The following is a 72,089-nucleotide window of genomic DNA, read 5'->3' as shown; positions in this document are numbered from 1 at the left end:
GTAACTTTTAGCCGTTTCCGAGATTAGCCTGGACAAACAAACAGATATACAGACAGACAAAAATAAATAAAATGATTATTTTGATTTTGGTAATTCGCCAAAGTCCAACCTACCTTTAAAAGAGGCAGTTATTTTGAAATTACCGACAGACACTTAAGTTTTATATATAAATAAAAGTAGGTATAGATTAAAAGTCGAGATGGCCGAGTAGTTAGAACGCGAGAATCTTAACCTATGATCGTGGGTTCAAGCCCGGGCAAGCACCACTGAATTTTCATGTGCTTAATTTGTCATTATAATTCATCTCGTGCTATACGGTGAAGGAAAACATCGTGAGGAAATCTGCGTGTGTCTAATTTCATTGAAATTCTGCCACGTGTGTATTCTACCAACCCGCATTGGAGCAGCGTGGTGAAATAAGCTCCAAACCTTCTCCTCAAAAGTGAGAGGAGGCCTTAGCTCAGCAGTGGGACATTAACAGGCTGTTACTGTACTGTTACTGTATAGATTAATAAGTAACAAAACAAACGAACTATTAAATAGGTTTAAAAAAATTAGCCAATATTTTTATTTTCCTGAACTTTATTTTCGATGATATTTTTTTTTCTATAATTGTAAATTGCTTTTTTTTATAATAAGACAAAATGGCGTAAAGCGATGAACGAAACGTGAGTCTGAGGCGTTGTACTATTTTGTACTTAATGTTCTCATTAACACAAGCTGTCGGTAAATAGGAACATTAATAAGTTCTTATAAAATGGACATTGTACTATTGTTTTAAATAAAAAATATGGTATTGGTATAGAAGTCGAACGGGTAGGGCGCGTAGTAGATAGCGTGTATTTAAATAGGTGATATATTTTATTAATAGTTATTATTATTTATAATTCTTTTAGATTTTTTTGCCTTATATTATAAAACAATGTCGTGCCATCGAAGTAAACATTTCTTTGTAACATAAAAACAGTCTTCTTATATGACGATCCTGCATCGCGCTTTCAACTTTTTCTGCGGCACTTGCTATATATACAATTTAACGACCCTTCTCCGTGTTGTGTAGTGTAGTCTTTCAAATGTTTCGATTTCATATCAAACACATTAGAAACAAAGCCGCTTTTGTCTTAAGCAGATTAATACCCTATGTTATGTAAGAATAGTAAATTGAGCCTTAGACTTAAGGTTACAATTTACAAAGCTTGCATACGCCCCATACTAACCTACACTAGCGTTGTGTTCGCTCACTCGAGCCCTCATAATTTAGCTAGATTACAAGCAATACAAAATCCATTCCTACGCATTGCCTCGGGCTGCCCGTGGTATATGCGTAACGTCGTAGATCTACATAAAGATTTCAAAATAGAATCAATAGCCAGACTATTTAAAGACCTCTCAATTAGATATTTCGATTAAGCGTCGCAACACTCTAACCCGCTAATCTCTAAGGCGAACATGTATAGCCCCTTAGAGCTACCTAAATCGACCCGTAGGCGACCTAAGCACGTCCTACTCGATCCCGTCGATAGACTCACCGCTGCTAACATGCACTTGTCTGGGAACACAAATAACACACACCGACCCCGCCGGCGGGGTCGACGACCCTTATACGTTACGTCCCGTCAACGCCTAGAGGCGTATGACGGAGCTTATAATGCACACGTCCGTCCCTCCAGAACACAACGGCGTCCTAAGCCGAGGTCCGGCCTCACAGGAGGCACCCTTAGTACGTCCGTCTCTCATGAGGCCCTCGTGTGGCACCTAACATCCGGCAGAGTTTAACTCACCCATCCCGCCCGATGACGCTGTAGAGGCCAGTAGGGCCAACAGCAATGCACAGTCCGAAAAAAAAAATTACATCGAGTTCGCCTCACTCTGTGACCGACTATGCGTCACATACCGATCGTGTTCTCAACACACATCTCTCTAATACCGCGAGGTCTGGTACAAGGCTTACGGGCCAGTTCGATCCCATTTTGTCACGTTCGGCTACTGTCAATAATATTTTTTATGTCGGAGACTAAATGCCATTATATTGATTTGATGATTATATTTCTTACTTTTAGCCGTTTACCCGTTGTAACTTCTAGGATCTAGACGAAAGATCGATTTGAATAATTTATTTATTTAAGGAAAACAACACCGTAACAGCGTAACAGCCTGTGAATGTCCCACTGCTGGGCTAAAGGCCTCCTCTCCTCTATTTGAGGAGAAGGTTTGGAGCTTATTCCACCACGCTGCTCCAATGCGGGTTGGTGGAATACAAATGTGGCAGAATTTCAGTGAAATTAGACACATGCAGGTTTCCTCACGACGTTTTCCTTCACCGTAAAGCACGAGATGAATTATGATCGCAAATTAAGCACATGAAAATTCAGTGATGCTTGCCCGGGTTTGAACCCACGATCATCGGTTAGGATTCCCGCGTTCTTACCACTGGGCCATCTCGGCTCTAAGGAAAACAGCATGATACAAAATATGTTGACATTAAAAATACAAAATACAGACAATAGAGCCAATTACTGTTTTCCATTGAATTATGCAAACCTTATAATAGTTAACAGAAGTAGTAACACACAGTTTTGAAAAATAAAATGTAAATGTAAGAAAAAAATATTGAGTTAAAAAAACAGTACAATTCGATTAGGCGACACGGATTATGTTGTGGGTGAGTGTGGCTATGCAGTTACACTGTTATTTGTGTCTGTACAAGTGATTGAATGTATGTAAGTATTTGAGTGTACGTGTGTTTGTGCAAGTTTTATTGGTTAAATTGAATTTTGAGCCCTAAGAATATCTTTTTTAAATGATTTAATTGACCGATTAAATATATCAATGTGTGAGTATCTTTTTTAAAGAGGAATTTACATTTACATAAACAACCTCAGTTGTGAAACAATTTAGCTGCATCCTTATGCAGCTAAATTGTTTCACAAGATGATGACATTCGTATCGTTATTCTTATCGGTATCATATCGTTTAAGTAAATGTAATGTAATATATAAGGATTCATATCATGATACGAATGTCATCATCTTTCTATTCTACCCGTGTTTTGATTGACTAATTTGACCAAAAAGCAGTTATTGTGACTTAATTATATGTATACCAAAAACGTACCGTGCTTTCTTTTGCGACACCAGCGCCGTACACAACATTAAATGTAAATGTCCCGATATTTCATGTTTTCCATTGTGCGGTTTAATAAGCGACGCTAAAGAAAAAAATAATGAGGAAATAACAAATGAATGACTGTTTTCAAAACTCAAAATGTACCAGCTAAATGAATTTATAAATTTAAGTTTGGAATTCTTAACCAAAGAGGAGATATTTCAGATCAAATTGGTCAGTACGATAAAAGGCTAATTCATATGTAAGGACCTAATATTATTAAATACATAGATAGATAGATAATTTGTAATTTACGAGCTTCTATACTTATATTTTATCTTTATTTTCATCATTTCCTAATGGATCACAGTCTCGTGATTCATAAGCTACTGCACAGGACGCTACCAGAGTTGAAATCCTCAAACGATTCATGCGAGCAGAAAGAGTAACTTCTTTTATACTAAACTATACCAAACGCACTTAGATAAACATTTCATAATTTCGAGGTTATCATTGTTATACATCAAGACATCCTGTTACACATCTTTGTTGATATATTTTATTAATTTATATTTATTTCTATATAAGTTTAAAAAAAAAAAACATTTTATTATGTCTAACTTAGGTACACCTATTTTAATTGTTTAGGTATACTTGTACCAAATTTCATCTTTTTCCACTTCAATGTGCTTATATTGACATATAATAAAACAGACAGTAACAGTAACAGCCTGTTATTGTCCCACTGCTGGGCTAAGGCCTCCTCTCCCTTTTGAGGAGAAGTTTTAGAGCTTATTCCACCACGCTGCTCCAATGCATACACAATGGTAGAATACATTTAAAAATAATATACACATACACACATACATAAACATAATTTCAATGAAAATAGACACATGCAGGTTTCCTCACGATGTTTTCCTTCACCGTCAAGCACGAGATGAATTATAAACACAAATTAAACACATAAAAATTCAGTGGTGTTTGCTCGGTTTGAACCCACGATCCTCGGTTAAGTTCACGCGTTCTAACCATTAGGCCATCACGACTATATATGACATATAATATATGATTGTTGTGTTGTGTTGTGATTAATTAATGTTTACTGTTTAGCTGATATTTATTGTCTAATATGATAATTTTAAAATGTATTTTTGTTTTGACGTGATATTATTTCTACTATTAGTTGTCTCAGTAAAATAAACAAATGCGAAAAGGATGTTTGTAAACAGAATATAAAGAAAAACTTAAAAGCTGAGCTAGTTGAATGCCGCAACAAATATTTGGAGACAGAATCAACGTGACCAGTATAACAATCGGCTTTGGACCGTATAACAGAGCTGAAACTGTTTGTCTACTGATGGTAGAGCTTTGTGCAAGCTCGTCTGGGTAGGTACCACCCACTCATCAGATATTCTACCGCAAAACAGCAGTACTTGGTATTGTTGTGCTCCGGGTTGAAGGGCGAGTGTGTCAGTGTAATTACAGCCACAAGGGACATAACATCTTAGTTCCCAAGGTTGGTGGCGCATTGGTGATGTAAGTTAACATTTATTACAATGCCAATGTCTATGGGCGTTACTACTTACCATCAGGTGGCCCATATGCTACGTCGGCCTTCCTATTCTATAAAAAAAAAAAACAAACAAAGTGCAGCGAATTATGCAACGCATTCCTTGTTCAACGAACGAAATGCTAATTCTTATAGTAATAAAATAATTGAGTGTATTAATATTATTTTAACGAGCATGCCGAGTACACATGTTTAGGAATATAATCTAGCCTAAAATTGTACAAGTTGTTTATTTTTATGTATGTCCTGATTGTATTCTGTTTGTGTAGCTATATAAATAAATTAAATAATAATAATTTTCCTGTATTCCCTTCGCACGAAAGCTTAACAAATACATAAAAAGTAATAAATTTATTAGAAAAACTAAAAAAAATATTAAAAATAAACTAAGTTCTCTTAGTATTTGTAAGTTGAAACAAAATTATTCTTATTTATTTATTTATTTTTTTAATCTTAAGAAGACAAACAGTTATGACACGTACAAAAATATTTATCACATTAAGAAAACATCATATACCAATTAAGTCTTCACAAATAATTAAATCAAAATACATAACAGAATTACAACAACTAAAAATTAAAATTTAAGACAATTAATAATAATTTAGTAAAAAATAATAAATATACAAATTAAAATTCTATTCAAAGTGACAATTTAGGTGACAATTCAATTCCTGCAATGACATAAAAAATAAATAAAGATCATTGAACAAGTTAGCCTTTTAATACAAAACTCCAACAGAATAGGGATATACTTATGTAGTATGTAGTAGTAGCCTCCCAGATACCACCAAAATGAGGGGCGTGCGTGGGTGAGAAAATAAATTTAATGTCGTCTTCGCTCCTCCGTCTGTACGCTCCTCATTTTGGTGGTATCTGGGAGGCCGCAGTGAAATCCGCTAAACACCATATTCGCCGTGTCATGGGTAATACCCATCTCACGTTAGAAGAATTAGGAACATTGTTTGCAGAAGTCGAGGCTATTTTAAACAATAGGCCCTTGTATCCATGTGCCCTTGGCACTTTTTGATAGGTCGAACATTGCGCTCGTTGACTTCGCCATCACTTATTGACTCAGCGTTAGCAAAAGGAGTATGTCTCGGAGCTTCAGCAGCGGTCAAAATGGAGAACGAATTCATCAAAAATACAAGAAGGATACTTAGTACCGCTAATAGAGAACAATTTGCCTCCGCTATGTTGGAAGCTTGCAAGAATAACTCGCTTATTTCCCGGATCAGACACACATACAAACAAACATGTTTGTATTTAAAAATTTACCTATCTCTTTGGCTGCCGCGACCAAATTTTTACCATTATCACAATATACTTCAGCTGGTTTTCCGCGTCTAGATATAAATCTGTAATATATATATTATATATAATAAAATATAAAGCCTGTAAGGAACCATCTTTAGAAAGATTGCTGACAACTTCTAAATGCAAACATTTAAATCTAAGACATATGAATAAACATAAATAGGCTCTAGTTGTCCTCGCCCCGCGACTCCCCTTATATAATATGTAGAATGGACCAGCAAAATCGGCCTCCTTCTTCGACATCACATTTTCACAGAAGGAGACCATTTCCGACCAGCACTCCTCGCTTCCGAGCATCGCATTGATGATGCTCGGCAAGGAGAGGTATCCGCCGACAACTGCCGCCAAGGACTGCCTCTGGGGCCCCCACGCGGCACACTCCATCAGGGTGTGTTGCGCCGTGTCGATTGGCGCACCACACTCGTGGCAGGAAGGTAACATTTCCCGCCGTGCTATGTTATGCAGGTACTTACCTAAGCAGCCGTGTCCGGTAAGTACCTGCGTCAACCAAAACGAGAGCGTGCCTCGTTTTCTTTTGACCCAGCGACTCAAGTGGGGACGTACCGCCTCCACTGTCGCCAGGCCCGCTGTGGGGGACCCCAGATCCTCCTCCCATCGGGCTATCAGGGCTTGCTGGGCTAGAGCCCTTATCCGCCCGAACGTTTAACATATCCTAAAACTCTTTGAATTTTTACAAATTTCGAATATTTTTCAAATTCTATTAATATAGGTCCTTTAGTTGCATCTGCTATGGCTAATGCTGAGTTTAGTTTGTCGATGAACGGTAAATGAACTAAAAATCTCCCACAAGGCAAGCGAATAGTATGTATGTAATTTTTGTATGCTTTCATCTTGTTGACTGATTATAACAGAATTATGACTATATTTGAATTTTCTTAGTTGTACGCAAATTGGTAGAAATAGCATCTGTAATTAGCCAGCCAAGTTTAGAACTTCTTAGTTTAATAAGACCTGGACCCAATGACTGCTCGTCGTTACCTAGAACATCTTAAAACAAGTCTGCACCAATGAGTACATCGATGGACGATGGAATGTTGAAATTGGGATCGGCAAGTTTTAAATTCTTTGGTAGTTTTAAATTATCTAAGTTAATAGGAGCAGCAGGAATCGTACCTGTTAACTCTTTAAGCACGAAACAAGCTAGCGTTATATAATATTTTTCGTGTATTGAACTAAGTTGAGCAATGCAACTCTCTGTTACGTGGTTAGACGAGTTGTTGCCAATACCTATAACGCTAATTTTATTTATTTGGCTTGATTAGAGACTTAAATACTCTTTTAATTGTTTGCTGATAAATGATGATTGACTTCCACGATCAAGTAATGCACGAAACTCCAGCCATCGAAAGTTGGTGGTTTCGGTAATTTATATTCTGTTTCAAAATGTTCGTGAGGAAATCGAGACAAGGAAGAGGTATTTTGCTCGTCTTTGTGACTGTTAGAATTAGTAATAATAGTTTGAGCAATCGCAATACATGTCGCACAATCTTGCTCAATAGCATCTCGCTCATTTATTTCCAATGCCAAATTATCTGAATTTAAAACATCAATTGAATCTTGCAACTATTCGTATTGAATAGCTAATAAACGATTTTTTTCTAATTTAATTGATAATTCCGATAATTGAATTGGAGATAGCTCCTCCTTTATTGAAATAGTATCAATATAATTTTTAAATTTAGTAATACGACCTTTTATAGAAGAACGCTTAGTAAGTAATGTCTTTAGATCATACTTAAAATCACTGTCGCTAATCATTTTTGATATTAAATCAAAATAGTTGTAATAACAATAAACCCGTATTAATAATTGAAATAATCGCTCACTCTCCTCAATTTGGTGTCACCTGGCTTGCGAATCACGAATCGCAATACCCGTTGCATTTACAAAATGCGAGGCTGTGCCGCCGCACAGCTTCGTCTCGATTAAGCTGAAATAGTAGGCGAAAAAACGTTAAATACATATACGATTTCAATAATTATATATATTTATATATTTATACTTCGTTAAAACAAAAAACCAAAATACTAATAGCTTAATAAATTATTTAAAATTTTATGTTCTCAATGTAGGTAGGTACATAACATACTCTCATATTTTAATTAATCGTGAATATATGTATCATATTTACTAGTATATAAAAAACTAATGAGATTAAAGAACGTTTTAAAATATAATGATGTCTATTGGTATAGGTAAATAGGTGTTAGGTATTAGATGTAGGATTGGGTATAAAATTGGAAAATAGCAGGGCACTTAGCATATTAATTAGATCGATGCGTTGATTGTATTTACGCGCAGACTTCTGTAGTGTCCTTCAATCTGCAGAAATACGATCACTCTTCCAGCTGGGTTACTCTGGCCACGGATGATGCAATAGTTGGATCGTCGACTAACCGCCGAAACGTACTTGCGTATTTCTTATTTCTCGTTGATCGTTTCCGTAGATTGCAATTAATGTATTCGTTTTGTCACACGGTCGCCAAATGTATTCGTTTTGAGATTGTGGAAATCAAAAAATTATTGTTTTCAAGATAGATTTATTGTTCATTGACGTTACAAGAAAGATATTGAATAAGAATAATTTGTAGGTAGGAAAATTATATGTAGACAAAGTAAAATAATGTTGCCATTCTCAAAACAATGTGCGCTTCAACACTGTATAAATTAGGTTTTCAATCATTCAGCACCTTATAGATTTGTAGCATGAAACTACATGAGAATACTATTGTTTTATTAGGTATTACATAGTGATGGGCAGACCAATAAATACCGTCAGTCATTAAAAACATATAAAAAGCCGGCCAAGTTTACCGATGAATCGGACGCTGAAAATCTTCCCTTCGGCGAACGATCCAGCACAACTAGTACTAAGTCGTACGGTCTCTTTGACTGTGCGTGGTACATTCCTTTTTTTTAACGCTGGAAAAACGCGTAACGCGTGTATGTGGGGCTCGCTGGTGTCCAAGGCGCCGAGTGCGCCCCTTACATCGAAATACCCACTAAAAAACCAGCGGTACCCTTTCCGTCTTGACGAGGAGCGCCAAGGAATCGCTTTCGCATGCTACCGTGATGCGTGGTACATTCATGTGTAACCCGTGAACTGGCACAAGCCTTGCTCTCACAGGCTTTCTATGATGTACTCATTGTCAGTAGTGCGGGAATCCTCTCACTCGTGTTACTAGATTTCACCATATATATAGCAAGCGACAAAGAAAATTTTGATAACGTGATTCAGAATTGTCAAGCATAATACATACATGTACATAATATGTATAATAATAATATGATGATAAGTTTATTAGATGTTAATTTAATTAACGTGTTGTATATTTCGTTGGTGTCGTTGCAAAATAATTAAAACAATTGTGTTAGATTAATGTGGGAACTTATAATTAAACATGAACGCCATTTTTTCGTTAGATTGAACTATTTAAGTAAGTAAGATGTAAGTAAGTAACATATTTAAAGTAAATTATAATTGGCCCACAGCATTGCTGGTATTTTTTGGCATAAAATAAATAAACCAAAGTTATAAAATACTAATTATATAATATATTAATAAGTAACAGAACAAATGAACTCTTAAAAGAATCATTAAATAGGTTTAAAAACGCCAATATTTTTATGTTTCTGAACACGCTGATGCAATGTTTGTTTTTCTATAATTATAAATTGTTTTTTTTTAACAATAAGACAAGTTGGCTAATATCGATACTTCGTGTCGAAGGTAGTGTGATTTAGAGGCATTGTACTATTTTGTACCTACTTAATGTTTTCATTAATACTAGCTGCAGGTAAATCGGAATATTAGTTTTATAAGGAGTTACTAAACTCCTTACAAAATGGACATTAGTAGGATTGTTTTAAACAAAAAAATCGGTAGGTATACAAAATTTTGTTACAATAGGTTTTTTAAGAATCTTGTAGTGATATAGCGGTCGACCGCGTGGGGCGAGTAGCTAGCGTGTATTTAAATAGACTGATATATTTTATTAATAGTTATTATTATTTATATATTTTTTGTCAAATGTTTTAAAACGTTATCATATCAATAACGACCAACTGAAGAGAATGTTTCTTATTTTATTTGTTAAATAAAAATCAGTTGTCTCATTTTATGATCCTGAATCACGCTTTCAACTTTTTCTACGACACTTGCTACATATACAATTTAACGACCGATTAGAGTGGGGTCATTGTCCTGGTGGTGAGCCAGTTGTCAAGCTGGTCTCAGTTGACATATCAAACAGATGAAACTCCAACCGAGTTTGCCCTCACTCTGTGTAATCACGAGTCTATAGATGATGCTCTTTTTAATTATTCATTCAAAAAATTGTACTTAAATATAATCGACATCCGTTACCCGGTAGTTTGTCAGTGGCTTATTATAAAAAAAATACAATTATAAAAAAAACAAATATTGCATCGAATATAAAGTTCAGTAAAAATAAAAATATTGTGTTATCAATTAATACTTCCGGTCCTACATATACGGCTAGTTCGGGTACATCTTGATGATTATTTATAAGTATAGAACTTCTGTTTAACAATTTAATGAGAAATTTCATAATCAAATAAATAGTTGATTCATATTTGTTTATACTTGGAACATTTTATTATATATTATTCTATTTATTAATGGCGCCTTCTGCTTGTCAGCTTCCGGCGCAATTAATAAATAGTGCTTATTGTTTATTTATATTTTCTCAAATTATGTCGATTAATCAATGCTATAATAATTTTGTTTTATTATGTATAATGTAAGGATTAAGCTACTAGAATCTTATTTTACTGATCTAGCTAGGTTATCTGCTGCTTATCAACTTCCGGTGTAATATATTAATCTTTAATATTTAATGTTACATAATCCTGTATTATTAAATAATATTTGTCCGTAAATAATCATTAGAATAATTAAGATAAACAATGTTTAATATTATCTTTTAAGTTTTTAAATTTAGTATTAAATTAGGTCAAGATGTTTTTGTATAAATACCGCCAGTTTTAAATATATCGGGCATTGGTATTGTAACCGTTGTAACGAGCATTACAAGTGTTTTCTTATATAACGTATCGTCATTTTCGCCGCCACCCTGGTAATCCACCTTCTATAATTGACTAGTTTTTAAACCTATTTAATGATACTTTTAATAGTTCATTTGATTTGTTGTACTTTTTATTATAATATATTAGTAATTAGTATTTTAATAGTTTGATTATTTTTTTTATGACAAATAAAAACAGAAATGCTACGTTCCAATTATAATTTACTTCAAATATGTTACTTCTTACTTACTTAAATAGTTCATTCTAACGAAAATAGATGGCGTTTATGTTTAATTATAAGTTACAGTGTAAAGCTAATTATTGTTTTGTTATTATTGTATGAGAGTAGTTGTTATCGATCGAGTTCCATTGAAACAGCTTTAAAATATAGACAGCACCAACTATGTTTTTTTGAGTAATAACCATACACAACGGCTTAGTTATCTGTGTATGTAAGTGCGGTGCTAGTTTCCTCGAAGTCTGTTCATTTAGCATAAAGTTCATTAAATAACGTGAACTCCGGGGAATAATTAATTTAAACCAATCGGAATAAGATATTTTCCTCCGGTAAAATGGAGCCTATATTTTAAGTTGGACCTCTAGCGATACATCGGTAAACCGCATTTAATTCTGCCCAGTAGTTTATGCGTGATGCATGTACAAAGGTACAGACTGACAGAAATTCTAAAAACTGTTCTTTTGGCTTCTGTTGCTTTAATAAAGACTAATATGGGGGATATTAGTTTTTATCCAATATCTTTAATGTACAGACATCGGCTTGTTACAATTTTGTACTGTAGTTCAATCTACGAACTCAAAAAAGTGCATTCGCTCATTTTACGTAAAACTTCCTTTGGATATTTGACTTTCTATAAACAGCTAAACCCAAATTAGGAAAATTGAGACCGCCATGATCTACACTCATAACTGTTCTTTCTTTGTCAAAAATTCTAAGTTTCTCTGAATACGAACACCTAAGTCGACCGTTTAATGAAAAAATGACGGTTGGAATGTAATAGCGCTCTTAAGTAACTGTATGGATTATGTTTTCAGTCTTTCAGCACCCTATAGATTATTAGATGGTGATGGACAGTCCAATAAAAAGCATCCACTTTTTTAATATAAATAGCCGGCCAAGTTGGCCGATGAATCGGATGCTGAAGATTTCCGGAGAGATATCCAGCACGACGAGTACAAGATCGTACCGTATCTGCGTTTGATATGCGCGGTACAATCCTCTATACCGCGTGGACTGGAAAACCTTGCTCTTACAGGCTCCGAATAATAAACTCACCGTCAGTAGTGATTTCTTGAAGGTGTCCACTCACTCATGTTGTATTTTTTCGGATTATGTATTGCTGTTGGCCCTATACAGCGTCATCGGGCGAGATGGGCGAGTTGAACTCAAGCCGAAAGTTGGGAGCCCACATAAAGGGCTCAAGGGAATCAGACGTCCTAAGGGTGCCTCCTGTGAGGCCGGATCTCGACTTAGGACGCCGTTGAAGTCGGGGGCTAAAAAACGTGTGCAAATTAAACGCCGTCATATGCCTAAGCGTCGACGAGACGTAACTAATGAGGGTCGTCGACCCCGTCAGAGGGGTCGTTGTGTGTTACTTGTGTTCCCTGACAGATGTATGTTGGTAGCGGTATCGACTGGGTCATGTAGGATGTGCTTAGGTCGCCTACAGATCGGATAAGGCTAGTGTTAGCTTGATAAAATAATTATACTGTAATTTCAAATAAGTGTTGAGCATTTTGTAAAGAATAGCCGTGCCCACTAAAATAAGTCTACATTATGAAAGAATGTAATAAATTATAATTTATATTATTGTCATATTTACTATAAAAAAATGTTATTTTTGCTGGTTTATTTTCATATTGAATATTTAAATATTTCGTACTTTTATTATTTAGTAGCTCTATTTTGACTACCAGTTACGAAAAATATTATATTATTATTAGACAATTATCTATATTATATATATATATATATAATCTATAATTAAACAATATATCATTTAAAACCGCAAAACTAGAAAGAAACGTAGTGGTATATGAAATTAAAATACTGTAGGTAGCCCTGTCGCGTGTTTACGTACCGCGCGGCTGTATATAATTATTTCCAACGATAAGATAGAGCCGAATAACGATATTGGATATAAAACAATACAGTGGCTGGTCAGAGCTGACATATCTGATTGATTTGTCAACTCGGACCAGCCTAACAACTGGCTCACCGCGAGGAGGGTCCTCCTCATCCGTTGCAATGGGTCGATAAATTGTATATATAAAAAGTGTCGCAGAAAAAGTTACAAGTGCAGGATCGTCATATAAGAGGACTCTTTTTTTTTAACAAAGAAATATTTACTTTGTCGATGGCACGAAATTGTTTTATAATATAAGGCAAAAGAAATCTGATAGAATTGTAAAGAATAATAACTATTAAAAAACTATATCAGCCTATTTTTAAATACACGCTAGTTACTCGCCCCACGCGTACGACCTCTATATCATTACAAGTTTCTTAAAAAAAATTATAAAAATGACTTCACGTGTCAAAATATTTTTTTATTTAAAACAATCAATTTCTATTTTATAAGGAATTACTAATATTCCTTTTTACCTACGGCTTGTGTTAATGAGAACATTAAGTATCAATCATAAGTATTTTTTTATATTATATTTATATTATAAACATTTACGCCATAGTTTTCTTTTATTCTTGATTTCTATGAACTTGATGTTTGAAAATTTAGTCTTTATTTGTACATGGCATCAGCGGGGATTAAGGTCTACCGAATTTAATATTTAATACTTATTATACTCTTTTTTGTACAAACATTTGTCTGTTTTCAAAATCTGAAGAAATTCTGTTATCAGAATGTAAACAAGTAATTATAAATTTGACGAGCCGGTTGGCGTGGTTGGTAGATACTTGTCTCTCGAGCCGAAGCAATTAATTACAGAAGAACTTCTGTCACCAAAGATCTGTTTGACAAAGTGGAAGGAGAAAAGGATAACCTCAACAACCAACAACCACGGGTGGTTGGAAAGAGAACCGAGCTAGTTGGTTCTGTCACGGTTGTGAAGTGGATAAAATGGCTGATATGAGGTAATGTTCTAAATGCGGCAAGTGGTATCATGAGGAGTGCGTAGGCTTGTCACCGGCTGATACAGATGATTTAAAGATTTTTTTTCATTATTCTCAAGGCATAATTAGTGCATCCCATTATTATTGATCTCATTTACTAAATATACCAAGATTATTTTGATTATTTAAGTATGCTTAAATTTTAGGCCTTATTAACCCTACCATAGTAATAAGGCCCACTATTAAGGTTTTTAAAAATGTTTATTTTTGTTTCTGTTGACGGCAGAATTTGCTTTTATTATTTGTTTATTTGTAGTAATTGATCTATCTACAACTTTATTATACATTAAAATTAGTTCATTTTGATAAACAGTTTTTGATTTATTACAAATCTAGGTAGGCCTTAATACCCGCACATACCTTACATTATCAGCGAAAAACATAGCTATATTTTATTCCTGTATTCACGGGAACGGTAACTGCGCGGGTGAAATAAATTATATTTAAATCGAGCAAATTAGCCGAGCTTTCACAATTTTCGCGGACAAAGTCGCGGGCGAAGTGCTAGTACAATATACATATAATTAGTATCTTGTTAAGTTTTGTTAATTTATTTTATCATAAATAACACCAGTAATACTATATCCCACTAATAATATTCATTTAAACATGTTAGATAAGCTGCCATCTTTTTTATAAACAATTTTCATTTAATAATAGTTCATTGCGAAATAAATAGTCGGTATATTTGATTTTATTTGTAAGATTCAAATAAGTACAACTTCACTTGACACAACTTTATTTATTACTAGCTGTTGCCCGCGATTTCACCCGCGTATAAATTAAAGAAATCACTACGAGCACACTTATAATATTTCAGTATATACAACATTTTTGGTTTTATTTTCGTGGGATATTAGTATTTATTGTTGTTCGCTCTGTAACCTATCGTGTTGATATTGGCCGATGTAATCTTATCATCGGGGGCAACAAGGACGTCTTTAGGACGCCTACGGATCGAAGAGGAAGACCACTGAGGGCATAACTTGCCTGTATTTTGAATGCGAGGTGAATGCGAGTACCTGGCGGCTTTCTCGAAATATTTTATCGAGAGATCCTTGATTACCTTGGATATGAAAGCAAGTTTGAAATCATTATGTAAATCTATATTACGCATGTACTACGGACAGCCCGATTCCATGCGTAAAAATCTATTCTGTATATCTTGTAGGCGGGCCATATTGTGCTCGCTAATGTGTGCGAATGCGACACTAGCGTATGTGAGAATGGGACGGATGCATGCTTTGTGTAATACCAACTTATTCCTAAGGGACATTTCACTGCGCCTACATAGGCATCGGATATAATTATATGTGCGATATGTCTAAAATTTAGTAGCTAGTTGTAAATGTAGTATGCCTGTGTTTGGCAGAGTACGCACGCGGGTGGTACTTCAGCGATCCTCTCTTTACGAGGGCAATCGCTCTTGCCGTGGTCCCCGAGGCACTTGACGCACCTGGGGCGGGCGAAGCAGTTACGGGCAGAGTGTCCGTATAACTGGCAACGGTGACATTGACCTGGAGTACCCCGGTTGCGGGGTGCTTCAATTCTAATGCCGGACAGGTGGCCTATTGACCGTACATTGAAGATCTTCTTCCCTTCCGGGGATATCCAGTACAGCGAGCACCATGTCGTACGGTCGTTTTGTCTGGGCGTGGTACATCCTATGTACCTCCCGCACCGGTATGTCCTGTTCCTTGAGGCTCTCCATAATGAACTCTGTAGTGAGTTCCTGGGGGAGGCTTCGGATGACCACTCTTAGTTGCTTCTCGTGTTCGAGAGCATAAGAGTGAAAGCCAATGTTTCTGGCTCTCAGTAGGGACGTTAGTCTCCTGTGGTCATCAGGAGACGGTACCGTGACTTTACCGCGCAGGGTGCGCGGTAGAGCGCGCGTGCGTATAATGAATTTGCTTATTTGTAATAAGCAGGGAGATAGTCTCCCAAGACTTCTTGTCTTGTATTAGAACAGGAGGAGGGGCCTTGCCTTTAGGCTCGGCCAGTTCGGGCGTAGTCTTCCTCACTGAGAGACGCAGACTGCCGGACGTTGTTCCGCCCCCTCGCGGGGAGGTGCGGTGCCTAACGGACGCGCTCGATCGGCTGATTTGCGAGCGGACGAGGTAGGCTCCGGGCGAACCTCTTTTGTGGACGGTGCCCGTTTGGATGGAGGCGTGGCCTTGGCTGATGCGGCTTTGCGCTTTGTCGACTTAACGACGGTTTCGAAACCGTCATCAATCTCCACTGGGGTCGGGAGGGTTTTGGGGGGTAGGGGGAATCGCTGAGGTCGCGGGTACCAATGCTTCCGGAATCAGTGATTCCGGGCGCTCAGGAGCAGCCGGTTAAGCCGGCGGATCGGTAAAGACTACCGAGGAGGTAGCCTTGGTGAACCTGGCTAGGATATTCGGGTGGTTCCTTTGAAGGAACCGTAGGAGGGCCTCTAGGGCCTCGGCTGCTGACATATTGGTGACAATAATGGCACCAACCACACATTTATCTAACCTTTCTGCCTGAGGGCAGGGAGTTGTGTTATTTACTGTGTAAGTTAAACTATGTGTCTCTGTTATTGTGATAACAGAGGTGAGTACCTAGTAATACTACTGTGATGAAGAAAAAAAACTTACTGATCCTGTCTGATATACGGTTTACGATGCTCAAACTCACGAATGCACACAACACAACGCCGAACGGCGAAGGCGCGCAACCGCACCGTCAGCAGCACGGTCAGCAGTCCACAGCTCGACGAAACGAACGACACACTAATCTAACACGACACTATCGACCACGTCATCGTGCTATAATAATATCGGTTCGGTGGTTAATGTTTTCGGAGTCTCATATATAACGGTATTTACCGTTGATACGAAAACTCGAACTACTTGCAAACATAGTCGACCGTACAAGCCGGCGGTCTGAATCGCAATGTTCTACACTGTAAAGGGTCGTTAAATTGTATATATAGCAAGTGCCGCAGAAAAAGTTGAAAGCGCGATGCAGGATCGTAATATAAGAGGACTTTTTTATGTTACAAAGAATTGTTTACTTTGATGGCACGACACTGTTTTATAATATAAGGCAAAAAAAATCTAATAGAATTATAAATAATAATAACTATTAATAAAATATATCACCTATTTAAATACACGCTATCTACTACGCACCCTACCCGTTCGACTTCTATACCACTACAAGTTTCTTAAAAAACACTATTAAAACATAATTAAATGTACCTATTTTTTATTTGAAACAATAGTATCAATGTCCATTTTATAAGAACTTATTAATATTCCTATTTACCTACAGCTTGTGTTAATGAGAACATTAAGTACAAAATAGTGTATTGCCTCAGACTCACGTTACGTTCGTCGCTTTACGCCATTTTGTCTTATTATAAAAAAAGCAATTTACAATTATAGAAAAACAAAAATATCATCGAAAATAAACATCAGGAAAATGAAAATATTGGCTAGATTTTTAAACCTATTTCATGATATTTTTAATAGTTCGTTTGTTTTGTTACTTATTAATCTATACCTACATATAAATAAAATTTAAGTGTCTGCCTGTAATTTCAAAATAACTGCCTCTTTTAAAGGTAGGTTGGACTTTGGCGAATTACCAAAATCAAAATAATCATTTTTTTATTTTTGTCTGTCTGTATGTCTATCTGTTTGTCCAGGCTAATCTCGGAAACGGCTAAAAGTTACAAATTTAAATAACTACATTCGAGGTTACGTTCTATCTTTGTTTCTTCAAATCGGTTGAGTTTATCAAAAGTTATAAAAACGTGCATGTTTTGTTGTTATAACATATGTCGCCCATAGATGGTGTTGAGCTCGAATCCTCAATTTCTGAATCGCGCTGTCCAGATTGGAGTTTAGTGACATTTATTAGAATTCGCGTTAAATGCTAAATCGCATTATCGTTTCAATTGGTTGTTCTGAGTTCTTTCTTATTTAAACTAAGTAAAACCTATACTATATTAAACACATCGTGGCTCATGGTTTTAGGTTGCAATTATTAATTTAGGTTATTTTCGGTTTTAGTTTTTTGTTACCATTACTTTCTAAAAATCTCAAAATAATTATTAAAAATCAGTAAAACCTTACACATTAGTAAAAAAGATTTAAAAAATATTGTCCGATCTGGTTGAAATTTACTATTTGTGTTTTCTCTAACCAGAATGACATATCATGTTTCTTACTTTAAAATCACACACTTTCAAACAATTAAACAGGTCTGCGAAATTAATTTCGAAAGTTTTTTTCAAAAACTGTTAGTATTTCTTATAAATGATCTGAAAGTAATATAAAACAGTAGTAATATGATATATACCACGTCAAATTTACAAGATTCAGATGATATAGCTTTTTGATTAAAAATGTATGGAGCAAACATTTAATAAAATGAATGAAAATCATTTAAGAATTTTTTACCAAGTCTTATTATGTCTGTAACTATTAAATTAAATAAAAATAGTACATTTAAAAAAAAAACAATTAATAATAACGTTGTTTCTTTTTAAAAACCTACGTTTAGTTGTTTTTTTTTTTGAGTTTTTGCTTCATCTCTATATAACATCCAACAATAGTCTGCCATCATAGTAACATCCCAACGACCTGTATACCTTCTTTCCATACATCTAGTTGGAACCGCTCACCCCGCTATAGTCGCCTAGATTTTTAGGAAAACACCGCCAATTAACCATTCGTGTTTGGTTTATTTTTTTCAAAACACTTTTCAAGTTTTCGAAAGTTTCTTTAAGATACACTAAATAAGCTACAGGTATTGATGCAAATGCCGTCTGAGCATCTAATAAATTGTTTTCTTTTAGGCGAGATCCTAGACGTTCAGCAGAATTTTTTGGCAACCCAAGATCCCGTACTAAATCATTCAGTTCTTGCTGATTTAAAGGGTGAGGCTCAATTGTACGGTTAAAAATTTCACCACTACTTGGAAGATCACTTTGTTCTGAATTTTGTGAATGAGGGCACTTCGAAGTTCTTAGTGTTAATAGGTACTGGTATGAGTAATTCCGGTATTAGGCTTCGTTACAGACGAAACATATGGATAAGCTATATTGGCGCGGTTTTTTTAATTATGTCCTGTCACGTTGGTCAAGCAATAATAGCTATATTTGTTCAACATAAATGCAAAAAAATGTGACGTGATCCAATAAAATAAAGATAATATTTGCAACATATAGCTGAACATCAACACGTTTGACCTGCAATTATTAAAAAAACCTTTTTCATCGAAGACCTGTGTTTTGTACCCTTTACTTATACTTAAGCGCGAGAAAAGCCGTACGCAACAGCTAGTAATAATTTTTTTACACCTATTAGGCTAGCGTTTGACCGTTGACTTGCCTGATGTTAAGCATCGACACGGTCTAGGATGTAGCACGCTTGCCTATAAGAAACCTGTTTACTCTGGATTTGAAGTCACCAACATTGTACCTATCAGGAAATACGGATTCAGGCAAAGTAACAAACGTGACAGTTTCGCAGTGCGAATGATGAATGTAGATTCAAAGCGCTTCGTACGTAGGCGGGGAATTTCCACTGTGTACTTATGGCGATTTGGTCGCGTTTGCCTGGCCGTTCGATAGTAAAAGGGGCGGGTGGAATCAGTTCGTGTAATTCCTGAGCACATTCTCCGAAATGTATCCGATAGAAGACTGAAAGTGATGCAATCACACGTCGATGTTTGACTTTAGAGCCTAGACTCCACCAAGGTAACGTCTCCTTAAAACCTCCTGGCACGACTCTCAATCAACTCTAGTGCCTGAAGACACTATATTAAAATGACGCCTTATTTAAAAGCAAAATTTAAGAAAAGTATAGGTTACATAATTATAGCCGCACGGAATTAAATCTATATGATAGTGTATCTATTATGACATACATTTTGCTTTCCGACCTAGAGAATTTATGGCATATAATGCTAGTTGATAATTTTTTTATTCTTTTATTTTTTTTCCAAGTTTTTGTCCGACTGTGTTTTTAATTTCAGAATTGTAGCTGTAGCCTGATACATTTGAAAAGCATCGAGCCTTACGACATTTACATATTTTTTTACTATATTATACGTACTATTCCACATCAAAAACACATTATTTTAATGATAATGATTAAGAAATTAGATCAAAGTAGTTTCTGATACAAATATTATCTATATTGATAAACTTTTGTAACAGCATTCATTTATTTGGCCAGTCGGGTGCAAAATGAACTAAGCCTGATGCATTCCGACCTGTGTGACCTGCTGTTTCGTTAAATGTGACCGAAGAATAAGTCACAAAACGGCGGTCACATAATTCTTGTAATTTTAAATTGTTGAACAATTACCTATCCTACTTAAGATTATTTACTTTTTGATATCAAATACTTATTACAAATATTTTGCAACATGTCAACAATAACAATTATTAAATAAAAGTGATTCATAATAGTAAAACTTGGTCACGTACCTGAGAAACGAAATTGAAACACAGAACATTTCAACACTGCGTCCACGCTGGCCATAAGTTAATTTGAAAATTAAAGCAAAATAGCGTCTCTCGATGAAGAATGATATATTTGCTGCCATTTCGTGTCGAATTGTTCCTTATTTAGAAGATTTTTTTTTGCATCAAATAGCCGTCACAATACGGAATATTCGGTTTTATTTTAAATAGAAAATAAAGAAAAATAAATGTTTTTGATACCTTTAACTTTTAAATTAGACTTTTAAGAATTCAATTTATACTTACATAGAAGAAATTATTGGAATCGAGTTGGGAATCTTTATGAAGATTTACATTACGGATGTACCTCGGGTAGCTCGAAGCCGTGCGTAAGAATCGATTTCGTATAGCTTCTAAGTAGGTTACGTTAAAATTGTTTTAAGTTTAAAGCGTGATGCAGGATGATAAATTGAGAGAACTATTTTCATTTAATAAATAAAATAAGAAACATTCACTCCAATTGGCTGTTATTAATTTGATATTATATTTTAACAGAAGATAAAACGAACTAATACAATTATAATTATAAAAAAATAGTTACCATTTCGACATTTAGGTATCAATTAACTTGAAATTTCCATGATCATTTAAAATAACATTTTTTATTTATTGTATAACGGGTTTTATTACTATTTCGTTGTTTTCTGAAATAACGTAAATGTATTTTTTATTCGTTGTAATCAAAATAGAGCTCATTCTAATTAAAATATTTAATAAATTAAGGTAACAACCTCCGGAACTAAATTTAAAGAAATCTAAGCGACAAAAAACAGTATTTAACATTTTTAGACTAAAATTTTGTAGATGTCTTCATTTACTTTACATATAACATTTCACATAGCTTCATCTACATCTCAGTTAAACTCATTTAATTTCCTAAACCACACAAATGTTTTGTTTTAATAATAATGAATATGCAATAATACTGTTTTGTTTATTATTTATTCATAATAATTATATATTTTTGTTTATGGACAAAAAAATCAAATCATCATTTTGAAGTAAATTATACTTCAGATTAACTATCAAAGAAAATATTTTTTTTATTAATTAATATAAATAAAGTATAATGCTAACATACAGATAAAAAAATGAATATCACTGTTTCTTAAAAGTATAATCACCCTTGAAATTTACAGAATATCAGGCTCACTCAGTTAAGTGTTTTATTGGTAACGAGCTGTGCCCGCGGTTCCACCCGCGTATCACTTAAAGAAATTACTAAAAGTGGACGGATTTTTTATAAGTATTTCAGTAATAACAACATTTTTACTTTCATTTTCAGTCCTTAAGTAAACGCCGAACCGATCGGACGTATTGTTGCAAACTACAAAGTGCATAATTTCATTTGTATAAATAAACAAAAGAATATTCCGATTGAAGTATAGTATGTAAGTATGAGCGAAATATAACGTGTGGTTTATGGCGGGTCAAGTTATAATAAACGAGTTTTTGACTTTTGTTCAAAATAAAATTGATATCTTGGATGAATTAAGCATTGTGCAAATTTGTTTCACGAATTTCACAGATGCTGAAATCGGAAATGGAAAAGATATTATACGATACATGTTGCGATCGTGGCGTAAGAAATGTACAGAGAAAGGGTGAGGATAGGAAAAAAAAGACATTGAGGACGTCATAAGATTATTTAAGGAAGTCGACCCGGATGTTCAACCGATTTGTGTGGCGAAGGATTTAAATCGCTTGCCACCAGTTTCCTTCGATTATGTGGACGTAACTCGGTTATCTAAAGATATGGCTGTAATGAGAACAGAGTTATCGGAACTTAAAATGAAATTCAGCCATGAGCTGATTTAAATTCCAAGTCCTGTAGGAAGGCATACACGAGAGCGGATGCACAGCGCATTATACAGATTGGTCATGACCTTATTTCGCATCCTAGGGGCTCCCGTAGCTTCTGGCGTCTGACCAAGTCTGTGCAAAACAATTTCTGCCAACCTTCGCTGCCACCGCTCAGAAATCCGGACGGATCGCTAGCTCACAGTCCGCAGGAGAAAGCCGACCTCCTGGCTAAACTCTTTGCCGACAACTCTGTGATCTATGATTGTAGTGCGCAGCCACCAACAATACCTTCATGTGGCCACACGATGCCTAACATCAAAATCAGGCAACGTGATGTGCGTGCGGAGCTGCAATCACTTGATATACGGAAAGCTAGCGGTCCTGATGGAATACCAGCCATTGTGCTGAAGAAGTGCGCGGCGGAGCTGTCTCCTGTGTTAACGCGCCTGTTCCAACTTTCTCTCTCTTTGGGATGTGTGCCGGAGGCTTGGAGAAGAGCTAATGTGCAAGCGGTTCCCAAAAAAGGGGATCGGTCTGACCCGGCAAATTATCGACCAATAGCAATAATAATCATCTCAGTACGTTGTAAGGTGATGGAACGGATTCTAAACAACCAACTGATCCATTACCTAGAAGATCACTGTCTAATTAATGATCGTCCAATCGTCGATCGTCGATGGACCAAAACGGTCCACAGGTGATCTTCTAGCGTACGTAACACACCTCTGGGGTGAAGCTATCGACAAGCATGGAGAATCGTTGGCTGTCAGCCTCGATATCTCCAAGGCTTTCGACAGGGTCTGGCACAGAAGTCTTCTCTCCAAGCTACCGGCATATGGTCTGCCTGCTCATTTATACACCTGGATTGCCAGCTTCCTACACAAGCGTAGCCTTCATGTTTTAGTAGATGGTTGCGCTTCACAATTCTATGTAGTGAATGCTGGGGTCCCCCAGGGATCTGTGCTATCTCCCACACTCTTTCTTTTGCATATCAATGATATGCTCTCCCTTGGGAACATACATTGCTATGCAGATGATAGTACAGTGCATGGTGGATACCACGGACGCGCAGTGGCTGGGCGGGCGGAAACTGAGGAGAGGCGGGAGAATCTTGTCATTGAACTCGATAGGACGTTAGAGCTCATTGCCAAATGGGGTTCTGATAATCTTGTTGAGTTTAATGCCAAGAAAACACAGGTATGCGCTCTCACAGCGAAAAAGTCACCATTTTACCCTCATCCCTCCCTCTGTGGCATACCGCTGATGATACAAAGCAAAATCGCCATGCTGGGGATGGACGTTCGCTGCGAACTTAGTCCAAGGGATTACATCGAGGCTATTATAAAAACAGCTTCACGAAAACTCGGAGTTCTGAACAAGGTACGCATTATTGGCGACGTAAAGGTCACAAACACCCTTGAACCTTTACAATTGCGTCGCGAGATAGCAGCACTGAATTATTCTCTCTAATTCCTGCTTCCCCCTTCCTTCTTAAGTCCACGCGAGCTGGTTCTCGATGTCACCGCTTAACTGTGACATCAATTCCATCGCGCACAAAGAAATTTGACAACTCCTTTCTTTGTCGCACTACCAAAAAATGGAATTCCTTACCAGCTCACGTGTTCCCCTCCTCTTACAACCCGGGTTCCTTCAAACGAGGCGTGAAGAGGCATCTTGCCGGCCGGCAAGACGGTGACGGCTAGTACAGAACATTCTTCCCGACTATACTGGCCGTCGTCGCGTTTGGACTCTACTACCACTTACCATCAGGTGGAGTAGAGTCATTTGCCATCCCGGACATATAAAAAAAAAATGGCAGATTTTAGGAATACATTTAAATCGCGTGAAGATCGAGATACTAGCATACCTCAGACAGTAACTTATCCAGAAATGGTTAAAAATGTACAGTCTATAAAACCTCCTCTACCGCCTACGTCTGCACCACAACCTGAGTGCGTACACGAAGAAGCTGCACCTAATTCTCGTATACCCACATATCGTGATATTGTGAATAGTGACGATCGCTCACGTCAAGCGAAATGCGCTCGTATGAGAAATGTAATTACGGATGGGATTTCTGGGGCTGCTAATCATTCGGTTGCGCGCGATTTACCAGCAACTTCTCAAGTTAAAGTACCCACAGATGATGAGTTTCAGATTGTGAAGAATAGAAAACGTAAAAATAAAATTACCAATATGAGAGGGACGTATTCCGCTCAATGCAAGATACAAGTCGCTGACCGGAATGTTCGATTTATATCTCTCGCGCCTTAAAAACTTTAACAGAGTCCGATATTAAGGAACATATCCGCAGGTTAGTATACCGACGCTTTAGAGAACGACACACACGGAACGCTTTAAATAATAAATAATATGGGAAGTACGACCAGAAAAAATATCACATTAAGCACGTTTAACTGTCGTTCAATTAAAAGGTCTGTCGAACAAGTAAGAGACCTGTCTAACAATAATATAGTAAGAAATTTGTAATTTTTTTTTTGTATCTCAATTGTATAGACTTTTGTTGTCTGAGAATAAATGATTATTATTATTATTATTATTAAACAAGAGACCGCTTCATTGCGTACCTCTAGACCCGCCGTCGATCAGCAACATCGAGGCGTCAGATACATCGGTTCCATGGGATTATAAGAGTGAGAGACTAGAGAGAGCGTCTGTGTGTGCACATGCTTGTGCACTGTAGTATGTACTGTGCTGTTCTCAATAGAGATTAGCCTCCTTGGCTGTAATCGGTCAGTAGGACATCATTATAATTAATTTTGTTTAAATATTAGTTATATTTTAAAGCGCCATCTATTTTCATCTGCATTAAATTATTTCTATCATCTTATTTTAATAAAATAGGTGGCGTTTATTTGTATTTAAAGGTTTCCACATTAAACTAACACAATTATTTTATTAATTATTTTGCACCGACACTAATGAAATATAAAGTACTTTAATTAAATTAACATCTAACGAACTTATCGTCATATATGATAACATTGTTTCATTGTTGAGGCGTATACTGCTTGGCTGAATCACGCTTTCAACATTTACTTTGTCACTTGCTATATATTATTTATATTGACAAATATATATATAGATTGCAAGACTACAAGCACTGACCATAAATATATATATATATACCACCATATATATATATATATGGTCAGTGCCGAAACGTGGACACTAACTGCGGAACTAGTCCACAAATTCAAAGTCGCTCAGCGTGCTATGGAGCAAGCTATGCTCGGAGTATCTTTGAAGGATAAGATCAGAAATGAGATTATCCGGAAAAGAACCGGAGTCACCGACATAGCTTGCAAAATTAGCAGGCTGAAGTGGCAGTGGGCTGGTCACGTATGTCGTAGGACCGATGGCCGTTGGAGCAAATGAGTCCTAGAGTGGAGACCGCGGATCGGCAAGCGCAGCGTAGGGCGCCCTCCAGCCAGGTGGACCGATAACCTTAAGAAGGTGGCGGGCACCAACTGGATGCGGAAGGCGGAGGACAGGGAGCTTTGGCGCACCTTGGGAGAGGCCTATGTTCAGCAGTGGAAAATGATTAGCTGTTGATGATATGGTGAATTTCCCATTTATCCCATTTATACAAGCGTAGCGTCACCGTTGTCATGGGTAGAATCACCCATATCAATTTCCTCGGTGATGGTAGTTGAGTCCTCGGACGACGACGGTTTCCAGACCGACAGGATGTCAAAATAATCTGCCAAACGTAAGGCAGTCGCCCGAAAGGCGCACCCCCCTCCAGCTAAGAGGACACAGCAAGAGAGAGAACAATTCTATTTCCCTTCTGCTATCCGCAATTCCCGTTTCGACTTTTAGTTTGTTATAAATTTGAAAACTATATTATTTGACTAATTTTTTGGTTTTCTTACTACACCTTTATTTCTCTATATTGTAACGTAATGTGTTAATTTTAATGATTGTGTATTTATCATCGGTGGAAACTTAGCTGGTTTACGTATTATTTTATATCAATATGTTATAAGTCATCACATTACAAAACTACGTCATTATAAGATTTTGAAGAATTCTTAATTTTATGTAGATTGTAATGATATTTACGACTTTTACAATATTCATGAATATTAAATTCTTCTATTTTTTTTAATCAAGTAATCAAAGTGCATTTGGGAATTATCTGAGAAATTTATTCTATTTTTCTTTTTTTTATAATTTTAATATTTTTTTAACTAATAATCTTTCCGGATTTTTTCAAGGACTCATTTTGAATTTAGGTTCCCAGTGCTCTACGGCAGTAATGATCACGTTAATTTTTAAAATTTAAGCTACACTTGAACTACTGTTATTTTGATACAGGTACTTACTAAAAAAACAAAATGTATAGTGTATTAATAATAATAATAAATGTTTATTTACAGATAAATATCCATAGTGTTAGTTACAAGCTTATTATTATTTATATTATTACTTAATATTTACTTATAATATTTTTATATTATTTAGCATACATAAGGGGTCTCAAACAACGAGTTGATCATGAAGATCCCCCCAATGCTTAACAAATGGAATATCCATTTTCAGCATCAATGTATTCAGGATACCGTTAGAATATCCGCGCATCCTAGCCATTATAGACGCTGCTCTCTTTCTAATGATGGCATAGAAGTTATCCACACGGGCTTCAGCAAACATCAGTGATGCACTACAAAAGCGTGGCAATCCCAACAGAATCCTGAATGCATCGTCTGCATATCTGAAATCCTGGGTGACTATGTGACCCAGGTATTGGTATGCTTAGCAACGCTATAAAAAATTCTAATAATTAAGAAAGTTTTTTCTGAAAATTGTTATTGTTATATGTTACAGATAAAATTAAATAAATAATTTTTCCATATTGTAACCCTAAAAATTTTAATGTTTCAATATTTTAATTTTTATTAAAATATTGTATTTATTTTACCTAATCTAACCGGTTTATAAAATAAATTACGGTTATCGAATCGGCAGTCATTGTTTCGACATTTATTATCTATGCTGTTTGAGAGATGGCAGCACTACGTGGTTCGCCGTTCGGTCGTCCTTTGGATCGTTGAGCAGACGCCGGTCGTCTACCGACGCCTGTCAGTTTTAAACGATTAAATATATTCCTTTTTATTATATACAAAATTATAGTGACGGAGGGTTCCTACGTCATCCACGTTGTAAAACTTATTTGAGAGGTTCGGGTCACCAAACCTCTTTGTATCAAAACCACGCAATATAATAATAATAATAAATAACTTTATTCACCAAAAAGCAACAAAGACAAAAAAATTAAAGTACAAAACCATAAAAATAGAGTTAACAATATCATAATTTGGTGAAAAGGTCGTAGTCTCAGCTAGGTTGCTTTTCAGTCTACGCCTTGTACATATGCTGCCAACACAAACGCTACATTCAGTGCAGTAAAAGGTAAAAGGAGATAAAATTACTTAAATAATAAAAGTTAATTCAATTTATAACACGTACAATAGGCTAAAATAAAAGAAAACATGCAAGCATTACTAAAACAGTCAGGTTTTTTTTTAAAATTCTAGAAAATGGAAAATATTTCATAGTGAATAAAAAATGAAAATAATATAAAAATATTTAAATATTTAAAATGTTTAAACAAATAGAAATATATGTTTTAATAAATTACAATCAAAGTAACAATTAAATATTGAAGTTTAGTTACACACATGTGTCCAGACACATTGCGTTTTTTGCATAGACAGAAGCCATTGCTTGCATTGTGCCTTAAACTTATTTTGAGACGTACTGTTCTTAATCGGAGGTGAGATATCGTTCCAACATTTAGAAGCAGCGAAACGAAAGCTACCTCTAAATGCTTGCAAATGTGGTCTAGGCAGTACTAGTCGCGGAACTCGGCTCAATCTACAATTGGATCAGACCATTTGGGTCTGAAACAAATGAAGTTTATCCTCCAATTCATATATTGGAGTGTTTATTTTTCTTTAATTTTATATATACTTTGTATATTGCATTACAAAGTAATATAATATTGTTCGGTGGACTCAACCGAGGAATGGTTGCTGATTTGTTGTTGCTGTTGGAGGCTTTGCTGCTTTTCCGGTGGCCTGCTGTTGCTGCTGGTGCTATTTGCTGCTTCGCACTGCTTTTATTTGTTTGCTCACTCATTGTGACACTGCGTACAGGGTTTGACTATCCTGCTTATCTATTTAAATCTATCACTTAATTTTAACCGATGCCAACTCACTTACAGCTTACTCACTTATAATATTTTATTGTATTAGTGTTAACTTAATTGATCTTGAATTGAATAATTTTATAATTAAAATTTTATAATCCTTATGACGAGTTTTATTAATGTAACGGTCTTGGTGGAACAAACCCCGAACATACGAGAACACCGTGACAATATATAACTTAAAATATGTTAAAAAGTATAATTATCCAATATTGTAATGATAACTGGAGCCATTTTTGTATTTTTTTAAAATAATTTTGTAATTTTGTGGGCAGGTGAGACGTCTAAAACTCCCGTGATCATTATTGCTGTAAAGCATTTGAAACGCTGGGAATCAAAAGCCAAAATGAATCCACGAAAAATCCAAACAGATAGTTTTCTTTATAATGTCAAACAGTTGCATGAATCTAAGAAATAATTATAATATTAATTATAATAATATAATATTAATCTACAAGAAAAAGAAGGAAACTGTTTTAGTATCTTGTTTATTTATTTAGTCTCTTGGAAGTTTATATACATATTTATTTTATATTAATGCTTTGCTAGTTATACATGATTTTTTTTATAGAAAATGTATATTTCAAGCATTTCGCTACTTCTTTTAATATGCAAGTACAATTTTTTTTATTATATATAATAGTTTCAATTTCTGCTAAGTAGCAAAATAAAAATGACTTGGAGCGCCATCTATGACCCTACGATAGTTATTAAGAGAGATCGTGCCATAACAATGAATCTATTATTGCGGCCAGAAATAAAAACAAAATATCAAAGAGTGTTAATTCGATGACAATCGTTCAGTTCTCCGTTTTTTATATATGCGCGGGAAAACTATTTTTTAAACTTTTTTTTACCAAACAATACCAATGACGTTCTGAAACCTATTATAGTAACAGCCTGTTAATGTCCCACTGCTGGGCTAAGGCCTCCTCTCCCTTTTGAGGAGAAGGTTTGGAGTTTATTCCACCACGCTGCTCCAATGCGTGTTGGTAGAATACTCATGTGGCATAATTTCAATGAAATTAGACACATGCAGGTTTCCCCACGATGTTTTCCTTCACCGTCAAGCACGAGATGAACTATAATCACAAATTAAGCACATGAAAATTCAGTGGTGCTTGCCCGAAGATTCACGCGTTCTAACCACTAGGCCATCTCAATCAAAATCAATCAACAGCCAATCATTGTCCACTGCTGAACATAGGCCTCTCCCAAGGTGCGCCAAAGCTCCCTGTCCTCCGCCTTCCGCATCCAGTTGGTGCCCGCCACCATTTTAAGGTCATCAGTCCACCTGGCTGGAGGGCGCCCTACGCTGCGCTTGCCGATTCGCGGTCTCCACTCTAGGACTCGTCTGCTCCAACGGCCATCTCGGCTTTGTTTAACCGATTTTATTTTTATTAAATCAAATACAGTATAGAAATATGTAATTATTAAATATATTAAATGAAGTACATAAATAAGTATTTCTAATAATAATTTATTAAATCTTTATTTAGATTTTTATACATGGTATCAGCGGGGATTAAGGCCTACCGAATTTAATATTTAATACTAAGCAGAGCTCGTACTATGGAAACCAGACAACTGATATACTACATATACTACTTTTCTTTTGTCAACACATAATTATTTAGATGATTACAATCAGACTCAGGACAAACAAATTTATAATTACTTGTTTACATTTCTAATATTCTGAAAAACAAACGAAATAAACTGTTAAAAAGACAAATGTTTGTACAAAAAAAGAGGGTAATAAAAATATTTTAAAAATAATATTATATTATAAAACAATGTCGTGCCATCGACGAAGTAAATAGTTCTTTGTTAAATAAAAACAGTCCTCTTATATGACGATCCTGCATCGCGCTTGTAACTTTTTCTGCGACACTTGCTATGTATATAATTTATCGACCCATTGCAGTATGGTCATCCTCCTGGCGGTGAGCCAGTTGTCATGCTGGTCCGAGTTAACAAATCAAACCATTGTTTTGTTTTATATCCAATATTGTTACTCGGCTCTGTCTTGTCGTTTCTTTCTAGTTTTGCGGTTTTAAATGATATATTGTTTATATAAAACAATTAAGTTCGTTATGAATAAAATAAGAAGTATTCAATAAAAACACATGTTGTGTTTTGTTGATTAGTAAATTTAATAAAATAACTGCCAACATTAATATAATATAATATAAAATATATCAGCCTATTTAGATACACGTTAGCTAGTCGCCCCACGCGTACGATCTCTATTTCGTTACAAATTTCATAAATAATTTCATAGTGCGAGTTGAAATATATTTTTATTAAAAAAAAGTAACAATGTCCATTTTATAAAAAGTTACCTACTAATATTCCTATTAACCAAACAGCTTGTGTTTATAAGAACATAAGCACAAAATAGTAAAACGCCACAGGCTCACGTTACGTTCGACACGCGACGCATCGTTGTATGCCATTTTGTCTTATTCTAAATATTTTAAAAGTAATTTATAATAATAGACAAATGAATATTGAATCGAAAATAAAGTAAAACAAAACTATCCAATGTACAAACTTTGTACATTGGATAGTTTTTTATCATATTTGATAATATTGTTAGTAGGTCGTTTGTTGTCCTGTTACGTATTAATATAATATAATATATTATTATTATTTTATGATATGGTAAACAACACTATTAAAACAACCAATACTGTTACATGACAATAATAATTTACTTTAAATATTATACATAAGCTGTCACATCTATCTTCACTTGCAATAAACTATTTTTACTTAGTAATTGTTCATTACGAAAGAAATATTATAAAGAAAAGAAGTATTATTAGCATTTGATTGTATTTGTAAGAATTAAAAATAATTTGAGTTACTAATACAACTTTATTAATTATTTTAAGCAATTGATACGATAATAAAGTGCGTTACTTGAATATCCAAGTAATATATTGGTGGAATTTGTATCTTTATTGTATTTGTGTCGTGGCCGGTCATATCCGACAAACCTGAATCACGCTATCAGTGTTTTCTATGGCGATTGTTGTATTAAGTGTTAATTCCTCTTTTAATGTAATAGAACCTTTTTATAAATTTTGTTAATTTTAGTGCCCTGTCTGTCATTATTATTTTATGTCATTATAAATGATTACCTACAATAAAATGGTTTTATTTTATCAAGTACTAGCTGTTGCCCGCGGCTTCGCCCGCGCTTAACTAAAAGGAAAGGAAAAATGATAGTTTGGAAGTCTGATGTTAAAGTAAGAAGCATGAAACGTCATACTGGTTAGAAAAAAGTAATGTTACGGTGTTTTTTTATTTTAAGATTGATTGATTATTCTTTTAATAATCATCAATGAACTTACTGCGAATCCTTAACTAATATTCCGATCCACGATTCTGTTGCTTAAATGCCCCGGCATCTACCCACGCCTATTCTATCAAATTCAGGAATTTATTAACTTTATTTATAATTAATATTACACCTATTTTGAAGAATTCTTAATTTTATGTAGATTGCAATGATATTTACGACTTTTACAATATTCGTGAATTTTAAATTCTTATATTTATTTATAATCATTTAATCAAAGTCCATTTGGGAATCATCTGATTTGTCAGATTAATTCTATTTTTCTTTTTTTTATATTTTTTTTTTACCTAATATTATCTTTCCGAATTTTTTCGTGGACTTATTTTGAATTTTAGTTCCCAGCGCTCTACAGCAGTAATGATGACGTTAATTTTTAAAATTTTAATTTTAACCTACGTAAGTTATGTTTAGCAACGCTAAATACAATTGCTAATAATTAAGATAGTTTTTTTTTTTAATTGTTATTCTTATAACATTAACAGAAAAATATATATAAAAAAAAATCTATGTTTAAATATACAAATTAAATATGTTAAAAATTATAATTATCAACTATTGTAATGAACACTGGAGCCATTTTTGTATATTTTTAAAATTATTTTGTAATTTTGTGGGCAGGTGGGACGCCTAAAACTCCCGTGATCGAAACCAAAATGAATCCACGAAAAAATCCAAACAGTTAGTTTTCTTTATAATGTCAAATATTTGCATGAATCTAAGAAATAATTATAATATTATTTATTATAATATAATATTTATCTACAAGAAAAGGTACAGGGAAACTGTTTTAGTATCTTATTTAATTATTTAGTCTCTTGGATGGTTATATACATATTTATTTTATATTAATGAATTTTGCTAGTTATACGTGATGTTTTTTTATATAAAATGTATATTTCAAACATTTCGCAACTTCTTTTAATATACAAGTATAATTTTTTATTATATAAAATAGTTTCAATTTCTGCTAAGTAGCAAAATAAAAATGACTTGGAGCGCCATCTATGACCCTACGATAGTTATTAATTGGGATCGTGCCATAACAATGAACCAAGACAATGGCTAGACAAGTGGAGGATGGCTGTCAACGTCGGTAAGACGGCCGCTCTGCTTGTCGGTGCTGACAAGCCGAAGCGTCGGCTCACCTTCCGACGCCAGGACGTGGAGTGGCAGACCTCAGTCTGTTACTTGGGGTGTCACTTGGACCGCAGGCTGCGCATGGTACCCACCGTTAACAAGATGGTGAGTCATGCCGCGGCTGCCCGGTCTAAGGGCTTGTACACAAAACTGCGATGCGATGTCGCATCGCAAAAATCTGCGAGCTCCCTCTACGCATCGCAAGAACTTGCGAATTGATTCGCATCGCGCATTCCTGCGATGTTGCGTCACACTTGTTGACGTCATTTTAGTTCGCTCAGGGACAGCGTGTGGGCAAGACGTGTACTTTAAAAATGACAGAATACGACGTTGATTTTTTAATATCACTGATTGAGGAGCGCCCTGTTCTTTGGGACACTAGTAATGAAGATTATAAAAACAAATTCATCAAACAAGATGCTTGGAAGGACGTGTGTAAAAGTTTATTTACAAATTTCGAGGAAAAAGAAAACAATGAAAAAACTAAACTTGGTAAGTACACAAATACATTTATTAAGTATAACTTCTTTTTACTTTTTACTAAAACTACCTACAAATCAAACATTCTATTCATATAAGCACAAAAAATATTCTTTAAATTGTTAACAAATGTTTAGGCGTCGACAGCGAGTTACTTTAATGTTTTACGATGTGATCCTTTTGTACCTGTTATATTGACTTATTACCAAGAACGCGAGCAACAATGCAAGTCGCATTGTATATTCTTAAATTTTTTGTAGTTGCCAGCTTAATGCTCCAACTTCACTAGTAAAGTAATCCGAATATTCGTTTCTAATTATATTTGCACTTACCACCTGACTACCTACATTCAACCCTTGTTGAAGTGGTTGTAGTTCGGAATCATCTATGATCATTTCAATAGGGGTGTCTAATTCATCACGGTTAATTACAAAGTTATGTAGTATGCAACAAGCCTTAACGATATCTATTGCAAAATCATATGAAACGTTAATGGGCCGGTGAAATATTCGCCACTTATTGACCAGTATGCCGAAAGTACACTCGACATATCTTCTTGCCCTACTCAAACGGTAGTTGAATACTCTTTGTTTAACAGACAAATGCTTGCCAGAATAAGGACGCATGACATTATTCGAAATAGAAAAAGCTTCGTCTCCGACAAAAACAAATGGAACCGGTTCTTGAAAGCCCGGTAACGGCCTTGATGTTGGTGTAGGCAAATCACCTCTCATCAGTAAGTCGTACAGTTTCGTGTTGTGGAAAATAGTGGAGTCACTTTCCTTTCCACATGCTCCTATGTCCACATAGATGAATCTGTATTTCGAGTCCACAATAGCCAACAAAACTATTGAATTGTAGCCCTTGTAATTAAAAAAAAGTGATCCACTTTTTGGGGGACTACGAATATTTACTGGTGGTAGGGCTTTGTGCAAGCTCGTCTGGGTAGGTACCACCCACTCATCAGATATTCTACCGCAAAACTGCAATACTTGATATTGTTGTGTTCCGGTTTGAAGGGTGAGTGAGCCAGTGTAATTACAGGCACAAGGGACATAAAATCTTAGTTGCCAAGGTTGGTGGCGCATTGGATATGTAAGCGATGGTTGACATTTCTTACAATGTCTAAGAGCGTTGGTGACCACTTACCATCAGGTGGCCCATATGCTCGTCCGCCTTCCTATTCTATAAAAAAAAAAAAAAAAATACGAATATGTTTCCCATCAACGGCTCCAATACAGTTAGGGAAGTTGGCTTTCTTGTCAAAGTCCGCAGCTATTTCTTCAAACAGCTGTTGTGTTATTTTTGGTATGTTTGCATTTAAACACAATTTCCATATTGCATTACAAACTACTCGTATTATCTTAGCAACTGTACTTATTCCTCGATAATAATCTAAATGTATATTTCTGATTTCATTTCCGGTCGCTAGGAATCTATAACATAAATAGAAAAAAAGAAGGATTAATTTATATAACAAACTTGAAAAGTAAAGAACACTAACCTAAAACGACATAAACATATATAAATTATTTTAATTTAATTAATTGGTAGACAACGCTTCTAGCATTAAGTTCGCCTATTGTTCTGTACAATTGGTATTTGATGAATAATAAAGATTAATAAATAAATGAATAAATTAAATATTGTCTATTTTCTTTTTTGCAGGTAATACAGTAATACAAAGATGGAGGGGGATTAAGGATACCTTTAATAAATATGAAAAGAAATTCAAAGGTGCAAGTAGGTCAGGGTCTGGATCCAAAAATATAAAAGAATACCATCTGTACAAACAATTACCATTTCTTAAGAAAAATTTACAAAATGAGACCACTACTAGTATAAATGAGTCAGAAAATGAGCAAGATAATCAAGAAGGTACATCTAAAACACGTTACCAAAGGCAGCCACCAAAAAGAAAGATGGTTAATAATAAATTTGAAGATGATATTGTAAAGATTTTAAAGGAACCTGAGAATAGACACATATCTTTTTTTAAAGGTATTCTACCATCACTTGAAAGATTAGATGACAATAAAACACTAATCTTTCAGAGCAGAGTTCTTCAAATTTTAACAGAATTGCATCAACCTCATGGCTACTACTATCCGAATAGCAACTGTAGGGTTACGTACAATTAAGAAGGAGTGTTGAGCGAGTAAAAGTTGAAGAGAAAGAGTTTATAGATAGAAAGGACAGTTTATTGAAAGTCACAAGCACGAGATGGCCTAGTGGTAAGAACGCGTGAATCTTAACCGATGATCGTGGGTTCAAACCCGGGCAAGCACCACTGAATTTTCATGTGCTTAATTTGTGTTTATAATTCATCTCGTGCTTAACGGTGAAGGAAAACATCGTGAGGAAACCTGCATGTGTCTAATTTCATTGAAATTCTGTCACATGTGTATTCTACCAACCCGCATTGGAGCAGCGTGGTGGAATAAGCTCCAAACCTTCTCCTCAAAAGGGAGAGGAGGCCTTAGCCCAGCAGTGGGACATTAACAGGCTGTTACTGTACTGTACTGTACACAAGCACACACACACTAAAAGTCAGAAGAAGAAGAATAAGTTTAGAAGAGGCACAGAATTACACAGAGACAGTTACAAATTATAAATTATAAAAATAGGACGCGGCGGATACAATTTACTTAGAATTTCGAATTGAGTTAATAGCGTGTAAGCGTACAGCTGACTGATTCGATCGGCCGGTGCATCGTCCATCGGCGCGGCGCAAGCGCCGCCCCTCTGTGACGTAGTCGTTCGAGACAATGGGACCGGGCAGCGGCCGATCTATTTATTAACTACTAATAATTATGTTTGCGCGTCCGCTTTACATACAAATAAATATGTGTATTATTTTGCAATATATTTTTTATATTTATTTATTTTTACAAATTACCTTTTTTATAATAACATATTTTTAGTAATTTTTATATTTTTTTATTTTTTTATATTTATGAAAATATATAATTATGCTACATCACCCCCCTTCAGAGACCGGGTTACGGGCGATAATAGTCGGGAAATTTTACAATGCGGCCCGAGTGTGTTTTCTTAATATTATCACCGGCAAAAGATAACCTCTGATGTTTCTCTCGTGTGTTGTGATGATGAGTGTGAACGTTGGATGGTGGTGTATTGTGATGGTGTGTGAGAGTGTAGGATGGTAGTGTGTTTGTTGGATCACTAAGTATGTAGGCCGGTTTTAAGCGATCTATCGATACTGTAACCTGTTTACCATTTACCATGATTTTGTACACCTTGTCGCTACGTGAAATAACTAAGTGAGGTCCAGAGTATGCTGGTGTTAGGGATCGTTTAGTGGTGTCGTCTCTGAGAAAAACGTGAGATGATGTGGGTAAGTCCTTATAAATGAAACTTTTGACCTTACCACTGTGGTGTGAGCTTGGCGATGGATGCAACTTCCGCACAAAATTACGCAACCAAGACAGGTAGTCCGTCATGTCTGCCGTTTCTTCGCTACGAGGATCGAGAAAGTCGCCAGATAGTCGCAGAGGTTGGCCGTAAACAAGTTCAGCCGGTGAGGCTTGTATGTCTTCCTTGTATGCGCTGCGAATTCCCAGTAAGACAAGAGGAAGGGACTCAACCCAAGGTCCATTACCGTGGCAGGTTATTGCAGCCTTGAGCTGCCGGTGAAACCTCTCCACGAGTTCGTTGCACGCTGGGTGATAAGCCGTGGTTCTCCGATGCTGAAAACCAGCACAGACAGACAAATTTTTAAATAGGGCTGATTCGAATTGTCTGCCCCTATCGGTAACTATATCTGTGGGACAACCAAATCGAGATATCCATCCGCTTAATAAGGCCTTTGCCACAGTTTCTGCGGTTATTTCCATTAGAGGGATTGCCTCAGGCCATCGCGTAAAGCGGTCTACGGCCGTAAGGCAGTATCAGTACCCGTGACATAACGGCAAGGGTCCTATCAAATCGATGTGGACAAACGCGAATCCCAATTGTGGCAGTTTAAAATTTCCCACTGGAGCAAAGACATGCCTGGTCACCTTACTGCGTTGGCAAGCGAGGCAATTGCGTACCCAGCTCCGGCAGTCTTTCCTTACTCCAGGCCACACGTAGCGTTCTGAGACCAACTTGGCAGTAGCATTGGCACCAGGATGACTCAAGCAGTGTAGACTTTCGTATACCTGCCTGCGTAAGTCTCTGGGAACAAAAGGTCTCGGGGTGGTGCTACTGACATCGCAGTACAGCTTATCCCGAGATCCAGGAATTTTTATTTGCTGGAGTTGCAGAGATGTGTTGCCTTTTAACAGCTCTGATAACTCAGTATCAGAACTTTGAGCTAAAGCTATTCTCTCAGGGTCAACAGGTTGGGTGATTTCCTCAATACGCGAAAAGTATCTGCCACCACGTTGTTTTTACCAGATATATGTCTGATATCGGTGGTAAATTGAGCTATCAGATCGAGGTGGCGAAACTGCCTAGGAGAACAATTGTTCTTACGATTATGAAAAGCGAAGGTGAGAGGTTTGTGGTCTGTGTAGACTACGAAGTCGCGAGCTTCTAACATGTGCCTGAAATATTTGATGCTCTCGTAGATGGCAAGCAGTTCACGATCGTAAGGCGAATACTTGATCTGAGCTGGGCTTAACTTACGAGAGAAGAATGCAAGAGGCTGCCATGCCCCCCCTTCAGCTGCTGAACGACCGCGCCAACAGCTCTATGCGATGCATCAGTGACCAGGGCCAGCTTTGCGTCGCAGTCTGGATGTGCTAACATGGCGGCTTGACAAAGGCTGTTTTTGTAGCTTTCAAAAGCCTCAACTTCCCGTGCTGTCAAGTTGACTGGACTGGAACCCTTGACAGAACCAGATAGTAGTTCGTTTAAAGGTGCCTGGTAAGTCACTGCGCCGGGAATAAACCTACGGTAAAAATTCACCATGCCAACGAAACGACGTAATTGTCTTACCGTCGTTGGAATGGGAAATTCCTTAATGGCATCTACCTTAGACGGCAGTGGTGTTGTTCCCTGAGCTGTGATGCGATGACCTAAGAACGTGACCTCGGATACACCGAAGATACACTTAGAGCTATTTATAACCATACCGTATTCTCGGAGTCTGGTGAAGAGCTGGTGGAGGTGCATCTCGTGGGTCTGTTGGTCTTTTGAAAATACGAGGAAATCGTCCAGGAAAGCATATGTGAAGTCAAGACCTCTGAGCATTTCGTCGACGAAACGCTGAAACGTCTGTCCGGCGTTACGAAGTCCAAACGTCATGTATGGAAATTCATAAAGTCCGAACGGCGTTGTAATAGCGGTCTTCGGAATATCCTCTGGATTCACCCTGATTTGGTTGTACGCCTTTTCCAGATCTATTGTGGAGAATACAGTACAGCCGGAGAGGCTGTGAATGAAGTCCTGTATGTGACGGATGGGATACCTGTCTGGAATCGTGCGAGCGTTGAGCATCCTATAGTCGCCACAAGGTCGCCAGCCGTCATTTTTCTTTGGCGCTAGGTGTAAAGGCGATGCCCATGGTGATTCGGAAGGACGACAGATACCACTTTGCAGCATGGTTTCAAATTCAGCCTTCGCAATTTTAAGCTTGTCTGGTGCTAGCCGGCGAGGTGTACAAAATACTGGTGGTCCAGGTGTTGTTTTAATGAAGTGCATCGTATTGTTTGAGTGTGTATGGTGTATGCCAGGTGGGCGAGTAATATCGGGGTACTGTCGTAGTATGTCGTGGTATGCAGAATTACCAGAGATTACCTTTACCGATGATATTACGTCTGCTGAATGGGCAGACGAAGCCGGGGACGTAAGCGTAGTTGTGTTGTCGATAAGATGCTGGTTTTCGAACTTCGTTTTCTCACGTCGTCCTGATAAGGCTGATCGGGGGAAAACGCATAGATCGCTGCCGGTGTCCACTAAAAATTGGTTTTTGGGTCTGCGATCGGTCACGAATAAGCGGCCGGTACTCGGGCAATCACTGGCCGCCATTACTGATCGCCCTTTGCGTTTCCCGACGCTCGGTAGTCACATGGCGGTATACACTTTTTAGCACGTTCGCCGAAATGTTGATGGTACCAGCAGTGTGATGAAGATTTTGATCGCGTAGAACTCGAGCGATGACGACTGCGGTTCCGGTATCTAGACCGTCCGCGCTCTCTCGACATCCTTTCTATTTTTTCGGTTAAACTAGCGACTTGTTTAGCCAGGGCTGCAATTTCGGTATTTTCACTGCTATTACTCGTGACGGCTGATGTTGACGCCATTTGAGGTCCGACCACGTCGCTAATTCGGTCAGCTAATTCCGCCAGATCGTCCATCGTGCTTTTCGATTGCGAAGCAATAATTTCTTGCATATTATGAGGGAGTCGACTTGCCCATATAGTGCGCAGGAAGTCTTCTGGTACTCCAGGTCCAGCTAAGTTCGTAAGATGCCTGTAGAACTGTGAAGGTTTTCTGTCTCCTAATTCCTCGTGCATGAGGAGCTGCCTTAATTTCTTCTCCTTGGAAGCAGATAATCTTTTTATCAACTCGCTTTTTAGCCTTTCATATTTATTAGTAGTAGGGTAGGTGATTATGTCCTCCACCCCGCAAGCATATTGAGGGTCCAAATTCCCCGTTACATAATAAAACTTGGTCTCGTCAGTTTTTATATTTGACAGAGCAAACTGTGCTTCCATCTGGGAGAACCAAAGAGCTGGTTTCTCGGCGTAAAATGGTGGGATTCTTACACCAACCCGAAATGATTCATACGTGGTCTCACCCGCATGTTCCGGAACGTTCGGTGCCATTTCGATGCGTGCTTTAGGTTCGCTCATCTTGCTTGTGTTCTTCGGGGTCACCAGTTGTAGGGTTACGTACAATTAAGAAGGAGTGTTGAGCGAGTAAAAGTTGAAGAGAAAGAGTTTATAGATAGAAAGGACAGTTTATTGAAAGTCACAAGCACACACACACTAAAATCTAGGATCTATTTATTAACTACTAATAATTATGTTTGCGTGTCCGCTTTACATACAAATAAATATGTGTATTATTTTGCAATATATTTTTTATATTTATTTATTTTTACAAATTACCTATTTTTTATAATAACATATTTTTAGTAATTTTTATATTTTTTTATATTTATGAAAATATATAATTATGCTACACAACTACCAGGGTGGCTATCAAACTCAACATTTTGCGACATCTCAACAAACGCCACTGATACGTCCACAGTCATCTAACATACCAGATCAAATTGACTCACCTAGTAATGATTTTTCTAACTCAAGCATATTAAGCACACTTTCAACTGAAGAAGACTGATTTTTCGTAAATTTTATGGTTTGTAATATTTTAAAAACTATTTTCTCAATAAAAACTAATGTAAACAATTATTGTTTTACTTTACTTACCGGATAGTGAGGCCAATCATTTCCAGAGGCATAACAGGAATTCTCCCCTTGTACGATTGTTTCTGAAGATATGGTGAAAATAAACTTAAAAGCTCTTCGAATGAAGATATGCTCATTCTAAAATACTCCAAAAAATTTTTTTCGTCGGTTTTCAAAGCTTTATATTTTTGAAGAAAATAGTTTCCATCGGGATTCATAATAGTAATAAATGGATGAACCCAAAATCTTCTTTGTTTCTTTTTCCTGTATCTCCTAAGCAATAATAAAAGTGCACACTTCTTTTTACGATCCATGTCACGACCTAGTTTTCAATTCAAAATACGTTTAGTACGGTTAACGGTCGTCGAAGGAATGGTCACCCTGGGAGACGCCTTGCCGCACGAAATCGCATCGCAGCAATTCGTGTCGTAATTTTCTGCGTTGCGAATTCGCATCGCGTCGCATCGCAGTTTTGTGTACAAACCCTAAGTTGCACATCCTCTTCACATCGCGGCTTCCAATGAAGACCAGACTGAGGGTCTACGGTGCCTACGTCCGCTCGCGCCTGACGTATGCGGCCCCCGCCTGGTACGCACTCTGCTCAGCGTACCAGAAGTGGAGGATTCAGATCCAACAAAACCGATACCTGCGTACCACGATAGTAGGAGCTCCGAGGTACGTCAGGAACGACGTCATCCACCGAGACACCAGAACGCCCACCGTGGAGGAGTTCGTCCGCAAGCTCGCTCGCAGGCTATTCGCAAAGGCGGACTGCAGTGCGAGCGTACATCTCCACGGTATAGCACCGCTGCACGCTAGACCACCTGAGGGGCGTCCTTTACCTCGTGAGCTCCTACTGTCGCCGACCATCTGCTCCGATGCGTTCATCGATGAAGAGGACGACGACGATCGGGAGCAACGATAGGACGACAACAGCCTTAATATACTATACATTGAAGAACCAAGCAGAACAAACAGCCACTGGGTCACAATGACCCTGGCCCTTTGGGCCAGAATTAAATGACACGACGGTAGAATCGTCGGGGAGGAACAGCCCGGGTAGGGGGGGCAACCCCGAGGCCCGTACCCAGACTGGCCTAGGCCAGTCAGGAGGACCATTGATTGAACAATGAACCCATTATTTCGGCCAGAAATATAACGATATTATTCAATTTCATAAAACTCCAAAAAAAACAAGATTACGGTGTTTCTTTATTTTAAGATTGATTGATTATTCTTTTAATAATCATCAATGAACTTACTGTGAATTCTTAACTAATATTCCGATCCACGATTCTGTTGCTTAAATGCCCCGGCATCTACCCACGCCTATTCTATCAAATTCAGGAATTTATTAACTTTATTTATAATTAATAATCGAAGCACCTCTTTGTAAACGGTACCACCGTTGTGCTTTACCAAGCCCGTCTGGATAGGTACCACCCACTCATCAGATATTCTACAGTAAAAAGCAATACTCAGTATGGTTGCGTTCCGGCTTGAAGGATGAATGAGTAAGCCAGTGTAACTATAGGCACAGAGAACGTAACATCTTCGTTCCCCAGATTGGTGGCGCCGTGTGTTTTAGCGATGTAAGATATGGTTAATATTTCTTGACGGTGGTGATCACTTAACATCAAGTGGCCCATTTGCCCATCCGGCTACTTCTTATTCTGATATTACAATTTATACAGGGTTACAGGGTAATATGGCACGATCCTTTTAAAGGGTTATAGTTCAGGACAATAGCTATCAAATGACCCCCAAAATGCTTATGCAAAAGTGTATCGTTTTCGAGTTATTAATTTTTTAATATTTTTTTTATTTAAAGGATGTTTAAGATTCTAAAATTCAATAAAAAAAAATCAACGTATTTTCCCTATTTTTTTTTGTATTTCTTGCTAGGGTACATCCTAGTTAATAATAACCAGTTATAAAACAAAAACAATCTTCAAGCATTTTTAAATTACAGATCCAAAACTGTACAACTTTTCGATTTTTAATTTTGATTCTTTAAGTTACTCGCAATTTTTTTGTAAAAATCACTATGGCTCTTATCGTGCGGATCATTTTAAAAACATCTGCGTTTCCTTAGCTATCCATCGGTACATAAAAAGTACAGTAACAATCATAAACTCAGGAGAAAATTAGATAACAAAGAGACCAGGTAGGAAATTCTAAGAAATGCTATTGTTAAGAAATTAAATCTGGATCAAAGACAAAAGGACCTCAATGCAAAGTAGTTAAAGATTATTTTTAATAGGGGTAATAGGTAAAAAAGGAGAGATAAACCAGAGCTGTTTGTGGAATACTATTATCAATTCCTTTGAATTTACCGTCATTTTTTCTAATTTCCTTTTATCTCATTTCTTTTAGGAATAAGAGTAATAAAACCTTGTCGGGGTACATAATACTCACTGTACTTGCCCTGCTCGTATAGTGTGGACGCGCTTTAGTGAATATTGATCTCTTAAATTTTTGAAAAAAACCGCTTCGTTTACTGGACTCTGTTTCTTACAACTTCGTGACTCGGCTAGCTAAAAGGAATTTGTGATTTGTGTTTATGATAACTTGGCGCGTAAAAAGGACTATTATGGCTGCAGAACAAAATTCTTCTCGTCGTCCGTACTCTAATGAGGAATACGCTGACATCTTATTTTGCTATGGATATTGTAACGGTGACGCCGCAGCTGCTCGTCGTTAGTATAATCGTCGATTTTAGATAATTACACCCAGACTCAGGACAAACATACATGTTCATGCACACAGATGTCTGTCCTGGGTGGGAATCGAACCCACAACCTTCGGCGTGAAAGGCAAGTGTTCTACCAACCACGCCAACCGGCTCGTCAAAATTATAATTTTGTAAAAATGCCCACCAGCGGTGGATTCTAGGTAGGAGGTCCCTTTTGTGTTTGGACGCTTTAAGCGCATTACAGTCCGTGATGACTGTAAACTTGCACCCATAAAGATATTGTCGAAAATGTTTTATTGCTCGAACCACGGCCAAAGTCTCCAATTCATAAGAGTGGTACCGACTTTCGGCTTCAGTAGTCCTCATGCTCATGAAGGCTACTACATGTTGTCGTCCTGCAATTACTTGTACTAATACCGCTCCGAATCCCAGACTCCTTGCGTCTGTGTATAATTGAATTGGTGCTTCCTCTTGAAATAGTGTGAGTACTGGAGTAGATGTTAAACATTGCATAACCTTCTCTCTTGCTATTTCGTGGCGTTCGTTCCATTGCCATTTAGCCCCTGGTTTGGTCAGTTCATATAGCGGTACCATTATGCGCGAGAAATCTGGTATAAACTTCCTGAAGTATCCCGCCAATCCACAGAACTGCCTTACTTGTCTAGGTGTTGTTGGTACAGGTGCTTTCACCAGAGCATCTATTTTCCGTGGGCTTGGCCGGACTTGTCTATCTGAAACAATGTTGCCCAAATATTCGATTGAGCGCTTAAAAAAACTGCATTTATCAGCATTAATAGAAAAACCAGCGTCCTGTAGAGCAACGAGAAAACGTTCAATGCTTGACAGTCCTTCTATAAATTCTTCGCATTTGCTTAATACGTCGTCAACATACACTTGAGCTGCACTCCCTAATAAAGAGTTTAGAGCCCTGTTGATGCACCGCTGGTAGACTGAGCATGAATTGCTCAATCCAAATAGCATAGTCATATATTCGTACAGCCCATCTGGTGTGACAAAGGCTGTTTTTTTCAATTGACGACTGTGCAATCGGTATTTGGTGAAGTCCTGCAGCCATGTCAAAGGTTGTGTAGAATTGTCCTTTGGCCAATTGGTCGATTTGGTCCGAAATGAGTGGCAGTGGATAGTGATCACTCAAAGTATTGGAGTTAAGCTCCCTGAAATCCACGCACATACGGTCGTCGCCATTCTTCTTTTTTACTAAGATGATGGGACTGGAGTATGGAGACTTGCTTTCATGTACAATCCCATGCTCCATCAATTCCTTCACAATAATAATAATAATAATAATAATAATAATAATATTTATTTCAAGTATCATGGACTCATTTTGTTAGTAATACAAAAACTTAAATGTCTATGTTAGTACTTAACCTAAGGCTATCTAAAAAATATGAATATTTAGATATGTGAGTCACCTCTGCGCCATTCCATTAGAAATAGCGCAGCAGTGACCCACATATGTGCAGCCTGCCCGCGATTAGTTTCAAGATGCTGTTGGTACTGTCCCGCACTCTGCGCACCAGGGCTCCACATCTTTTACGCATAGTAGTATAAAAACAGTCCACGTGTGCCTCCGCGAACATCCCTGATGCGCTACACAATCGGGGCAGCCCCATCAGCACCCTGAAAGCATTGTTATATTGTACACGAATAGCGTTGTACGACTTTTGCATGTACTTGGCCCACAGGTTGCACGTGTAAAAATTCATACAATATGCTCTGAACAACGTGCCCTTGACGCTGTCCGAGCAGCGCGCAAACCTGCGAGCCAGCATGTTCGCTCTTACTGACAACGCCCTCCGTTTTCTTTCAATATCAGCGTCGTCTTTGAGGTCTGAAGTCAATATATGGCCAAGATATTTAAATTGGGAAACCCTTTGCAGTGCTGTACCATTGAGCATTACTGGTGGTACACTACTTGGCACTTTACCTCCGGCCTCAAAAACCATCACTACACTTTTCTTTGCATTATAGTTAAGACCATGACTTCCCACATAATCCTCACATTTAGCCATCAGTTTTCTAAGACCACAAACAGACGCACTCAACAGCACCATGTCATCGGCGTAGCTTATGTTATTAACACAAATACCGTCTATGTAACAGCCGATCCTGGTGCTGCTAAGCTCGGCGATTAAATCGTTAGCATAAAGGTTAAAGAGCGTTGGCGAGCTCAATCCTCCCTGCCTCACCCCACACTCCAACCCATATGGACGTGACAATGCTCCTGCCCATCGGACATTATTGACCTGATTCCCATACCAAAATTTAAAGATATTGATCAGTTCCGAAGGTATACCAATCTCGTTCATTTTACGCCATAAGATATCGTACGAAACCAGATCAAATGCCTTCGACATGTCAAGAAAACATGCATAAACTGGAGTCTTACGCCTAGTATATTATGTGACAGCATGCTTAACACAAAGTATAGCACTTTCCGTGGATAATCCAGGTCGGAATCCAAACTGGTTATCATGCGGTTTTATGAACTTATTTAATTCTATATTGAGCACGCTGTCAAACACCTTCGAGATGACCGTAGCCAACGAAATAGGTCTATAGTTGTTTTTATCAGCCAGGTCGCCAGTTTTGTTTTTCACAATAGGCACAACTATCGTACGTATCATCTCGCCAGGCATAAAACTATGGCTCAAACAAAAGCTGTACAGCATACACAAAACTCTGGGAAGATGTGGCCCAGCGTATTGAAGATGCTCAATGCTAAGTCCATCATGGCCCGGGGATTTACCTCTACTCATATGTTTGATGATATGTGCAACTTTGTCATATTTAAACTTAATACACATTTCCATGTTGGACTCAACATTGATCACTGACTGAGAAGGCCCCCGTGGTGATTTTACGTGAAAGTGGTCCATAAAAAGATCAGGAATCTTTTCAGGCTCACACACACCACCGATGCTCACAGGGAGGGAAGGCTTGCTGTTCATTTTGTTAGTCTTCTTCCAGAAACCGCGGAAATCCTTTTTCGTATGATGTGAAGCTAGAATATCCATTTTAATTCGCTCCTGATGGTTTTGACACCACCTTAAACGGGATTTAAAAATCCTTCTAGCCTCGCACATTTCCCTATAAACATATCCTGCGGTTGGCTTATCATACCACAGCCATAATTGAAATTTTTGTCTTGCCTCCCTGTGCGCCTCGGCTACATGTTTATTCCAACCTATCACTCTTATTTTCCTTACACGATACCTACTGTTACGACCCACCACGGAAGCATCTATCAAAGCTTGAACAATGTCACTGTACAACTTTGTTATAGTGTTTCTATGTTCTGGATTATTACAAATATAGTCACCGCAATCACGAAGCTCATATGGGAAGTCAATGTTTCTTAACCTTTCGTGACATTCCCTCTGGTATATATCTATCTGTTCTTGACTTCTTTCTCCCCAACGAATCTCATTTAGAGAAGACGTACTTAAACAAAGTTTCTTTGGTAGTAGCACATTTAAATTACATTCTACGACCAGAGGGAAGTGGTCAGACCACAACACATCATGCAATACATAAACATTGCTCACGGAATCAACAGCAGCTTTAGTGGCTAAGCAATGGTCGAGCCACCGTTTAGATCCATGAGATTCACTTAGAAAGGTATAAGTATTAGACCATAAACCTAATATTTCAGTATCTACACAAGTCCATTCTTGTTCTGAGCAGAACTGAGTAAGTTCGTTATAAAACCGCTCAGAAGGGTGCGCATTGTAGTCCCCCAATATATATACACAGTTTTCCTCGTAACTATCAATAATAGCACTTACCGAGCTTAGTACGTCTGTAAAATCCATTAGGTTCGCAACTGAATCCGTAGGCATATATACACTCATCACTAAGAACGATTTATCTTGTAACACTATTCTAATAGCACAGATACGCGGGTTATTACACTGAACAACGGACACATTTTGGAAAACACTACGTCTCCACAGCAGCGCAACTCTATTCTAACACTATTCTAATAGCACAGATACGCGGGTTATTACACTGAACAACGGACACATTTTGGAAAACACTACGTCTCCACAGCAGCGCAACTCCTCCATATGGTCTCCCACGTAAAATACCAGTAGATGTGTCTACCGCAGATACTCCTGTAGAGCTGAAGTCCTCACTTAATGTGTCAAGAAAAGATAACTCCGTCGGCAATAACCAGCATTCTTGTAAAGCAATTAAATCTGAAGTTTTACATAACTCGCGAATACATTGTGCAGAGCGCTTTACGTTCTTGCAATTAAATGAAATAAATTTACAGGTTATGTTTTTATCCATTAACAATAGGCAGGTTATTCAGCGCCACCTCTGCAACAGGTGTTTCGTCTTTGCGTTTAAGCTTAAAGTGCACAAACCGCCGAAAAATAATTCCCTGCGGCCAAATATTCTCATTAAGATACAACGAAAGCTTACTTTGTGAAACAAAAAGCTTATAGGCGTCGTGTTCACATTGCCGCTTAATTGAAATTTTCTCTAATGTAACACTCTCCTTAGTTTTGTTCTTAATATAGTTAATTATATCCGATTCTGCCGTATCTTTATGAACATTTGTTATAAATAGAGGTATTTTTCTATCAGCCGCCCCGAATTTTTCTTCCGATTCAACCACAACATTTCCCATTTTGCCAATGAGGCGGTTTTTCAATTTTTGCGATCTCTTCTTTACAACTGTCCAGCCTTCACTTGGATCATGGACCTTAGCAGCCGCAGCATAAGATCTAATTTGCGCTGTCCCACCGGGCTGATCTTTCGATTCGCTCGATACCCGCGATGAGTCATTTACAGTGCTAATCGCTTCCATGCCTCGACCTCCGCCTCGGGTGACGCAATCGTCCGCGTCTGTCGACTGTTGATAAACAATACTTTGAAACGCTGTATTACTACCCTCCACTGTAGTACTCATATTTCTATAGTTTATATTATATTCTCCCGGCGATAATGCCTCGCCGTTAGACTGATCTAAATGCGTTGTAATGATAGTGTCATCTAATTGAGACAATCCTATCGGTCCACTATCGCGGTAAGCTCCTCTTTTCGTGTTTACTGCCATAGTTAAAAAAGGCGGCGAAGGTAATTTTCCGATAAGACATTCCTTCTTAACACATTCAAGTTGCTCAACAGTAGCATATATTAACTTAATACTTTTAATTTCCGCCTGTACTATCATCAGATCCTTGAGCAGCTTGGAGACATCTAGGTGGTCAAATGTTATAGGTGGTAGTTTCTCCAAATCCCTAGCCACGAACACAGGTAATACATCGGGATCTGTTACCTTAAACACATTTATGACGTCGTGCAGTAAGCGATTTTCCTTGCCTCTTCCTTTGCGAACAGTTTTACGTAAATCCGATGGTAACGATTCCAGGAGTAAGCTGTTGGCTTTCTCAATTTGTTCACTAGAAAAAGCTGACGTACATATTTTCACCAAACTCACTTCATCCGCTAATGAAACTTTATTTTGGATATAAGCTAAAAGCTCATTAACAACTAGATGACAATTGTTACACTTTAATGTATTACTCGTCATTGTCGCAAATGCATCCGTCTGACGCTTCATTCGAAAAACGTCCGATGCGCCAATGGCTCGTACTTTTTCACGTTCAACTGGACTGAGCCTATATGGTCATCGTTCTATATATTTGTCTGGATTCTTCAAGCGGATTTCCAGTTCGGCGGTCTTAACACAAGTTGTTGGGTACCCTCTGATAAAAAGGTGCTGATACTTGTTCAAAAGTTTGCGTAATTTTTCGATATCTTCTTCATTGGTGAGGTCACAATCTAATTTATCAAATATCGGGTTCGTACATTGAAGGTGATTGATGTTCTGTAGACTTGTCAACCTCGTTCCATCCGTAGTAATCACCATAGTGAGGTTCGTATTATTTATCAAGTTCATTCCTACTAAGATGTCTGTCGTCATCTCGTAGTCGGCTAATATGTGGAACTGTAGTTCAATGTTGATATTATCAATGACCCCAATCGTAACTAGTGTAGCTATTGAAAGCACAGGAAATTGTCCAATTCCCTTCAAGTAATTTGACGTTTCTAATCTTTGATGTTAATGACCGTTCACGTTTGAAACAGGTTTCGAAAGAATGCCCTGGTATTTTGCAAAATGAACAGATTGTTGCTTTATTGTTCTGGTTGGAGGTTACTTCCTTGTTGTTGTTTTCGGTTCTCATTTTATTCCTTTGTTCAGTTTTAGACTCTGTAGGCTTGTAGTAACATTCACCGGTAGTATGATTGGATCTTTTACAGATTCGGCAGGACGAAGTCGATGGGGTCGCGTTCAAAAAACGTGGTCGCTTACTTACATTATTCGAACTCGGGTTAGAACGCTTCATAGTTCTTATTGATGATGCAACTGATATAAGTTCTGGCACTGTTGTGGCCCGTGTGTTCAATAGCTCGATCCTAAGTCTTTCGTCGTTTACACAACCAATGACTGCTTCAACTGCATCTTCATTTGAAAGTTTGTCCTTGGTGATCCTTCTCCATAAGACACATGCTCGTGATAAAAACTCTGAAATATCCTTTGAAGAGTCGTAAACATGTTCTCTGAAACGAACTATGTCTCGAGAATAACGGTTTTCTGGCTCGAACGTCGTGATAAGGTTGTTACGTAGTTCAGCCCATGAAGCTGTGGTGACCCTCCAATCGTCAACCCACATTTTCGCCCTTCCCTTTAGAAGGCTGCCAACCTTCATGCGTATATCAAAGTCATTGAGTCTGTATGTTTCGACTGCCTTGTCGATGTGTTGACACCGCTCACGTACTCCCACATTGGTGTCGGAGTCAAAAGATGGTTTTTTTTTTATAGAATAGGAAGGCGGACGAGCATATGGGCCACCTGATGGTAAGTGGTCACCTTAGAGATTAGCATTGTAAAAAATGTTAACCATTGCTTACATCACCAATGCGCCACCAACCTTGGGAACTAAGATTTAATGTCCTTTGTGCCTGTAATTACACTGGCTCACTCACCCTTCAAACCGGAACACAACAATATTAAGTATTGCTGTTTTGCGGTAGAATATCTGATGAGTGGGTGGTACCTACCCAGACGAGCTTGCACAAAGCCCTACCACCAGTAGGTAAATGTCGTTAATACGTACTTTTGTTTCTGGTGGTGTACTTAAACGTTCCGACATTTGCTGCATTACTTGCATCATCTGCATCAGGAATTGTGGTGGTATGTTGTTCATTGGTGCATTCAGCAATGCTGAATGTGGCTGGAATTGCGGCAATGCGGTTCCAACACCTCTTGTGGTGTTTAATCCATGGTCTGGTCCCGTCGTTGCATCAGGTTGTTGTTGAGCGAAAGTGGCAAGCGATCCCACTTCTGATGACAAAGTTCCGGATGTCGTATTGTTTTTAAAAATAATGACGTCAGCAATGCTGACGTCATCTTCATTACAATCTTCGTTATTCATAGTAGTAATAATTAAACACAACTTCTTCCAATAAACCTTTTATTGAATGAATGTAAATAACAGAGTAGAGCTCCGCACTACTCGGCTACTTGTGCCCGACTACCTCGTGTAAAGACCACTACTCGTATTTATACCAAACTCGAGAGTGGGGAGCTTTACAAAAATAATCATAAAACATTTTTATAAATTGTGAACATGAACTTAACCTATTTAAAATAATGACTTTAGTAATTATAATTTAAAATAACAATTTTAGAATATTAATTAAATGAAAAGTTTTTATGAAAACATAATTAGAGAACGAAAACAAATCATCCCAAATGAATGATTCATTTGAAATGATTTGTTTTTACTAAATAATTGTAACTAATTTTAAGTCACAATATCTTAAGTAACTTAAGCAAATAATTTAAATAAATAAACGAATGATTCATTTGAAATGATTTGTTTTTACTAAATAATTGTAACTAGTTTTAAGAGTCACAATATCTTAAGTAACTTAAGCAAATAACTTAAATAAATGATATTGCGCCGATATATATAATAAATAGCGATGATTTAACACTAACATACTGCATCACATTTGATATCTATAATACATATAATGTTACTCGGCTCAAGTCCTGTTTAATTTAACATCTCGACTCAGACGATATTACACAATTGCAAAATTACATATAGAAATATGTCACATGATCGACAAATTGCCAATGGAATGGACAATATAGTTTATATTTAAGCGATCAATATTAAAACAGGTCCAGTACAACACCAAATGAATCAACAAAAGTTGAAAATATTTTTTGAAATCAATTAGTCGTCCTGTTATGATTGAGTTGGTTTTCTTTAAACGTACTTTATTCAAATATATAATTTTATTCAGATATTATGTATTTAGTTTAAATAATCATTATTTATCTGTCAGTGATGTTAAAATGTGTAAAAATTACAATTGAAATTAATTTGTTATTTAAACGGAATATTTTCAACAAATCAAATTTCTTTATTCAATATAGAAGCGTTACACTTACTTATTGACTGTCAAATTAAAAACTTCCACCGATAACGTTTAGTATTTGAATCAAAATGATTTTATGATTATGTTGAGTCCAACGCAGTGGCGGACTCACCAGGAGGTATATACAGATATCACGATGTATCTGTAGTCTATTCCAGCCACATGAGGAGTCAAGACAAATAAACAACTTCCACATCGAGTTGACGCGATATCATTGGTCGAGATCTTGAATAATCTATGATATTCACTATGGATTCCCTAAAATTGGATGGTTTGAATGTCCGCAAAGTTAGTTATAAAATGTAAAATTAAAATAAAAAGAACAAAACACACATTACAAATTTAAAGCAAGAATACGCCGTCTAAAAGATTGTCCTGTGGCATTTTATTTGTTTATTTGTAGTTGTTGATCTACAACTTTATTAGACATTAAAATTAGTTCATTTTGATAAAAAGTTTTTGATTTATTACAAATATCGGTGGCCTTAATACCCGACCTACACCACGCCACACGCGTACGACCTCTATTTCATTACAAGTTTCTTAAGTTACTACTAACTACAAGTTCAATAAGGCCTGTCGGCTAATAAGGTCTAAATAACAAAAATGCTATTAAAGTAGCCATCTCATAGATGTCGCTTCAAACTTGTGACTACGTGTTCGCTTGCTCGCTGCCACCGGTGTTAAGTGCAATTGCGCGACTCAAATAATAAGAATTCTTCTGAATCAATCGTAAGTATTTTTTTTAAATATTATACTTATATTACAAAAATTACGCTCTAGTTTTCTTTTATTCTTGATCTCTATGAACTTGGTGTTTCAAAAATGTATCATAACAAAAAATACACCTTTTTTTTTCGCTGGAAAAACGCATTTACGCGTTTCCCCCACATGAAGTGGGAGGGTATGTGGGACTCGCCGGCACTGAAGGCGCCGAAATACCCATTAAAACACCAGCGGCGTTTAGAATGCAGAAGTCCTGCCCCCCCCCGATTTCAACGGCGTCCGACTCTCTTGAGCCCCTCGTGTGGCTCCCAACATCCGGCTGAGTTCATCTCGACAACGCCCCCCCCCCCCCCCCCGGAGACGCTGTAGAGACCACTCTGGCCAACTTTTATTTTTATCTGTCAGACAGACGTTTTTTGTCCAGGCTAATATCGGAAACAGCTGAAAGTTACAAATTTAAATAGCTAAATTATTATATTATATACATAATTATATATAAATTATTACAAGAAGTATTTATTAAGGTTCCGTTTTATTTTTGTTTCATTAAAATCGGTTGAGTCTATCAAAAGTTATAATTCATTCGTACCTACCTCTGGGTGCAAACAACGAAATGCGAAATATGCTTTGTTAGCGAACCGGTCCGCACCGGGCGATTTTTTGACTTGTAATTTTTTGACAATCGATTCGATCTCCTCGACTGATATCGGTGACAACGGTTCGTCCGTTGGTGGCACAGAGCTGATGTTATCTACTAACGTGTCGACCTTTAAGAGGTGTTCCGGGTCTTGCGCCTGGTTGCTCGGTGAGCATTGTGATTCTAAACTATCAGCTAAGCACTCGGCCTTATCCAAGTCGTCTGTTGCGGGCGGGAGATTCGGGCGTAACAAAGGAGGCATGTTCGCGGCTCGTTCGCCTTTGAGGGATCTCGGCATCGTCCAGAACGCTGTGTGCGATGGTTTGATTTCCCCTAGGCGAGTACCGTAATTATCATCACGGAATTCGCTGAAACGGGCTTTGACGTCCCTCTGAAGGGCCCTGAGTTTCCTCCGGTTTTCTGGTGACGGAAAAGCGTCATGAGCTCGTGCAGCGGCGTTTTTCCGCGTGATAAGATCTTTCAAGTCTTCAGGGAGCTCCCAACGCTCGTTAGGGCAAATTTCGAACTCCCTGGAGCACATGTCTATTTTGTCGCGTATGTGGGTGGTGAGTTTAATCGCGGCCGCTTTTGCAACGTCTACTGTGTCAATTCTGTCTGGGATATCTTTTAGAGACTGTGAATCTAAGGACTGGACTTGTTGTGTGAATTTGTGCCAGTCGATGATGGTTTTAGTTGGACGGTTAAGTGGATCATCTGGCCCTAGCTCCACTAAGACTGGGCGGTGATCTGAGTCTAACTCGGATAGTGCCTCGATTGAGTGTAACTGCAAGGTCACGCCTTTCAATATCACTATATCGAGTACGTCTGGTTTATCTCTGCGATTCTCCGAGAATGGGAACCGAGTGGGTGTCGTAGGAGCAATGACGGCAAAATTGTGCGACATATGGTGAGCCTTGTCTCTAGCATTTGTTGTTTACTGGTGCAAGCTCGTCTGGGTAGGTACCACCCACTCATCAGATATTCTACCGCAAAACAGCAATACTTGATATTGTTGTGTTCCGGTTTGAAGGGTGAGTGAGCCAGTGTAATTACAGGCACAAGGGACATAAAATCTTAGTTCCCAAGGTTGGTGGCGCATTGGCTATAAGCGATGGTTGACATTTCTTACAATGCCAATGTCTAAGGGCGTTTGGTGACCACTTACCATCAGGTGACCCATATACTCGTCCACCTTCCTATTCTATAAAAAAAAAAAAAAATTTGGAGTGAATTCCAGTTGGGGTGTTTACTGTTGAGGTCGCCGGCCAAAATGACCGCGCTACCCATTGATAGAAGTGACTTAAGGTCAAGGTGAGAGTTAAACAGAGGCTAGGATAACGGGCTGATGGCCCGTCATACTTAGCTGACAGATTGACGCTTCGATGTTGGTGAGCGGTGGGGTGTCGAGTGGCAGGCAGTGCAGTGACCTTTTATAGTAAATAACCGTACCCCCTTTAGCGGAGATACGATCGTTTCGGATGATGCGGTAATTCGCGATGTTCAGTTCGCAAACGTTAGGTTGGAGAAACGTCTCCTGCACTAGCATGACGTCGACGGGATGGCTGCGTAGAAAATCGCGAACTAGATCAATTTGTTGGATAAGACCGTTTGCGTTGAACGTTATGATGGTCAGGGCGTGAGGCTTTATCCTAGCGTTGGCCATTGAGCTTGGCGAATGCGTTCTGAGTGAATCTGAGTGAACAGTGAACTGGGTATTTTACAAGCAGGCATACGACGTTGCCTGGGTCTGCCGAGTACTCATCCAAGAATTGTTGGATGCCGTCTAAATCTATTTTGCCGCATAACGTGGCAAATTGTTTCAGGTTCGCCGTGTCCTGTTCCTGGGAACGCGGCTGCTGATTGTAGTTTGCGCGCGGCGCAAGTGGACGCGGCGGTGCCTTTGTGGTCTTACGGACCATGGGCAGTGGTTTTTTCCAAGCGCCTTTGTTAGTAGCCTGAGGGGCTCGCGTAGGTACCTGAGGGGCACGCGTGGGTGCCTGAGGGGCACGCGTGGGTGCCTGAGGGGCACGCGTGGGTGCCTGAGGGGCTTTCGTGGATGCGGAATCCTGAGGGGCTCTAATGGGTGGCTGAGGGGCGGCGGTGGGCGCCTGAGGGGCTCTCCCTGGCCGTGAGGCGGTCCGTCTAAACCGCTTTTTCCTTTTCGGGTTGCGTTTGCGCGGCGCCTTGGGACACCCGCGATAATTCGCGGGGTGGCCCTCGGTTTTGCACAATACGCAACTCGGAAGGACTTCTGGGACGGGTATTTTGCTCCGACCGCACTCGGAAGTTAAGTGGCCCTCTAGACACTTGACGCATCTGGGATTGGCATAACAATGCAGCTCGGAATGCCCGTACAGTTGGCACCGACGGCACTGGCCAGGGGTGCCGCGGCTGCGGAGAGGTTCTAGTTTAAAGTCGGAAAGACCGCAGATCTTCTCGACATGAAAGATTTTCTTACCCTCGGGGGTAAGAGGTAGAATGGCCAGCACTAGGTCATAGCGCTCTTTTGTACGCTGGTGGTTCATCCGGTGTACTTCAAGAATTGGCAAATTGGAACTCTCCAAACTTACCTTGATTAAGCCGTCGGGGGTCTCTTTGGGTATTCCCCTAATAACTACCCGTAACAGACGCTCGTCTTCGAGTGCGTATGTATGGAAGGCGGTACCGTCGCGCCTCAGGAACTCGGTTAGTTTCCTGTGTGTCAATGAGTTCTGTACTTGGACCCTGATACCCTGCGCGGTATTTTTGGCGTGCGTATAGTGGATACGCTTCGCCGAGAGGATGTCGGAAATGGTGGTTCACCTAGCCTTGTCTTCTATGAAGACTGGCGGTGGGAGTTTTGAGCTCGCTTGCTCATTCGTCTGTGGGCCCACTGCAATGGGTCGATAAATTATATATATAGCAAGTGTCGCAGAAAAAGTTACAAGCGCGATGCAGGATCGTCATATAAGAGGACTGTTTTTATTTAACAAAGAAATATTTACTTCGTCGATGGCACGACATTGTTTTATAATTTTTAAAATATTATTATTACCCTCCTTTTTTGTACAAACATTTGTCTTTTTAACAGTTTATTTCGTTTGTTATTCAGAATATTAGAAATGTAAACAAGTAATTATAAATTTGACGAGTCGGTTGGCGTGTTTAGTAGATTCATGCCTTTTGCACCGCAGGTCGTGGGTTCGATTCCCAACCAGGACAAACATCAGGCAGGCATCGCGGTTGTACTTACTAAAAGAAATAATAAACCAATTAACACACAGCTATAATGTAATAGAGACATTATTGACACACGGCCATCTGATCCCAAACTAAGCAGAGCTCGTACTATGGAAACCAGACAACTGATATACTACATATACTACTTTTCTTTTGCCAACACATACTTATTTAGATGATTACAATCAGACTCAGGACAAACAGATATATTCATGCACACAAATGTTTGTCCTGGTTGGGAATCAAATTTATAATTACTTGTTTACATTTCTATTATTCTAAAAACAAACGAAATAAACTGTTAAAACAGACAAATGTTTGTACAAAAAAATAGGATAATAGGTATTAAATATTAAATTCGGTAGACCCTAATCCCCGCTGATACCATGTATAAAATTCTAAATAAAGATTTAATAAATTATTATTAGAAATACTTATTTATGTACTTCATTTAATATATTTAATAATTTCATATTTCTATATTGTATTTGATTTAATAAAAATATAATCGGTTAAACAAAGCCGAGATGGCCTAGTGGTTAGAACGCGTGAATCTTAACCGACGATCATAGGTTCAAATCCGGGCAAGCACCACTGAATTTTCACGTGCTTAATTTGTGATTTTAAATCATCTCGTGCTTGACGGTGAAGGAAAACAGCGAAGGAAAACTCGAAAACGACCTTAAGTCGCTTCTCGATATGGACAACTCGGTCATTCTGGCCGGGGACTTCAACAGTAAACATACTCGATGGAACTCACTCAAAATAAACTGCAACGCTCGACCGCCTTAACGCTCCCGCTAGGTTCAACTTTGAATTAGTAGCTCTCCTTACCCCGCATCCTTTCAGCATATTAATAGGCCTAGAGACAAACCAATACTCGACATTGCGTTATTGAAAGACGTGGCTTTTCAGTTACGTTCAATCGAAACGCTTGCCGATTTAGACTTGGATCACCGCCCTGTCCTAATACAACTAGGACCCGCTTCCGAGCGAACCACTCAGACCAAAACGATCATCTATTGGAAGAAACTCGACGAGCGATTCCGATTGGATGATCCCTCCTCCTTAGAACCATTCCCGACGTCATAGACACGATCGATGTTGCTAAAACGGCTTCATTAGAAGTCACCAACTACATCAATTTCACTCTCGAAGGCTGCTCAAGGGATGTCCCGGTACAACCGAATGGTCGCTGGGCCCTCTCGGCAGACCTTAGAGACTTACTCACGCGCCGAAACGCAGCTAATAGAGCCCACGACGCCTACCCGACTGACGACAAAAAAGGATTGCTCTGGCCCCTGCAGAGAGATGTTAAAACTCATCAAATAACATCGACAATTGCAAACAGCTGTATGTAATCGCTACGCAAATAATTATTATAAAACAGTATATAAGTCGATAATCGGGAGTGAACTTTTGAAAAATAGTTAAAGTTTGTGTTAATGACAATAATTTATGTGTTAAATTATATCTAAATGTGAATTATATAAATTAAAACTACAAATTTCAAATTTATTTGTTAAATTGCAATAGTAGTGTGCAGTGTTTGAAGTGAACGCGTAAGCGACGCTTATTTCCCGGCGCTTATGACCTTTTGGTCGCTGGCTTGACTGCAATTCAACAATCGGTCTGTTAAGCAGAGTTACTCTTAGCTTTTTATCTACCTACATTTTTTGTGATAATAATATATGTATATGCAAAATGGATTGTAAACATTGTTCAGAGATCGTAAGACCAGAAGAAATGATTAGATGTACGGCTTATCAAAGTATGTATCATTACTCATGTGTTGGTATAAATGAAAGCGACTTTAAAAAGATTCTGCCTATGAATAAAGCTAAATGGAAATGTCCAGTTTGCAAAATATCTAAGAAAAATAATATAAGTCCAAAATTAAATATGATCTCTGATAAAATAAATACAAATCAAGCCCAAATCACAGATATTAAATCGTTGATTGCACATTTTGATGAGCGCTTCAATAGTTTGCATTCCACAATGGAGTCATTCAAATCTTTCATTACTGACGAATTTAAAAAGCTCTCAGAATCTGTTACTTTTTGGTCTACAAAAATTAATACGATCGAGTCTTCCATTAATTCTGTTGTTGATCGAATGAATGATCTAGATAAGGAAGTTACTAAAATAGAAAATTTTGAAACAGAACTCGTAGAGTTGAAACTTAAGCTTAGGGAATTATCGGAAAACACTAACAGAAATGAACAGTGGATGCGTCGCTCTAATATTCAAATAAATGGTATTCCACAAATAAGGGCGAAAACTTAGTCCATATTATTAAGACCCTTGGTGAAAAAAGTGGTTACCCCATAAATTTTAATACCGATGTTGATTTTGTAACAAGGGTAGCGGTAAGGAATGATTCGTCTGAAAATAAATCGCGTCCCATTATTTTAAAAATGCAAGCACGTTACAAAAAGGATGATTTTCTTTCATCGTTAAGGAAGTTAAAAAATCTGAAAGCATGCGACATTGGTTTTTCAGGCAGAAATAATCCTATTTATGTCTCTTTTGAATGAAGCTCGACGAAAATGCAAAGAGAAAATTTTCTTATTCTGCTGGGTCGAAATTGCACTGTTATGGTTCGTAAGACTAACAATTCACCAGTTATTCACATTACTTCCAAAGAGTGTTTAAACAAAATTTTATAAGCGTTATTAATTTGTTGGTTTATAATATTAAAGTATGTTACTTTGTTCAGTTTTTTAAGAATATTTTTTGTAGTTTTATATTTTTACTTGCTTTCGTTAATATTTTAATTATATTTATTAAGAAAATTAGGCTGATATTGTATTATTTTATGGACTTAAAGGTATGTTTTAATTCTTATCTGGCATCTAGGTGCATTGAAAAGCTATTTCTCTTTAATATTATTACTCACAATAATTATAATCTAAAATATATATTACTATGTACTTAAATATTTATTATCAAAATGTTAGAGGATTGCGCACTAAAACTTTACAGTTCTATTCTAATTTGTTAAATTCCAATTATGACGTAATTTGTCTAAGCGAGACCTGGTTACTTCCTAATATCTTTGATGAAGAACTCCTCGATTCACGCTATAACGTATACCGGAATGATCGTGACTATGCACTTCTAGAGGTAAGTAAGGGTGGTGGTACACTTATAGCAGTACGTCGTGGCATCTATGTCGACATGCAACACTCTAGGACACCAATGTCTCTTCCAGGTGCTATAACTTTTGTTAATATAGTGGTCGGACAGGGTTCAAACTACGACTTTCAACAAAAACTACGACTTTTCTGTTGTTATTTCCCTCAAAATCAACACCAGAGCGATTCTGAAGCCACATTTTTTGAGTTCTTATCAGATTTAAATTTGAATAACCCTTTTGATAAATATATTGTTGTAGGAGATTTCAACATAGGAGATATTGTGTGGTCACATAACTCTGAAAATACGCTAGCTATCCAAAACCCATCCGAAAATAATTTAATTATGCGACTATTTGTTTTTATGTGCTTCTCTGGCTGGTGTCAATATAATGGGATTTTTAATGGTAATAATAGACTATTGGATCTCGTTCTGTCTAACTGTAGTTGTTCGGTCGATAGAACAACACCATTATCTTTGCCTGAAGACGCTCATCATCTGACTCTCTCTGTGTTGACGGATATTATGTTGAATGATTCAAATTTACCTTATGCTCCTCGAATTGTTCATCGCTTTCTTGTTGCTGACTACAACGCAATTAACAATGAGCTAAATAATATTGATTGGGTGGAACAATTCGAAACATGTGATATAATTAACGCAGTAGATAAGTTTTATTTAATAGTTAATAATGTTGTGGATCGCTTTGTACCAGCTAAAACTGTATACGATACCAATATATATCCTGTATGGTTTAGCAAGTTTTTAATTAAATTGATTAAAAAGAAATTACAAGTGCATAAACGATGGAAAATTTATGGTCATAATAGTGACTATGACAAATTTGCTGACCTTCGACACAGAACTAAATTGATGGAAAGAGAGTGTTATAATGTCTTTATTGCTAGGGCTGAAGATAATTTTCATCACAGTTCTCGGAAATTCTGGTCATTTATAAAATCAAAGAAAGGTAGTAATAATATACCTGACACCATGTTTCATGATAATACGGTTGGCTCCGACGGCCCATCGATCTCTAATCTATTTAGTAACTACTTTAAATCAGTTTTTGAAGTAGAAGTGAATCAACCCGAGGTTGATTATTTAAAAAAAGCATAGTTGTCAGTCCTTAATTAGTACTATTAATGTATCATGCCGTACCGTTGAAAGATATCTCTCAAAACTTGACTCGTCTAAAGGCAGTGGCCCAGATGGATTACATCCTATGTTTTTAAAACGATGCAGTAAATCTTTATCAATCCCTTTACATTTACTTTTTAACAAATCCATATATTCAGGCATACCACCTACCACCTGTTTGGAAAAAATCGCTTGTTGTTCCCATTTTTAAAAATGGAGATAAGCATAATGTCAAAAATTATCGTGGAATATCAATGTTATCTATCATACCTAAATTATTTGAGAAGATTATTTACGATACTTTGTTTCCTTTAATAAAACCTCTGCTCATTACCCAACAACATGGATTCGTAAATAAAAGATCAGTTGAGTCTAATCTTGTTGAGTTTCTCGATGTTGTTCTTTCAGCCATGGAGAGAGGACATCAGGTTGACGCTGTGTATACCGATTACTCAAAAGCATTTGATAAAATTCCACATACGCTATTAATTAAAAACTTGCATATATTGGTATACACGGCGATTTGCTAAGATGGATAACATCATATCTCCGTGACAGAACTCAAGCAGTCGCTGTCAAGGGACACATTTCTAGTTTTGTCCCCATAACATCTGGGGTTCCTCAGGGCTCTCACCTCGGTCCCCTATTGTTTAACATTTTCATTAATGATATACTAAAAAATTTTCAAAATCCTGACATACTTCTATATGCCGATGATACAAAACTATTTAAAATCATAAAAAGAAGTGATGACTGCTCAAACTTGCAATATGATTTGGATATTTTAGTGCAATATTGTCCATCTAATGGCCTACATCTTAACTTTGATAAATGCAATGTAATAACATTTTCTAGAAAAAAAAATCCAATTTTATTTGATTACACAATTTCCAATCATTTAATTAAGAGGGTAACCGAGGTTAGGGACCTAGGAGTGCTTCTAGATTCTAATTTATTATTTGACAGGCATGTGAATAAAATTATCGCAAAAGCTTACAGTATGATGGGTTTCATATTTCGCCAGGGAAGAGACTTTAAGCATATCAATACATATAATGTGTTGTATAACTCGTATGTAAGATCTAATTTGGAATTCGCTTCAACGGTTTGGAATTCACAATACTCTAAGTATGTTATGGCTATCGAAAATGTTCAGAATAAATTTATTAGAAGATTAACGCGTAAATTTGGGTCCAATGCTATTAATAAGCTTAATATTTTGTCGCTTGAGAAACGCAGGGAATGCAAAGATCAGGTTTTTATTTACAAAATTGTAAATAATTTTGTCGATTCAATGTACTTAGTCAACAACATTTATATCAAGTGCTCACATTCCATTGCCCGTTCAAAACATACCTTTTATGTCCCAATGTGTAGAACGAACTATGCTAAAAATCGCTTTTTAGTAAGAGCATGTGACAATCATAATAAACGCTACACTAGTATAGATATATTTAACGAAAATTTATTTAAGTTCAAAGAAGCTCTAAAAAGCTGTATTTGTCAGTAATATACTTATCGTTTTTTTTTTCTGTTTTAAATAATTTTTAATACTTTATTCATATATCTTAATAAATTGTTAAATAACTTGTTATCGTTAGGTTCACTCCATGTTTGTTTGTATAAGTGGAAACTTTGTTGGCTTAAGTGAAATTTATTTTGTTACTAAATTTTATGTATTATATTATGCTGTATGTTTCCCAAATAAATAAATAAATAAAATTTTTTTTTAAAAACTCACTTTGCAGAGCTCAGAGGTGAACGATGGGACAAGAAGCTGAGTGAGCTAACACTGTCTCACACGGCCTTCTGGTCCCTCTCTCGATCACTACGGAACGACACGGTGGCAGTGATGCCACCCTTAGTGCGTTCCGATCAGTCGTTAGCTTTCGATGACATCGATAAGGCCGAATGCTTAGCGGACTGTATAGAGAGCCAGTGCTCTCTTACCACCCAACACTGCAACTTCGAACACCAAGAGATGGTAGACGCGAGCGTCGACAGCTTCCTCCGCACACCCCCTCGCGATCAACCGCTCACTCCGACGACAACAGATGAGGTCGAAACAATAGTTAAAGATCTACATTCCAAGAAGGCCCCCGGGCCGGAAAGAATATCGAACAAGGTAATTAAGTACTTATCCCGTCATGTAATATGTCTACTAGTAGCCATTTTCAACGTCCTAATGGCCGGATGCACTTTCCCGGAACAATGGAAGGAGGCCATAGTGATAGGCATACACAAGCCCGGTAAGCCATGTAACTAATCGTATAGCTATCGCCCTATTACCCTCCTTAACTCGATGACTAAAATATACGAACGCATCATTCTAGTACGACTCAAAGTGTTTGTTAAGGCTAATAGTCTAATTAGAGACGAGCAGTTCGGATTCCGACCCGGGCACTCGAGTGTCCATCAAGTGCAACGCTTAACGGAGCACATACTCTCAGGTCATACCCGCACTCGACTATGCAAAAGTACGGGTGCTATATTTCTCGATGTAGCTAAGGCATTGGATAAGGTCTAGCACAACGGACTTATTTAGAAGCTCCGCGACGCAGGCTTGCCTGACACGCTCGTACACATTATACGAGACTACCTATCGAATCGTTCCTTCCGCTACAGAGTGGAGGACACTCTGTCATCCACTCGTCCCATCCGAGCCGGAGTCCCACAAAGCTCAGTGCTCTCTCCCATCCTATTCTCTTTGTACACCTCGGATATACCGAGAACAAGAGCTACCAAACTAGCCCTATTCGCGGATGACACCGCTATATATACGACGTGCCGTAGCCCCCCCGTCATCAAGACACGTCTTCAATCCGCGGCCAACACACTAGGTGTGTTTCCGAAAATGAAAAATCGAAATTAATCCCGAGAAAAGCGCAGCAGTGTACTTTTCTCGGACACCAAATCGCCAACCGGGGCCAATAAGCCTGTACGGCAAAGAAATCCCTTGGCAAGCTAAAGCTAAATACCTAGGAGTCGTTCTAGATCAAAGACTAACGTTTCATATCAAAGCCGCCTTTGTCCTAAGTAGATTGTACCCTATGTTATGTGAGAAAAATAAATTGAGCCTAAGACAAGGTTACAATATACAAAGCTTGCATACGCCCCATACTAACCTAAGCCAGCGTTGTGTTCGCTCACTCGAGCCATCATAAATTAGCTAGGTTACAAGCAATACAAAATCGATTCCTCCGCTTTGCCTCAGGCTGCCCGTGGTATATGCGTAACGTAGATCTACATAAAGATTTCAAAATAGAATCAATAAATAAAGTAAAAAAAAGTTTAAAAAATAGTTTTCCCACGCATATATAAAAAACGGAGAACTGAACGATTGTCATCGAATTAACACTATATGATATTTTGTTTTAATTAAATTTAAAATATCTCATAAGTTATATTATATTAAAGATATTAAAATTAACAAATAATAAAATTTGTTACTTCTACTGGTGTATTTATTATTATGATCCATTCTTCAAACATCAAGTTCATAGAAATCAAGAATAAAAGAAAACTAAAGTGTCATTTTTTGTAATATAAGTATAATATTTAAAAAAATACTTACGATTGATTTAGAACAATTCTTATTATTTGAGTCGCGCAATTGCACTTAACACCGGTGGCAGCGAGCAAGCGAACACGTAGTCACAAGTTTGAAGCGACATCTATGAGAGATACTACCTACAAGGGTGACCTCGAGCGAATACGATCATTTTAAATAGCATTTTTGTTATATAGGCCTTATTAGCCGACAGGCCTTATTAGCCGCACCTTATTCAATGTACAATATTAGATTTTTCTGAAATTTATTTTCGATGCAATATTTGTTTTTCTATAATTATAAATTGCTTTAAAAATATTAATAATTCGACAATAAGTCGTAAGACGATGCGTCGCGTATCGTACGCGACGCATCGCACACGCAACGCGTTTATTATTTATAATTCTATTAGATATTTTTTTTTTGGCTTTATATTATAAAACAATGTCGTGCCCTCGAAGTACATACTTCTTTGTTAAATAAAAAAAGTCCTTTTATATTACGATCCTGTATCGCGCTTTTAACTTTTTTGCGACACTTAGTATATATATAATTTAATGACCCATCAAATGTCCCATAGGAATAAGTTGATATTACACAAAGCATGCATCCGTCCCATTCTCACATACGCTAGTGTCGCATTCGCACACATTAGCGAGCACAATATGGCCCGCCTACAAGATATACAGAATAGATTTTTACGCATGGCCTCGGGCTGTCCGTATTACATGCGTAATAATGATTTCAAACTTGATTTCATCTCCAAGGTAATCAAGGATCTCTCGATAAAATATTTCGAGAAAGCCGCCAGGTACTCGACCCTCTCATTCAGAATACTATCAAGTAAAGCCCTCAGTGGTCTTCCTTTTCGATCCGTAGGCGTCCTAAAGACGTCCTTGTTGCCCCCGATGATAAGATTACATCGGCCAATATCAACACGATAGGTTACAGAGCGAACAACAATAAATACTACTAATATCCCACGAAAATAAAACTAAAAATGTTGTATATACTGAAATATTATAAGTCTGCTCGTAGTGATTCTTTAATTTATACGCGGGTGAAATCGCGGGCAACAGCTAGTAATAAATAAAGTTGTGTCAAGTGAAGTTGTACTTATTTGAATCTTACAAATAAAATCAAATATACCAACTATTTATTTCGCAATGAACTATTATTAAATGTAAATAATTTATAAAAATATATGGCAGCTTATCTAACATGTTTAAAAATCATTCCTTAAAATTACTTTTAATGAATATTAACACATGCCTTAAATACCTAATTTTCTTAAAATGTTCAATGCAATATGTACACTATTTTACAAACAACGTAAATTATTAATATATACATCTAAACAAGAAAAAAATACGTGAAAAAAACACCTAAAATTTAGAAAAAGAAAGAGTGTAATTAAATTACCTATGTCACTAACAAACGCGACCGCGAAAACATAAAAAAACGAAACAAAAAATAGATCATAAAAATAATAGCAATTTCTAAAATGACATCCAAGGCCAAACAACCGATACCAGTAAGAGTAAAAATATCATAATATCCTAAACGTGAAACGTAATATTGAAATATCAATGCAGATATTAGACTCATAAATACGACTCACGTCTAAGATATCTTTTTTAAATATCGGATATTCCCTATCTAGATATTTTTAAATGTATCAATATTGGAGTTAGATATAACAAAAAAAAATATCGATATATCGGCTTTATTAAAAAAAGTCGTAATGCAAAAATGCAAAGATTATTTGACACTTTTTAATATTGTATATTTAATTATTTATATATTATAATATCAACACCAACAAGAAGTAAACTAATAAATACAATTGAGTATTTAAACATGACGTTATACAAATCAAGTGTCTCCTAAATTATAGGTGTTGCAAAATATATCAATATTTCGAGTTAACAAAAAAATAATAATTTTAAAAATCAAAATATTTATAACAAATACAAAAGACATTAACTTAAATTATTATAAAATTATAACTTGATTAGTATAAAATGAATAAAATATAAATATCTGAGAACGTTTAAAATTTTTGAATATTAATTTTTTGATTAAAAGCAAACAATTATTATTGAGGAAAATAAAAGATATTTTTTACGAAACTGATTCAAATTGTCATTAAAAATATCAATTATAAGAGCTTCGTTTGACACTTTCTTACTGTTAATAATATTATTGAGCATTTTGTAGATATTATTAAAATCCATGATTAGCCTGTTAATTGGGGAGTAGCGCCCCCGACAGGAGTGAGTAAGTTTTTCAACGAAGAAAATGATACAATAATAATAAAAATACACAGATGGTCTAGTGGCCTTTTTAGGAGCACGAATCATAATTTTAGAAAGGAGGTAACTACAGTCGATTGATCCGTTCAATAACTTTTATAGGAAAATGTTATCGAGGACGCGTCTACGATAAAGAGAAAGAAGCTTAAAATGTGAGAGTCTATCTTTGTAACTTGGCAGCTTTTTTAGCTAAATTTTGACTATAAGATAAATGCCATAAGAACCTTTTTGGTACACTTTCAAGTCTATTCTTGTAAATATCGTAGTGAGGATTCCATACAATGCTACCGTATTCTACAATACTGCGAACTAAAGCAGTGTATAAAGTAATTTTAGTGTGAGGCTTTTTAAAATCCCTACAATTTCGCAAGACAAAACCCAAAACCCTGAAAGCCTTAGTTACTAGTGTCCACATGAAGATGAAATCGCAGTTTAGAGCCTAAAATGATGCCTAAATCACCCACATTGTCCACCTCTGCAAGCAAATGTCCGTTGATGGTGTAAGATCGAACGAAAGTGGTTTTTTTCTACTGAACCGTATAACGAAACATTTTTCAGTGCTTAAGCTCATGTCGTTTCTCTGACACCATGAGACCAAACTATTTAAATCTCTCTGCAGAAGTATGGCATCTGAAACAGCGGATACAGATCTAAACAACTTGAGGTCGTCAGCGAATAAATATCATTTCGTATGTTTGAAACATGAACAAATGTCATAAATAAAGATGTTAAACAGTAAAGGTACCCTGAAGTACTCCAGAGGAAATAAATCATAGCAGTCAATACTAACCGAACCACATTCATAATTTCATCACAAGTAAAAATGCCCAACGAAGTATACACGGGTCAGCTAGTAATATTATATAGTAAAAGGCTTGAAAGGTGACTGAGCCAGTGTAACGCCTCTTGAAGCTGGATTTTTAACTTAACCTCCATAACTCCGTTTTACTCTACAGCCAGTTCAGCTTGGGGACGTTTTTTGCGTTTGTACTAGTGACTAAATACTTTTATATTTATTTTTATGGGTACAGTCAACCTCGATATTCGGATAATCGAAATGTTGCTTTTCGGGACGAGATCATAAACACCTTTTTTCATAAAAACAGTACATACATACACATTAAAACAATTTGAAGTTATTTTTTCACAAAAGGTAATTTTTTAAGACGGTAAGTCTCCTGGCAGCCGTTTGAGAAGAAGTTGCGTGCGTTGAGCAACATACTTCGTATCTCGAACCACTCGAGACCTGCCTCAAAAACGGCCAATACCTCTTCATACAAAAATACATTGTTGCTCACGGTGCGACGATGGCAGCGAGCAATATTGTATCTTTCGCGCCAAAGTCGGATAACTACACGTTCGCATAAACTAAGTCATTGTTCGCATAATTCAGGGTTCAGGCAATCGAGGGTCTAGTGTAGCTACATTTCGTATTCATGCTCTTTTTTTTAGTTTTTTTTAATCGTTAGAACTGTCGTGTATACATATACTCTTAAAAAACACCATTCACATAACTTTGGGTGCAAATAACGAAATGCAAAATATACAATGTCTTAATATCAATATTTTCTAGGGAGGTGCAAGTAATACTTATTTTTAAATGAACTTCATTATATTAGGGAAGTTTGTAACGGGTTTTCCAATAAGGACTTGACAACTTTTTTTCATAATAAAATGAAAACCATTTGAGATATTTCAAAAACTTTATTATCGGGTTGAAGTACATTCAAAACATTTATGAATGGAAATCGACTTCACTCATATGGCCACCGCGGGCACGTTTGCAGCGGTCGATTCTTTGGACCCAATTTTCCATGACTTGGCCACACATTTCGGCCGAAACGGCTGATATTTCGCGTTCAATGTTGGCTCTGAGCTCTTCCAACGTCGTTGGCTTATTAGCATAGACCAATGACTTGACGTAGCCCCAAAGAAAAAATCTAGAGGCGTTAAATCGCACGAACGATGCGGCCAATCGACTGATCCATTTCTTGAGATAACACGCTCATCAAACTTGTTCTTCAATAAATCGATTGTAACGTGTGCTGTGTGGCTTGTGGCGCCGTCCTGTTGAAACCACATGCTGTCCAAGCTGTATTTTTGGCCCGAATTGGAATACATGGAATATTCCAGTTCGGGCCAAAAATAATCGATAATCATGGCACGATAACGATCACCATTCTCAGTAACGTGGCGACCACTATCGTCCACGAACAAATATGGCCCTATGACGCCGCCGGCATGCAAACCGCACCAAACAGTTATCTTTTGTAGATGAAGTGGTTTTTTATTAAGCACGTGAATTTTCACCCGCATATTTTGTTCATTGACAAACCCATTGAGCCAGAAATGAGCTTCATCACTAAAGATAATTTTGCGATGAAATTGATCATCTAGGCTAAGCAGAGCTCGTACAGAGCTGGAAATCAGACAATATAGTACATATACTACTTTTCCTTTGTAAATACATACGTATAAAGATAATTACAACTAGACAGGGCAAACAGACATGTTCATGCACATAATTGTTTGCCCTGGATGGGAGTCGAACGCACGACCTGCGGCGCCAATGGCAAGTATCATCCAACCACGCCAACCGGCTCGTCAAATTTATAATTACTTGTTTGAATTTCTAACGTTCTGAAAATTAAATGAAATAAACAGTTAAAACAGAAATATGTTTGTACAAAAAAGTAGGGTGGGTAATAAGGCCTACGAATAAATTCGGTAAGCCTTAATACCCGCTGATACCATGTATAAATAAAGATTAAATAAATCAATATTAGACTCACGATAAAATTTTTAAACATCAAGTTCATAGAAACCGAGAAAAAAGAAAACTAAAAGGTAAATATTTATAACATAAATATAATATTTAAAAAAATACTTACGATTGATTCGGACGAATTCTTATTATTTGAGTCGCGAAACTGCTCCTCTCCATGAATATCGTGACGTTAGTGCCCTCGGGCAGCGCGTTCGCGCCCAGAGTCGGCGAAGATCCCGCTTCCTCCTCAGTTTCACTCGGAGCGAGCTCGGCAGCTGGTCCTGACGTCTTCTTGGTGTACCTCCTTGTATGGTGGCTGCTTCTTTGGCTTTCTGGATCGCCTCAGAAATTTTAGTAGCAGCTCATTCTACGTCTTCAGTCGTCGCGACCGGGACCGTGAGCTCAAACTCCGAGAGCTCAGAGGAGTAGCGCCTCCAGTTAACCTGCAAACGTGGGGAACGGGGCACTGTAAAGTCGCGCTGGAGGGCGATTGTGACTACTATAGGCAGATGTTGCGTGTTGAGGTCGTAATTTACCTCAACATCCATAGGAGTGTCTAGTCCGTGATGCAGCACGATGTCCAGGACGTCCGGCTGGTACGTAGGGTTGGTCGGTATGTGGGTCGGCGCTCCTGGACCCAACACACCGTAACCCTGTCGTTCGTATCCTCGTGCAGGTGCCTACCCGCCTGGGTGATGACGCGCGAGCCCCAAGCGTGGTGCTTCGCGTTCAAATCACCCACGATCAGTGTAGGCAGCGGCGAATCGAGAAGCGGCTGTATGCTGCCTTTGCAGAAGCTCCATCTCACCAGCATGCACACGCACCCCCTGCGTACGTAGACTCACAAACGGTGCATGTGCAAGTTCTTCGTGTATGATGTCCCTCCTCACCAGGGCTGCAGTTCCTCTGAATGGGTAGCTCCGGGGAGAGACTTCATCTCGCCGATACACGAAGAAGTTCGGTATTCGGAGCTCAATTTCGGCCCAGAGATTGGTCTCGCCCAGGAGAATTACATGTATATCCTGCGATTGGGCGAGTAGGGTCAGCTCCCGGACATGGCCTCGTATGCCGCCTGAGTTCCAGTATAATATTCTCAGCTGGAGTTTAGTTTCGTAAGCGCGGTAATTCCAGCGTCCGGATGATAATGGTAGTGTCCGGGCCTTTCGCACTGACCGAGGTTGTCTTCTGCACAGGGAGGCACTTCTTGCCTCTCCACCGGCCGCGTGGCGGCAGCCGGAGCGGAATTTGTCTCCATCGCTGCCTTCCTGGGCTGCGGCGTCGATGCCGCCGCAGGCTCAGTCTTGGCTGGCCTAGCTGCCCTCTTCTTCTTCCTCCTCTTTTTGTTCGACTTCCGTAGAGGTTGACCCCTGGCCGTCGGCTGGTTTGCTGGTGGCGCCAGATTTGCTGGTGTCGCTAACTTAGCTCGCCCCTCCGTGGTTTTTTTCAGGGTAGACGGCCGTTTCGGTTGATGGTCGACTACTATCGTCGCTCTGGGTTCTGCGACGATAGGGCGACCGACCATCTGCCTAGGTGCTACCGGGGGGACACGCTCTTTATCTCCCCTAGTTTGTACTCTCGGTCCGTTTGGGCGAGGGGCGGGCACGTTGATGCCCCTCCTTCTTGCCTCTTTCTTGCTACGGTCCTTAGCGATGTGCGCCTTGGCACAGTTTGCGCACTTGCTTGCACTTGCATTTGCATTTGTTGGTGGATCGAAGATCGGTCTCGGACAGTCCCTGGCTAGGTGTTCGCCGGCACAGCGAACACACCTCTGCTGCCTATGACAATTGGCCGAGGAATGGCCAAATGCCTGGCAGCGGTGGCATTCAGGTGGGCTCTTCGCGTCCCTCCAGGCCTCGACCAGCAAGCCGGGCATGCACAGGAGCTCGGTTACTTTGTATAACTTTTTGAGTTCCTGCTCCTTTAGGTGCGCCAGCTGGACAAAGTAGGCGCACCCGTGCCGACTTCTTCCGCCTGGGATCGCCTTCGCGCTCTGTACAGGGAACCCTAGACTGCACAGGGCAGCGATCACCTCTTCCGGGGGTATGTCTAAAGGCAGCCCCCTAATGGCCACCTTTGTCGGCAGTTCCGCGGCTGGACTGTAGCAGAACCAGGATATTGATTTATCCTGGCTCATAGCCTCCGTCAAGTGGCGCTGTATAACCCGGAACTCCTCCGCAGATCCGGGCAGGAAGCGCACTCCCTTTCCTAGAGTGCGTGCGTTCGGGGCGTGCCCAAGCTCACCCTTCAAGACCTCGAAATGCCTCGTCCAGTTCGGCAGACATTCCACCGTAATCGGCGG

General features: G+C 37.8%; 1 protein-coding gene across 1 annotated transcript; it reads left to right on the top strand.

Annotated features, from left to right (window-relative positions):
- The first annotated feature begins 33,533 nt into the window (after window positions 1-33,533).
- LOC126779733 (uncharacterized) lies at window positions 33,534-41,039 on the top strand. The gene is made up of 3 exons (XM_050503878.1): window positions 33,534-33,755; window positions 35,412-35,869; window positions 40,890-41,039. The coding sequence occupies exons 1-3, from the start codon at window positions 33,578-33,580 to the stop codon at window positions 41,037-41,039; spliced, it is 786 nt and encodes a 261-aa protein (XP_050359835.1). The 5' UTR covers window positions 33,534-33,577.
- Window positions 41,040-72,089: the final 31,050 nt, after the last annotated feature.

This window comes from Nymphalis io, chromosome 29 (genome assembly GCF_905147045.1).
Source record: "Nymphalis io chromosome 29, ilAglIoxx1.1, whole genome shotgun sequence".
Classification (NCBI taxonomy): domain Eukaryota; kingdom Metazoa; phylum Arthropoda; class Insecta; order Lepidoptera; family Nymphalidae; genus Nymphalis; species Nymphalis io.
Note: the sequence above shows the minus strand (reverse complement) of the source record. Positions and strands in the feature narration are given on the sequence as shown.

Excerpts from the sequence above, each read along its gene's own strand:
- LOC126779733 (XM_050503878.1), top strand. The coding sequence starts at position 33,578 with ATGACAGAATACGACGTTGATTTTTTAATATCACTGATTGAGGAGCGC. Across the intron at positions 33,756-35,411 it reads CAATGAAAAAACTAAACTTG|GTAATACAGTAATACAAAGA; the intron begins GTAAGTACACAA and ends TCTTTTTTGCAG. Across the intron at positions 35,870-40,889 it reads ATCCGAATAGCAACTGTAGG|GGTGGCTATCAAACTCAACA; the intron begins GTTACGTACAAT and ends CACAACTACCAG.